Source organism: Onychostoma macrolepis, chromosome 01 (assembly GCF_012432095.1).
Source record: "Onychostoma macrolepis isolate SWU-2019 chromosome 01, ASM1243209v1, whole genome shotgun sequence".
Classification (NCBI taxonomy): Eukaryota; Metazoa; Chordata; class Actinopteri; order Cypriniformes; family Cyprinidae; genus Onychostoma; species Onychostoma macrolepis.
In genome coordinates this window covers 41,571,046-41,629,202 of record NC_081155.1, presented here as the reverse complement: position 1 = coordinate 41,629,202, position 58,157 = coordinate 41,571,046, and the positions used below count along the sequence as shown (strand labels likewise).

General features: G+C 36.5%; 2 protein-coding genes across 4 annotated transcripts; one reads left to right on the top strand and one right to left on the bottom strand.

Annotated features, from left to right (window-relative positions):
- Positions 1-16,930: 16,930 nt before the first annotated feature.
- Positions 16,931-26,819, top strand: atic (5-aminoimidazole-4-carboxamide ribonucleotide formyltransferase/IMP cyclohydrolase). Its single transcript, XM_058760371.1, has 15 exons — positions 16,931-17,055; positions 17,795-17,921; positions 18,087-18,230; positions 18,726-18,814; positions 19,477-19,628; positions 21,744-21,900; positions 21,993-22,118; positions 22,220-22,327; positions 22,456-22,541; positions 22,646-22,735; positions 23,653-23,778; positions 24,053-24,145; positions 24,230-24,412; positions 24,982-25,137; positions 26,248-26,819. Exons 1-15 carry the CDS (start codon positions 17,040-17,042, stop codon positions 26,365-26,367), a joined length of 1,773 nt encoding a protein of 590 aa, XP_058616354.1. The 5' UTR covers positions 16,931-17,039; the 3' UTR covers positions 26,368-26,819.
- A 26-nt stretch (positions 26,820-26,845) lies between these two features.
- fn1b (fibronectin 1b) lies at positions 26,846-50,160 on the bottom strand. 3 transcript variants are annotated; one of them, XM_058760268.1, is made up of 46 exons: positions 49,834-50,160; positions 49,415-49,540; positions 49,060-49,197; positions 48,835-48,966; positions 47,515-47,652; positions 46,781-46,942; positions 46,209-46,406; positions 45,569-45,751; positions 45,259-45,435; positions 44,424-44,576; positions 43,662-43,790; positions 43,275-43,415; positions 41,792-41,904; positions 40,925-41,093; positions 40,634-40,810; positions 40,294-40,422; positions 39,928-40,017; positions 39,604-39,798; positions 38,565-38,843; positions 38,165-38,428; positions 37,975-38,069; positions 37,157-37,325; positions 36,848-36,934; positions 36,196-36,387; positions 35,064-35,342; positions 34,472-34,660; positions 34,281-34,370; positions 33,919-34,185; positions 33,723-33,839; positions 33,456-33,629; positions 33,198-33,353; positions 32,956-33,069; positions 32,425-32,724; positions 32,130-32,317; positions 31,913-32,000; positions 31,637-31,819; positions 31,219-31,308; positions 30,903-31,091; positions 30,704-30,793; positions 29,227-29,711; positions 28,983-29,121; positions 28,724-28,885; positions 28,517-28,642; positions 28,329-28,435; positions 28,102-28,191; positions 26,846-27,939 (listed from the first exon to the last, which is right to left on the bottom strand). In XM_058760268.1, exons 1-46 carry the CDS (start codon positions 49,991-49,993, stop codon positions 27,862-27,864), a joined length of 7,497 nt encoding a protein of 2,498 aa, XP_058616251.1. In that variant the 5' UTR covers positions 49,994-50,160; the 3' UTR covers positions 26,846-27,861. The 3 variants fall into 3 exon arrangements, with proteins under 3 accessions (XP_058616251.1, XP_058616106.1, XP_058616190.1); XM_058760123.1 differs by lacking the exon at positions 35,064-35,342; XM_058760207.1 differs by lacking the exon at positions 35,064-35,342 and having other exon boundaries at positions 29,227-29,354.
- Positions 50,161-58,157: the final 7,997 nt, after the last annotated feature.

Here is a 58,157-nt window from a genome sequence, read left to right as displayed (position 1 = left end):
GAAACACAGACAATCCATTCAAAACCTTCATTTCATCCATGAGCTGCTTGTCGTAAACACGCAATAAATCGAGACGAAATGAATTGAAATTCCTCAATTTTTTATTTTAAATATTGCCTACACGAAACGACAATGGACGGTGGATTAATAACATGGAAAACTGTCTCTGCAAAGGGGACACGAGGCAGAAACTGATATTTTCGCCTTGACCCGAGAAGATTGGAGCGGCCCGCCCCTCTATCCCGCAAATAAGCGCCCGTCTGCGTCTCCAAACCTAGTGTGCTCCCTAACTAGACAGCATGTTTGAGGACGCATTAGATAACTACTGACGTAAACACAGTCTACATTGGTCATCTCTTTGATATTTCACATGACATAGTTTAGCTCTTTTCTTTTTTTTTTTTTTTTGACAAAATTATCGAAATGTTTGTTTATATATATATATATATATATATATATATATATATATATATATATATATATATACACACATATATATTATACACACACACACATATATATACATACATGCATACATACAACACAAATGCTGTCCAGATAGGCAGCTCACTAGGTTTCAGACAAATTCATAGAGCTAATTTGCTCGAGAGAAATCAAGTGCTCTCCGCATATTCCCGTTCAGCAACCTCTCCCTCCCCTCGGTCGTTGCGCTGCTTTTATGATTTAAAAGTAATTTAAACAGGCCGGCCACTGGTAAATCCGTCATTGGCACCCCGTGACAGAGGTGCGCAAATTAAATTGAATCAATGCAAGCGGTGGCACCGCCGGCCGCGTGTCACGTCCTCTCTTTAGTAGCTCAGGTCTGTCGCATGCTTACCAGTGATTCAGTGCAATGACAGCCAATGGCATATATACATAAATGCATAAATGACCGTGGTAGCTGAGAATATTTATCTTTTATTTTTGGATTCACGTTTTAATTAATATGTTTAAATGAAACTGATTTACAGTATGAATTTTACTGTAGCCTACTTTATGATGTTCTTTCTAAACATTATGTATAAATGGCCTTGCTGTTTCATTGGTGACTTAATAGGCATCTACCTTTTATGTTTCAGTTAAGAATTAATTTTGTCTCAGATGTTTCTACTTAAAAGTTCCTTAATTGTCGATGATGAATAGCCCAATAAATATTGTCCAAATTATTGAGTCAATGACTTCATGAGAAATGTTTTAGTTTTTATTGATATTCCATTTTAATTTTCAAATTGACTACAGATGGGATGTTTGAGCGCAAGACATTTTTGAGATCATAGAAAGCTTATTAGACCAATGCTTATATGAATGTTTATGTATAGTTTACATGTAAACATGCATTGACACAGTGCCTTAAAGGAACATTCCACCTAAAAATGAAGAAAATTTTTTTTTTTTTTTTTTTTTTAGAAATTTAGCATTGCGTCACTTGTTCACCAATGGATCAATTGCAGTTAATGGGTGCCGTCAGAATGAGAGTTCAAACAGCTGATAAAAACATCACAATAATCCACAAAATCATTTTAGTCCATCAATTAACATCTTGTGAAGCAAAAAGCTGCATGTTAGTAAGAAACAAATCCATCTTTAAGCCATTTTACTTTTTAGAGGATTATTTTAGAAGGAAGCAATGGTTTCTTAATGATTTACATCTACATCTTTGATGGCCTGAGGATGAGTCAATTTTCAGTTTTGGATGAACTTCTCACAGTGCAGTCTCTATATGCCCTTCAAAGTCAAAGTTTATCATTTAATTTTAGGCCTGTAAACTTTAGTACTTGTCGCGTTTACAGAACATTAAAGGCCTTATCACCGATTACAGGCATATTTTGCGGTCATTATCGCAGCTCAGCAAAGATCACACAGTCATGACCGGCGGATGTCTTAGTATCTTATGACCTCTCTTTGATCCTCTGTCTGAGTCAGCGGTTTCTTTTATTTCATTGGAAATGAAACGGACGTCTGATTAGCATGACCCAAATTCCAGTCCAGTATGGTTGTTATTTTTTATTTTACTCTGCCAAAAAATGTTTAGTCAAGTTTGTCTGGAGCAATAATTATATCCTGAAATAGTAATATTTGCTCGGACAAGCTCAACCACTTATATCAGAAAAATCAAGTTTATTATTAGATGTTTTATTAAACGTGTGCCATTCACGAGCCCTTTTAGTGTACCAACTTTTGAAAAATTAGCATGAGGTTTCATCTAATGCATTATACTAATTATTCCTGCTCTGAACACATCTCTGAGGACAGGTCCTTTCCTGGCATTGCTTCTGAACGCTGATAAATGTCCAGCTTTTACCCAAATGACAGAAAATAACTTAAAATCATTATTTATCAATGTTTTTGTCCTCGCTTTGTACCTTCAGTGTAATTTGTGCAGCTAAACTTAATATGCTTTTATCTGTTGTGGCTCATCGAGACTCATAAATTCATCTAGGCAGGGATAAAATGATGTGGCTTTATTATGTTGATCAGTTTTTCCATGGCTACGATGACTCTGTGATGGCTCAGGAAGTAGTCATTTGTTCAGATAAGATGACTTCAAAGATAATCATGACACCTCCTGTCCTCTCCATCTGAAAACATGCTCATTTTTACACGGTAACTTTTTTTAAACATGGTCATTTTTGCAGTATATCATACAGCATATTTATTGACTGAATATTTATTAATTAATTTATTTTTTAAGAATGAAAATTGTATTGTTGACATTGCTTTCTATTGCAATACCACTTTTAAATTAATGTTTTAAATCATTTAACTCTTGATTTGAGTGGATGACTCCAGGTACAGCACTAACATCTGACATGACAAACTGGCAATTTATTACAAAATATTCCAAGTGTTTTTGTTTTTGATTCCTTAATTAAATATTTTATTTTAAACATGTTTTCTTGAGAATATTGTTTAAACTGGTCATCAGTTAATTTTTTCCTCATGCACTTTCTATCCTGCTAGTCTTTTGTAAAAAAACAAAAGCTACAGTTATTTTTTGCCATCATCCTCCAGGAAGTGATAATAGAATAGAATAGAATAAACTATTTTGTACCAAATCAAGTTTGAAGGTCTCACAAATAGTAAAAACATCATAATCTAAATAAAGAGAGCAACAAGAAATAATACATATAATAATATGAAAATGAAAGAAATTTGTTTGATAATTTAAAAATTGCAATGGTTCAAGTTCTCATGTTAGAAAACTTTAAAATCCTCATTCAGAATGTCACTCAGAAAGTTTAGCTATTTATTTCATTATGGTCATTTTCTAGTCATTGCTCTATAATATAATATAATATCATATAATATCATATAATATCATATCATATAATATCATATAATATAATATAATATAATATAATATAATATAATATAATATAATATAATATAATATAATATAATATCATATAATATACTGTTTTGCACCAAATTCATGTTTATAGGTGTTGCAAATATTGAGTATTATAATAATCTTACAAAAAAGCAAATAAACATATTACAGAAATCTGTTTGATAATATCAAACTTGCAATCCTTTTGATAGTGTAAGATAATGTCAATTTCTCACTCATAAATGGCTATTTTTATTTATTTATTTATTATTAAGTTTAGCATTTTAGTTCATCTTAATTGTTCACTTGTCATTGTTACATAAGCAATAAAATATAGTTTTGGTCTCTGGGCCAGATAATATTTCTGAAAGTCTGGTATTTGACAAAAAAAAAAAAAAAATAATAATAATAATTAAAACACACAAGCATATTCTGTATTTTAAAAGTTCAAACGGTTCTGCAGATCAGGAACGAGCCACCTGTTTGTTTTTTCCACGCAGGTAACAAACACACCTTACGCTTCCAGAGATGGTGTGAGGTTTATGGCGGTTTAATGGGCCGCCTTTAACAACCAGGTTTTTTTATGGCCCCACACAAGGGCCTCATTGTGTGCTTGTAGATAAACAACCCATATTGTACCAATCACACACAAGAAGACATAATTACTTTCACCCTGATATCGCTGCTATCTCAACGCACCATTATCTCCTCCCTTAAGATAGAAACCTGAGGGCTTTGAAGTTTCCTTTCTCCCAGTGTATCCTGCTGTCCGGTTCCCGCTCTCACTAATCTTTCATTATCTCCCTGCCTAGGCACTTACCTACAGCATATGTGCTAATTGATGTTGGTTTTGCGATGGATTACAATAAATCGCCTTTGAAGCTGGGCGGCAAAGTGACATATAAAGTCAATGAGGAAGTTAAAGTCATTAGCACACAGTAAGTGTGGCCTTTATTGGCTAATTTGTCTGAGAATGGCAACCTTTGGTTGGGATGGAGTCGGAACGCTTTCAACTTGTTACAGGGAAATAATCCAGACCTACGATTTATAATGCCAAATATAAGTTCAAGGCAATTATGAGAGTAATTTTTAAAAATTAACCGGCACTGTAGCACAGACTCACTGAAAACTGTTGCCTTTGGTTAGCTCGCATTATAAATGACTTTAATGCAAAATATTACAAGCGTTACATTTAAATTGATTATTGAATTCAGCGGATAACCTGCTAATCGTTTCATAATCGCTGAATGACATGGCCTTTGGTCTTTTGATTACAAGTCATCAAGAAACTTGATCAGTGTCATGCTCAGTTATATCATCCAAATTGTTAGTGTACTTCTAAGTGGTGCTTAACCATAAATAATCAAATAATAAAATGCGTAATAATTTGATGCGTAATTGGTCCCACCGTTTGTGAATAATACGTGAATAATAAATACACACAACACACCCATTGCATGATTTATAAACTATTATAGTTTTTATTGATATTTTGTATTAAATTTTATTTTTATATTTTCAGTTTTCACTTCAATTTTAGTTTGTTTTAGCTATTTTATGTGCGTTTGTCAATTGTATTATTTTTTATGTTTCTAAGTAGATTTTACTTAGTAGATTTTAAACTGAGTTATGTTAATACTTTTTATATACTATTATAATATTAAATCATTTTGAATTAGCTTTTATCTCTATAATATCAATTTTAATTGCTCAACATTTTTATTATTAATGTGGTTTTGTCCGTTTTTATGTCATTTCATTTCAGCTTAAATTTATTTATATTTCAGTCTTAGTTTCACACTGAAAAAAAGGGTGTAGAAACAATTTTCACTACGAAATGGCAAATAATAACAAAGAAAAAACTGTGAAATTTTCAATTAGAACATACTGAAATAGTATTTTCTTGTAAAACATACTCCAATAACCTTTATTTACAATTTAAATAATATTTATAGTATATTTATTATAGTTAGTTGCCAATACAACCTTTATAATTTTCATGTAAGTTTAAGTTTGTAATCTCATATTCATATTATGTTTTATTTCAGCGTTATTTCAGTTTCCAAGATGATTTTTAATAGTTTTAGTTAGCTATTTTCTTCAGGGGATTTATTTCATACTTTTCAAATATTTTAACTGTTTATCGTAAGCAGGATAATTCTGATTCTAACCAATAAGATCATTTTTGTTTCTCTGTATTAGTTTAACAATGGAGTAGTTTGACTGAATAATGCAGCTCAAGTCATTCTGTGAGAAGGGTGAGAAACATCTCCCGCTTAGACATTGACCTCTCTTTGCCTCCTCAGTCTGAAAGCTTTATCTCCACATCCTACGAGAGGACAACCCTCAGAGAACAATGCACCACCAGCCCTCTCTATTCTTCCATTGTCTCACTCACACGTTCCCTCTAATGACCTGCGAGAATTGAAGACTTCCCAGACAACAATTGTGACAGCTCACACAGCGCCTAAATGGCTTGATTAATGATATAGACATGTTATGTTAAAATGTGAGTGTGTGTGGGCAGCAGATGTCGACACCATCTATTAACCACTTCAATTTGTCCTTGGTAAAAATTTGCATGGATATGCACAAACAGGACATCTATTTAACCATATAGAAAAGTGGACATCAGACTGTCTCATTATGATAAAGAGTGAAAGATTAACCATCTGTTGGTCCAAAGTGGACATTTTGGTGGGCATGTGTTGAGTTGAAGTATTTGTGAAGAAAATGTATTTTCAGAAGAAACAGTTGATTGTATAAGTGATCTTTACCAAGGTTCAGTAAAATTTTGAATTCTTAAGTTTTAATTAAGCAACATAGGCTTATTGAAAAAGTACCTACACAGTAAATTTCCCGGTGTTAAATCAACACTGCTTGGTGTACATATGGTTCCCATATGTACACCAAGCAGTGTTGATTTAACACTGGGGAATTTACTGTGTACACTGTAAAAAATGGCCTGCTTTTAACAGTAAAAAACTGTGAAAATGCTACAGTAAAAACCTGTTAAATGGTTAACAGTAAGTTTTTTTTTTTTTTTTTTTTTTTTTTTTTACTGTGAAATACAGTTTTTGGAAGTGAAAAAGAATGTAAAATTTACAGGGAAAAAACGTAAATTGACGTTCCCAGAATTTAAAATTGGATGTTTTTTTCTTTGAAATAACTGTTTCTTCTTAGTTTATTCTTATCAGTTATGTTTATTAGGGTTGTATGTTACATCTAATGTTGTTAAATTAATGTTTATTGCATATTTCAGTTTAATGAGTCTCACCATGATGGTGTTTAGTGTTTGTGTGAATGACACTGTGCACCTTCTATGTTATTATTTAAAAGCTGCTTGTGATGGGCTTTGGTTCATTATGTGACTTTCTTATCACCACCTGCATTTGGTGGTTATCAGTACATTACAAAGGTACAAAACAGATTTCAGTACTTCAGTAGATTGGTATATTAACATTATATCAGTTAATGAAATTACGGTATTTAACTGTAAATTTAAGTTAAAACCGTAAAACCAAAAATATTGCTACCATATTTTTTTACAGTAGAATTCTGGCAACCACATCTTAAATTCCGTACATTTTATGGAATTTTTTATTACAGTGTAACTTTTACTCCTTTTTACACAAGTTATGATCCCAGGGGCAAATTATCGATTAATGAAGACTTTAGCATGGCTCCTTGCACAATATGACCTCAAAACACTTTTACTGTAGTGCATGACTGATAAATTTATACATTTTGACATTTTCATCATATAACCAGCTCCATATGGCTTTTCTGATATAGTAAACTTGCTCGGTAGCTCACCTGGTGCAATGCTGCACTTGTTAAAATGGCACGGTTGCTTCAGCAAATGTGTTTTTATCTCACGTTTGCTTTTGTTAACACTATTGGTTAGAATGAGGGTAGAATTTAGTGTAGGTAGTAAATTAATTTCAAACACAATAGATCATAAACCTTTCAGCGCCACTCACTTGACATTTCATTTCTGAACTGCTGCGATACAAACATCATAATAAAAGTTTTAGACATTTACTACCTGCAGATTTCACTTTGAATGTGATGCAAAAGCAGCCTATTTAGCAGATGTTTTTTTTTTATTTGGTTTATGCAAAAAGAGAAATTCTGTTCACCCAAAAATGAACATATTTGTCATCATTTATTTACCCACATGTCATTTGAAACCTGTGTGATTTTCCTTCGTCTGTGGAACTCAAAAGAAAATATTTTAAAGTACATTGGGTCCAAACAATTTCTCCATTGACTTTCATTGTAAAAATAAAATAAAATAAAATATAAAATAACAGTTGTCATAGTTTTCATTTTTGGGTAAACTACCCCTTTAAAATGAAGTAATACTGTAAAAAAATTTTGTTAGGAAACCTAAAAAAGTGCTTATTCTAAATTAACTGAGTTATTTATATAATTTAATATGACTGAATCAAACAATTAACATCAACGGAAGTCATTTTTATCAGTCAGATCAGGTGGAAATGGCTGTTGTTATCCTGTGGGCTGTATGTCAAGAAAACCGTATACAAATGTTCAGCCAAAATAAAAAATTAAGTAAAATAAAATATTGTACACTCTTAAACATAAAGGTTCTTTATTGGCATCTTTGGTTGCATGATGACCCTCTAACATATGGAACCTTTCCATTGCACAGAAGGTTATATAGTCGAAAAAAGGTTCCTTAGAATATTAAAATGTTCTTCACACCAAGAAAAAATGTTTCAAGAACTGTTCACTAAAGGTTGGCACATGAAATACTTCAAATATGGACTATAACTGTTTCTTATGGTTAATTTTTATTTTAATCTTATCAGGGTCTTGTCATACATAAATATAGACTTCTAAGAGGGACATAAATTCTTTCAGTGCTATGAAAATCTGATTTACAATGTCTGGGTAGAAGTCTGTCTGAGTAGCTTTATGCCCAAATTATTGACCTGATAGATTGAGGTTATAGAGTTAAGTAGTCTCACGGTTTTGCCAATAGGAACCCTGTTGAAATTGCAATGTGCCAGTTTTGCACTTCACTGCTGACTGTCGAGCTTTGACGACTATCGGATTGCGAAATGAAAAAATCAATTACTCAGTCAAGCTGACGAATTTTATTCAATTCCTCATAAATTGTCTGGACAACAAATGGCTTTTTGGTGGCAGTATTTCGATTGAGTGTCTGTGTCACCTTAGCTGTGATCAAATAGAGTCCAACATCTCACTCGAGCTCTTATTGGATGACATTCATCAACAGTTGCTAGGTAAATGCCACAGCATTGGCGAGTGGCTGCATTAGAATATAAGAGTATGGAAAGCAATGAACCTAATATTGACTTCTGCCTGAATCATTGTATCATTTATGAGCACATGTTGCCACAGCTCACTGCCGTATGTTAGTAGCAAGACAGCCGTTCCTTTTTGCTTTTTAATTAATCACTGGTACCTTCCTGAGTCATGCATTTCTAATTTTGTGTGACTTTCTACTGGGTGTATTTTTAAAGAACGTTTTACTACTGATGCAACAGATACAGAATGTAGTCACATTATTTGATATGGCAGATGTGTAATGCAACAAAAATTAAACAATCAAATAGAATACTTTAGTTTAAATGAAAATGTTTACAGGGAATTCATTCACTACTGTTTTAATTTTAGAGTTATATAAAATCCATTTAGATTATATTGAAATGAAAATATCCTTCTTACTATGTTTTTTTCTTTATTCACTTTAAAATGATAGACATCGTATTTAATTATAACTAATACAGAACATCATTGTAATGATAAAATCATTGTTTGACAATAAAATTCAAAATTCTAGATTTCATTAAGTTTACACATATGCCAGTCCTTGATTAATAAACGAGAGACAAAATCAAATAAATTAATTTATGGAAATACAACAATTTAAACAAATAGATACGATCTTCTAAATTTCAATATGTTTTGCTTTGTTCAACCGTTACTTTTATAAAAAAATAAAAAAAAAGTAAATAAATAAATATTTCTTTAATACATTTCACGATGCTTTCTCTCATGGACTATAGTTTGTGGTCCTTTCCAAATCCTTGGATCGCTCCTGAAGGCAGTCAGCGATGTCAATGATAGATGCGGTTGGGGGATATAATACTCAGTTCATTTCATCAGTAGGGTTAATTAACTGGCGCTCGATTGGACCTGAGGTTAATCTGTGTGCCGATCTGACACATTGCCGTTCATCACTCTCATCACTGCATCCCCCTCTCCTCCTCTCTCACACACTCGTCCAGAGGAAGACGGGTCAATTAGTTCATGTCTTTTTACACAGATGGCCCCGTGGCCCTGGTGCTGGCAGCTAATTGACTGAAATGAGAAGCCACACCCACTTATAAAACACATTCAACATGTTTAATCAAGGCAGTGCACGCTGCCAAGGATTACTCTTTGCACACACTAATATAAATGAAGGGAAAATTAGTTTTAAATGCCCCCCAAATGCCACATACAATTGTGACTTTGGGCACTTGTTGATTTAACATAAAATCTGCCACATCATTTGTAAGGTTGTGAGAATTTACTTACTTAATTTGTAATAATCCTTGAAAATGTAGCTTCTTATTAATTAGGTTTGAGAACAACCTCGTTTATTGAGTTTGACATACCTCAAATCTAGCAGCTTGTTGATGTAAAGTGTGCTATTAGGATTATTGCTTACAGGATGATATATAATGAAATCGGTTAATCTGTATCATTCTTTGAGATGATAAGATAACATTGCCTACTTTCCTTACTTTAAATAACATTAGGGTTCATTAGGATTTAACGAAGATCATGGTGTGTCTACAAACGATGGAGACATTTTCTCATCTCAAAAAGTTTTTTTTTTTTTTTTTTTAACATTGCATTATATGAGATGCACTTGATATTGCTTAAAAAATAATATCAAGACTGCTTTTTCCAGTCATCAACAAGGCATTGCATTGACTGTATACACAAGCCCGACGGCAATGCTAATAAACAAAACAATTTCTTGAATGAAACAGAGATTTTAACCAAACGGTTTAATGAATAATTTTTTGATTTACCTATAAACTTTGTTGCTTGTTTCGTTCCTAAATGAATGCCCATTTTCAAAGGAATATTGAATGAATTATTCAATGGCTCACTCTTAAAACCAGCAATTCGTTTCATTCCTAAATAAATCAGCTTTTGAACGAATCTGTTGAATGAATGAGAAAGCTTCAATGATCTATAAAGGCTTGTTCAGTTTCTGAATTATTGTCCATTTTTGAATGAATTGTATGTATGAATGAATGATTCAATTACTCACTCGAAAAGACACTGCCACTTGTTTGCAGCATACTACTTTTACTATTTCTGCCATATATTATGGTGGTAAAATATTAAGAGTAATATGCTAGTACATGGTTGCAAATTTAGCAAGTCACTTATTTCATTTCTGAATTTGTTTTTGAACAAATCGGTTGAAACTGGCGTTTCGATATAACCTACAGAACGAGTCGATGAAAACTCTCCAGCAGCAATACAATGGTACCAATGAATGGTATAACAAAACAAAAAATACTCTATTTTACCCATACACTCCCTGCATTAACCACAAACACCTAATATAAAAACATACTGTAAATGACATGGAAATTCCTGTAACGCTTAATACATCTCACCAGACAGGTAAAATACTCTTGTGCAAACCTCAAGGAGATATGCATATATGTGCATGTATATGTGTGAACCTGTGTATTTGTGTGTCTTGAAAGATTACACCCCTCATTTATCAGAGCACTTCAGCTTGTGGCAGAAGGTTGTAATCCAGAGTGGAACCATCCACTTGGTATAATTACAGCCATTAAAGGTGCTGCCATCCTGAGTTCCATCACCTCATTCAACATTTTCCCCTTGTCGCTGTATGTTCCTCTAAAAATCCATATACCAAAACTGATAATAAAGGTTATTCAAGCAACAGTAATGTTTGCATTTCCAAATAGCAAATGGGATTTTCTGAGTTATTACATATCACAGCAATCAAACAGACAGCATTATAAATACAACTGCTTTAAATGCATCATTCATACAGTGATTTATAAACTTGATATAGCAGTAAAGAGGTGAAAAATACCATTAAACACTCTCTTATAGGTTCATTTTGATCATTAATATCCATATCAACTAATATCACTCTTATCCCGCTCTTTGTGTCAACATTCCAGCAAGGTGTTTAATGCAAATGGTTACCGCTTTCTCACTGTAATCATGATAAGTGATACTAAAAAGTAACTGGATGAATGTGTGTGTTTGTGTATGCAATGAGATGAGAGGATGAACAGTGTCCGGGGACAGATAACAGCGTGTCACTCCATCTTTGCATTTGTCTCCTCACACTCCATCAATATGAAGTGGCTGTCAGCTTCCTATTTCAGGAAAATTAAACGGGCTTACGGTAAAGATGCTCTGTGAGGGAGGGGTGTGCATGAATTTATGGGTGTGTGTTTATAACCTCTGCTTAACACAAATGCAAAAGTGCTACAAGTACCTTAAAAAGACTTTTAAGTGTTTGACAGTTTGTGCAGTTGAGCATATGGAAGACCGGGGCTAGTTTTTTACCGCAGTGAAAAATACCTTTTTTCATTGTATTTAAATTTTTGATACAGAAAACAAAAAGATACAGTCCACTGAACACACACTGATAGTAAATCAGTAAAGGAAATATCGAATGTTACACATAAAATATAATTAATTAATTATTATAATCATAAATTGTACCTTCATTATATACAGTATATTGACATATTGACAAAAAAGATTAATAAATTATTAAATGTATTAAATTATTATTTGTTGTTGTCAATGTTTTTGTAAATTATATAATATTTATAAATTAAATATTTTAAAGTTAAAATACAAAAACATTGCTTGAAAATTTTATTGTTCAATGTTATTTAGTATCCTTGAGATACTTTTATGGTGTGAATTTTGAATTTTTATATATATATATATATATATATTAAAGTTTTAATAATTTTTGTACATGTTAATGTCATTTTATTTATTTATTATTCTATAAAATTCATTTTATTTTTTATTTTAGTATGTCAAGTTAAATTAACTTGGGTTGATTATTTTATGAATTCAAGTTTATTTTAATTATTTATATATATATATATATATATAGTTTTAGTTAACTATATTACTGAAATACAGCCCTTCCCTGTGTGACAACTATCCCCAAAATCCTCTATTTGAATGCATTTAATTGTGTGCATAGTAATAGTGCATGTTTGCAAGACATTACAATACAAAGAAATCGATGCACACACAAACACACACACACACACACACTTTTCTTGCATGAGATTGATTGCCTGCAAAGCAGTCTCATGCAGATGGCATCTCTCCTTTTGACATGATAATGGCTCTAAATTGATGAAGACACCTCACTCATTCTCTACCAGCTCACTGACAGGCCTTACCCAAACACTTCAACCTGCAACAACTACTCATCAATCACCCGCAGCCCCTCCCACCTTATGTCCACGCGCTTGTCCATTTTAATCAGCTAATTCTCTCCTTCACGTCACCCCGTTCACCGATACAACACTGTGTTTTGCCCATCTTCCCTCACACTTAATCTGCTTTAATGAAGTCCTGATCTGCCAATTAGATACAATCACAGCAGAGCAGAAGATAAATGTAACCATCACACTGATCAAGCTGGTGGAAAAAAACAACCAAAAAAAAAAACAGTAAAGGTTGTACAGATACGGTAAGCAAGGACAGTTCAAGGACTTCGGAGTATTTGTGACAAGCTGATTTCTAGATTTGGTGTCAAGGTTGCAAGATTTGTAGGAGGTGACTTTATTATCAATGAATCAATGAATCTCCTAATGAAATGTTGGAAACCAATTGAGTGTGACATTTGAAACAAACCCTAACCCTAAGTGTTAAACTGTGTCCTGCACTGTTTATGCTACAGAAATAACACCTCACATCGTGCAGTTTGTTGAGAAGAAACTTGTAATTTTAATCTGATGGATGATAAAACCGGTGGAAAAATCCCATAGGTTTACACTGAAGAAACCATAAGACATCAGAACAGATTTGGAGAAATGTAGCATTCCGTCACTTGCTCACCCATGGATCCTCTGCGATGAATGGGTGCCGTCAGAATGAGAGTCCAAACAGCTGATAAAAACATCACAATAATCCACAAGTAATCCACACCACTCCACTCCATCAATTAATGCCTTGTGACGTAAAAATCTGCGTGTTTGTAAGAAACAATTTCATCAATGTGTTTTTTTAACTTAAAATCTTTGCCTCCGGCTAAAATACGAGTCCTCTATATGCATAATATTGCTTTCTCCAGTGAAAAAGTCATCTCAACTGAATCAGGAGAGAAATATGCACAGATTTACCAATGTTTACCAGCAAAAACAGCTGGTGGAATTTGATGTGAAAGGAGAACAGGAGACAGACTTTTTCACTGGAGTAAGCGTTATTACGGATTATGGACTTGTATTTTGGCCATTGTAATGATGGATTTTTTTTTTCCTTACAAGCACACATCTTTTCACTTTGCAGGATTCTAATTGATGGAGTGGAGTGGTGTGAATTACTTGTGGATTACTTTTGTGGTGTTTTTATCAGCTGTTTGGACTCTCATTCTGACGGCACCCATTCACTACAGAGGATGCATTGGTGAGCAAGTGATGCTAAATTTCTCCAAATCTACTCCAATTTCAACTCTTTAAATTTTTTGGGGTGAACTATTACTTTAAATAGCATGCTACCTCAAATAATATCATGCATCAAATTATTTTTGCAACAATGTTAGCATAAGCAATCCAGAATATTTGACCGTTATGTTGCATATGTAAGTGGGTTTCAAAACACATGTTGTTTTCCCTGGTCTAGGCCACTTTCTCACCTACCTCAGCATTTTGCGCTCCTCGTCTAAAGAGAGTTGTGATGCATTTAAGAGCATCAATAACATCCAACCTGTGCTGACCCTGAGGCAAATAAAAAGTTATTGATTCCCCCAACCTCATGGCACCCTTAGCAAAAGAGACTTTTTGTTGCCCCCGATGAAACACTTTCATCTAATCACTTGGCAAAATCTAAAGAGGTGGACTGTGGACGGCTAAATAAATAAATAAATAAGTAATGCCTCTGGAGATAGAGTGCACACCTTGGGAGATGAAATTAGCCTGAAGCTGTTGCAAATCAATGAAATCGATGCAATCAACTTAACTGACATAGGTGGCGCAAATCGTCCAGTTGGGGTTCACTCGCTCGCAATTCTGTCTTAATTGCCCTCCAGGGCCAAGTTTGCGCATGCCATTTGTTCACTTTAATTAAATTACAAAGACAGGTTTCCAAAAGTCGTAAGAGCGCTTGGATTGGCACAAGCCCAGTAATTAAAACGGCACCCTTTTTGATTACTGGAATGTGCCCTAATGAACTCATTATGTATTTTAACCCAAACACACCAGTTACTGAGCTGGCAGAAGACATGCGGCTTACTGTAAAAACTCAAGGCTTTTGCAGAAGTAAATAATTTAAGCGCTCCTGACGAGTGGGTCTTTAAATTTATTTTCCACCTTGAAAATAAAGTGGTACTTGGAGATGTGGCCTAGTTGTTTGCACACATGCTGTGGTGCTTGTGTGGCCAACTTGAGTTTGAATCTGGGCCAGTGTTATTTTTGATACTATTGTTTTCACTAATATTTTGGAATTTATCTTTCTCATTTTCATTTTCATTTTAGGCAACGTTTTATTAATTTTGTTGTTTATTGTCATTTTTATTACTTTTTGTGTTTTAAAAATGTATTTTTTATTCATTTCTTTTAGTTTTATTTATAGTTATTTTAGTTTATTCAGTTCATTAAAACAAGTTTTTTATTTGATTTCATTTCAATAAGTATTTGTTTTTATGTAATGAAAATGTTATTTTATTGTTTTAGCTTTAGTAATCTATAATAACCCTGAATTTGACTGGTTGTCTTCCGCCAACTCATTTTGATGGCCAGCCTGCCCTGAATGTGCTTAAAACACACTGTTTTTTTTAATTTATTTTTTTATTTTTTATTTATTTATTTATTTTTATTATTATTATTATTATTATTATTATTATTACACGCATATAGGGTTCAACCACATTTGATAAAAAAAAAAAAAAAAAAAAAAGTTCAGTTGTTTGCCTTTAAAGTCTGCATCGTCTACATTATTCTCCTGTATAGGTGAAATTCATCTCAGGATGTAAAAAGCCCATATGTGACCCTGGACCACAAAACCAGTCTTAAGTCGCTGGGTATATTTGTAGCAATAGCCAAAAATACATTGTATGGGTCAAAATTACAGATTTTCTTTTATGCCAAAAATCATTAGGGTATTAAGAAGATATTTTGTAAATTTCTTACCGTAAATGTATAAAAACTTCATTTCTGATTAGTAATATGCATTGCTAAGGACTTCATTTGGACAACTTTAAAGGGCGATTTTCTCAATATTTAGATTTTTTTTGCACCCTCAGATTCCAGATTTTCAATCCAAATATTGTCCGATCCTAACAAACCATACATCAATGGAAAGCTTATTTATTCAGCTTTCAGATGATGTATAAATCTCAATTTCGAAAAATTGACACTTAAGACTGGTTTTGTGGTCCAGGGTCACATATGTACAGTAGTTGCAACCTATAAGTATTGTACAACCAAATCATAAATTCTTTGACTTCCACTCCTCACTGTTTTTTTATTTTATTTTATTTTATTAAAACATTTAATGACTTGCTTGAAACTTTAATGAAACTTTCTTTAATCTACTATACCTCAAAATGAGCTTTACATTTAAACTATTCTTTTATTAAGTTAGGTGTGGCTAAAATGTTCAAATAGCTTTTGTCTTCATTAGAATTTTTTTTTTTTATTATTATTATTATTGTTTATCGTTTCAAATTTCATTTAGTGAAATGTTGTTTATTTACAAATGTGCTTGTGTTATCTTAATTGGTATAAATGTTTATATATATATATATATATATTGTTATCAGATACTTTGCATTCAGATATTTGGTGCCATTAAATGCTACTGTAAAAGAGCTTGATGTTCTGGGATTTTCGGCTCCATTTATTGAGATAAGCATCGTGTCAATCTCTCTGAACTGCTCATGCTCTACTGGTTCAAAAGAGGACAGAGGACAAAACAAGGAGCCTGAATGCTTACAAATGATGCGACGCGTGCAAACTCAAGGTGTGCTCGAGGCGCCATCTATTGGTGTGTTCAGGCAAATGTCAACTTTGTAATGTCACTCAATTATAAGTGATTTTTTCATTAAATTTCAGATAAACTATAATACTATTTACATGCCTTGTATCCTACACTTTGTCTCCTTCTTTTGCGTTTATGTTTTTGTGTTTTCATTGCTTAACTGCATATTTATAAGTTTGCTAATGCATTATCGTTTGTATTATATATATATGCATTATATATGAATTTTTTTTTTTCTGTAAATAATAAAACGAAATAAAACACTTTCTCGTCTTACGTTAAAGTGGGAGTGTCGTTTGACATAAAAACTACATTTCCCATCATGCATTCACGCGGATAAAACTATTGCATCCACGTGTTTTGATTAACATCGCGCGGTGCACGAGACGCTACAGCACAAATCTCAGATTTACTCTGTTTTACCTGCAGCATGGCATCCGAACTAGGTAATCTTGTGTCTTTTTTACCTTCTGCACGTTGCTGCCTACAAATCAAATACTTTGTGTTGTGTTTGTTTTTGTTGGGAGATGTCTTGTCGAGCAGTCCGTCACATAACTCACTTTACTGACATTAAAATGAAACTTTATAGACAATTTCAATTGGAAAAGAGTTTGTATTTGGTTTTCATTCTGAAAACTGCTCTGATGTCACCAGTAAACAATACCAAAAACACAATGGTAATACTATGCTTTTTGACACTACCGTGATGATATATGCTAATATATTTGAATCGGTCTGTCCTACAGCACCATATTATATCATATTATAAGTATTGCTGTTTTCTAAACCCTGGTATCACTCACCATATGTACCATGGTTTTTGGGACAAGGTATAATGGTAATACCATGGTTTTCTTTGAAATACTACCTATGCTGTGATGGACGAATTTCAGTTTTTATCTTCTTTTTTGCATGAATTGTAGTACCACTGATTATATGGAAGTACCTTAGAGTTTGCTGTCTGAAATAGTACTGTTACAGTATTTAATGAAGTACCATGGTATCAACAAACTGATTCCGTCGTTGTTTTACTTTATGAAGCCTGGATTTGTGCAAAAGTGATGCATCATATGCAGTTGAAGTAGTTAAAGTAACCCATCCTGCTGCATTTGTTAAAAGTTGTTAGATGCATTTTCTTGTGTATGTGCAGTTTAATTGATATGACTGATTGATGATCTCTTTCAGCATTGCTGAGTGTTTCTGATAAAACCGGACTGGTGGAGTTTGCCAGGCGTCTGGTATCAGTGGGTCTGTCATTAGTGGCATCAGGCGGCACTGCCAAAACTCTCAGAGATGCTGGACTCACTGTCAGGTCACACTTTATTATTATTTTTTTTACTGCATTTCATTTAAATTTATTTATAGCTGCTGTGATTTGTTTAATACTAAAGCGGTACTAAATCTTGCAGGTATAACATTGTTTTAAAGGGGGTTTATATGTATATGTGTGTGTATGTAACTTTATTTTTTCATACAGGGATGTATCTGATCTCACTGGATTCCCTGAAATGCTTGGAGGAAGAGTCAAGACCCTTCATCCTGCTGTCCATGGTGGTATTTTGGCCAGACAAACTCCCTCTGATAAGGCTGATATGGAAAAACTAGGGTTTAGTCTTGTCAGGTAATACTGTTCAGTAAGCAAACCATTCCAATGCTATCTATGTTACAGTGGTAAAACCACGGCACTTATTTTGCAAGTTCTGCTTTAGTGATTTTAAATCCAGGTCATGTTATTTCATGAATGATCGTCATGTGACACCAGTACGGATATAATCAGTTTTAGTGGTGCTAACATGCTTTACATTGACTTTTTTGTTAGAAGTGGAGACTCAGCATGGGTAATCTAATCGTTGATAATTCAAATAGTGCCGCTGTGGTGTGACCAAAAGTCTTCATCTCACTTACTGACTCTCAGCCATTTAGAGAGAAGTTTGATCGGCTGACAGGGTCATATGATCACAGTGAATTATGTATTATAGTAATGTTGCAATCATGTCATGCTAGACTTCTAGTCTGCATATTTTTGTTAATTGTAATTAGTAAATAATTTTTAAATGAGTAAATCAAGAGAAAAGACAGTAGTACTTAATATTTATATGAACTTATGTTTTTCAAGAGTGGCTGTGTGCAACCTTTACCCGTTTGTGAAGACTGTTGCATCCCCCAGTGTGACTGTGGAAGACGCTGTTGAGCAGATTGACATCGGTCAGTGCACTGTTAATGGTTCACAAGGTTTTGATTAAAGGGCTTAGAATTGACTCCTTATTTAATATTTGTTTTGAATGGTTTTTGTATGTTTAAGAAATTTGATGATGCATTTCTATAGAGGAAAACTTTTAAATGTGCTTTAGAGTAACGATTATAAGCAATATTATAAGTGTAAGAGTGAACTAAAATAGGAAATTATGCATTTAAACTTATTAGTTGTGTCTTACGAAGAAAGTCCCGCACAAGTCCGGGATATATTTTTCTGTAAAAATGATAAGAAAATATATTTTGCAAATAGGAAATAAAACAAGTAACCAGTTTTCCTTCTGAAATTAATCTTCGTTGTTATTTGAAAAAAAAGAAAGAAATGCATATCACATTAACTTTTGCATGCAAAACATACATTTATACTAATTTTCATCTAATATTTATATTTTTGTTATTTAAGCTTTATTTTATTTAACAGACAATTTTTAGTAGTTTTAGTTAAAAACAACAACACTGGTCTATGGTGCTAATTACTATGTATTGAATTTTGGGAAATGTGCTTAATTGGCACTTTTTTTCTTTTTTTTTTTTTTCTTTTTTTTTTACTCGATAGCCTTTGTGAGATTCACCCGGTAAACAAATTTCACCATTAATCCCACAATCATATTTAGGTGGAGTTACTCTTCTTCGAGCGGCAGCTAAGAATCACTCCAGAGTCACTGTAGTCTGTGATCCGTCTGACTACGATGTTGTTGCCAAGGAAATGGAATCCTCCGACAACCATGATACCACAATGGAAACCCGCAAAACTCTTGCACTCAAGGTAACCATAACAATCATATATGAAAGGAGGTTTGATTTAAACTTTGAAGACCCACTGGCCTTTTGCATATTCAAAACTCTGTGAACCTCACCTGACGTGATCTGAACCCACTGAACTCCAGAGGAGGATTTTCTCTACTAATTATATTAATGTTCAGATTAACTGTTTCATTAAAGCTGCAGTCCGTAACTTTGTTTTGGTTAAAAATGATCTAAATCAATATTTGAGCAAGTGCATAACCAACCAGTGTTCAAAACTATCACCTTACTTTAGCCCCAATCACAACGATTAGCTTATAATAATGTTTTCAAATTTGAGTGGTATGGGTAGGTTTTCGCAGGAAATTTGAGCATGGCACTGCGTTCGAAACAGTTCGAAAGGAGCATAATTTCCTTTTTATTAATATGAAATATTCAAATGCCATGACAATTAGATTAGACTGTACAGAAATTGAGTTCTACACGGTAGTACTTACTATACTCAGTCACGCAATGCTGATCTTGTTAACATTATTATTGTTCTACTTTATTCTCAAATTATTAATGATTTGCACGGTTTGATGGGATATGAGCTAACCAGTCGTTAGATTTAATTACCATTGGTGGTTCTATTGTAATGTATTATTTATTGTAATGCTTTTTTCCTCAGTTGGTCAGAACAAACGTGGTAGACTTGTTACTTACTTGTTCAGATGACAATATCCGGTGAAAAATCTTATTTGGGTCATATATTCCAAGACGTAGGCTGGAATCTGTGATTGTGGAGTACAGTAAACATCCACACGTTCACCTCAAAACATTAGTTTCATCCGCGCTGGAGCCATGCCAACTCACAACCCAGGCAAGCGAGATATTGCGGCTGCTTGCAGAATTTCCAGGTTTTCAAACAGATGGCGACAAAGAGGCAAAACTTACGGACTGCAGCTTTAACAGAACAGATTCATTTTAATGTAATACTGAACTATATCATAGGCCTTTTTGCATGAAATGGTGTAATATGATATACTGTAATACATAATATACTACATTGTAATTCTAAATGAATTAGACCCTTTTTAGATGCAAGACATGAATAGCTAGTGTTCTGAAATGTGTGGTAAATCATGTTCAGACATGCACAAAGACTTGCTGTTAGCATTGAGCAATAGGCTTACTCGTGTCCAGTTCATGCTTTCAGGCCTTTTACCTGAAACAAACAGTGAACTTGGCTTGTTAGTCATACTTATTGAATAGAAATAGTTTCTGGTCCCACAGTTTAAACAGCAGGGGCATTTTTATGGGGGGACACTTTTAGTGGTATTTTTGCCCTGCTTAAGTTCTGACCCATTGGCTTCTCATGTTTAACTGTGCTGATAACCCTTTAAAATAAACAATACAGCTGTGAGATCATGAGGCGTTTGCATGTTTTTGATCAGATTGGATGAAGATGGGGAAAGTTGCAACCAAAGTTCAAGCATCTGAGGTTATCAGTTGGGAAATTGTTAAATAAAAGTATTTGTTCTTATGACCTTTTTCAAATATTTTTTTATTTGTATAAATATTATAAAATGTAATTTATTCCTGTGATGGCAAAGCTGAATTTTCAACATCAATTCTTCAGTGTCACACGATCCTTCAGAAATCATTCTATTATATTGATTTGCTGCTCAAGAAACATTTATGATGATCAAAGTTGAAAAAAGCAGTGCTGCTTCATATTTTTGTGGAAACTGCTAAATTTTTCAGGTTTCTTTGATAAATGGAAAGCTCAAAAGAACAGCATTTGTTCTTGTACAACATTTTACACGTCTTTCCTGTAACATTTTATCAATTTAAAGATTTCTTAAAGTATGAATAAAAAAATGTTTAAGTACAGCAGCATGTACTTAAAACAGTATAGAATTTAAAAACGTATCATTTAATGTCAGAATTTTTATGTAACTATGTATCATCAACTTAACATAATATATTAGCACCCCTTCTCTTTAGACATCTGCATTAATCCTTGATAAACCCATCAGTCGGCTTAAGGTTTCTATTTTGATCAACAATTAACAAGAACCCCAATTTCAGTTGTTCAAATGTGACTTTAGTTAACTTGGAAGGTATGTGTGAATTTATATTTTTAATATCTCAGGCCTTCACACACACCGCTCGGTACGACGAAGCCATTTCTGATTACTTCAGACGTCAATACAGTCCAGGAATTTCCCAGCTGCCCCTGCGGTACGGCATGAACCCCCATCAAGCACCTGCTCAGCTCTACACTCTACGCCCAACACTTCCTCTTACCGGTATATAGGATCACACACATTTCTACCAGATCAAAGTTCAACCACAAAACATAGAATATTAATATTCTTCTACATTTCTGACTTGGTCTCAGTGCTGAATGGATCTCCAGGCTTCATTAACCTGTGCGACGCTCTGAACGCCTGGCAGCTGGTGAGAGAGTTGAAGAAAGCTCTTGGGTTGCCAGCAGCCACTTCATTTAAACATGTCAGCCCTGCAGGTATGCATGCAAACTTGCTTCTCGGATGCAAGTTAAGCTCATGTCTTTCTTGTAGAGTTTCAGGAAAGGGCTTAGACTTGAGACACATTTTCACATTTCAGGAGCTGCAGTTGGCGTCCCTTTGAGCGAAGATGAGGCCAAGGTGTGTATGGTGAATGACATGCTCCAGGATCTCACCCCTCTCGCCACTGCATACGCCAGAGCCAGAGGTGAAACTTCTGTCCCTGCGTCTTCATTTTTTTCACTTTAGTAATGAGAAGAATGCATCATCAGGTGTGTAGCCTTGTTTGGCATTTTTAAGTCTAAAGTGTGGAAAAATCTGAAAAATATCTTGTAGGTTCTGACAGGATGTCCTCCTTTGGAGACTTCATTGCTTTGTCTGACATCTGTGACGTCCCTACTGCCAAGATCATCTCCAGAGAGGTGTGAGAACTTTTTGAATCACATCTAAGAGTTCATTTTAGCCTCTTATTTTACAAATGGATTTATTTGTGCATTTTATATAAAACTTTACCTAATTTCTTTAGGTGTCAGATGGTATCGTTGCTCCTGGTTATGATGAAGAAGCACTGCGCATTCTCTCCAAAAAGAAGAATGGAAACTATTGCGTCCTTCGGGTAAACCATGCTTGTTCATTGATTTAAAGAGAAGCAAGAATTGTTACTTGACTAAGTTTGCTCCACCGTTTCCCATAGCATTTTCTTTTTGGTCAATATATATACATTTGTGATTATGCATACAGTAAGTTTGGGGTCAGTAAAATTGTTTTCTGTTTTTGTTCTCGAAATAAGTCTCTCGTGCTCACCAGGTCTTCATTTACTTGACCATGAAAACAGTACTATTGTGAATATTATTACAATTTAAAATGGCTGTTTTCTATTTTAAGATGTTTTAAAACATTATTCATTCATGTTATAGCAAACCTGAATTTTCAGCATCATTCCTCCAGTCTCTCATGACCAGTGCCACATGATTCTTTAGAAATCACGGGAACACTTTATTTCGATAGTCCACTTTAGACATTCTACTAAGTAACTATCAATCATTAGAGTATTAGTAGACTGTCTGTTTAATATCTTCTAACACCTTTATTTTGATGGCTCCACAACATACAACATACTAAGTATGAGAAACTTTGCAAGTACATGTCAACTTATTCTACTAACCCTAAACCTACCCTACTGAGAGTTAGTAGACATGTAGTTGCAAATTAATGAGAATTAGTTGACATGTAGTTTCTTATAGTTAGTAGAATGTCTAAAGTGGACTATCAAAATAAAGTGTAACCGAAATCACTCTAATATGCTGGTTTGCTGCTCAAGAAACACTTCTTATTCTTATAAATAAGATTATGATTTTTTTAGTATTTTTACATTACAGTGTAAAAGTCTTTACTATCACTTTAATGATTTTTAAGAAAACAAAACAAAAAAACCTTGCTGGCCCCAAACTTACCCAAAGCCCATATGCTTCTACTCTAAGCCTGCATAATGTAATGTAATGTATGGTATATTTTTTTTTAATTTATTTTAAGATTGATCCGGAGTATGAACCTGATGAAGAGGAGGTGAGAGTGCTGTTTGGTTTGTACCTCAAACAGAAGAGGAATGGAGCTGTCATTGATAAAGAGCTCTTCAGCAACATTGTGTCAAAGGGCAAGGTGAGAAACACTAATGTTGTTTTATTTGGGTAATTTCTGATTTTGATTAGGCAAATTGATCACATTGTTTTCAATATGCAATTGATTTTGTTGTAACACTTGTGAAATATACTTTTTAAAACCATATTGTATAGTAAAAAATTAAATTTTTGAATTGTGATTTGTTTGGACTGTGGAAAGAGGGCTATGATGTTTGTTAATATGTAAAAAAGAAAAAAAGAAAAAGTAACAGATTAAGTGTTGTTGTTTTTTTTTTCTCTTCTCCCCATGAAAGCTCTCTGAGAGTGCCCAACGAGACCTCATTGTAGCCAGTATTGCAGTGAAGTACACTCAGTCCAACTCTGTGTGTTATGCAAAGGATGGACAGGTAACCAAAGACTTAGTTTATTTAAATTAAATGTCAAAACATCTAAATGGTTGAAAATGAGTTATACAAAATTGTGTTTGTTAGGTGATTGGGATCGGTGCTGGGCAGCAGTCTCGTATCCACTGCACTCGGCTGGCAGGAGACAAGGCTGATAACTGGTGGCTCAGGCACCATCCACAAGTGCTCAATATGAAATTCCGCAGCGGAGTTAAACGTGCAGAGATGGCTAATGCCATTGATCAGTATGTCAGCGGAATAATTAGAGAGGTAGTGTATTCAAAAATTAGTTATTTGTACTGGTCATGGAGGGATGTATGGGCCAGCCTAGTTAACTTGACGAATATTTAGCAAATATTTTTGAGATCTACATCAGCCAAAAACCATACTTGACTAGTTCCAAAAGCTACAGTACTTCTAATGAATAATGCACATTTTCTGTTTTGATGTGCAAATGTGATGTTGATTTAATTTGTCATTTTGTGACATTTGGGGTCATGAAAGTGTAATATTTTTGGGTAAATCTCATGAAAGCTGTCAAGAAATGTGTGGCTTATTTCACACCAAAATCCAAATGAAATATAAAGATGATGTAATGGGAATTTGGGTAGAAAATGTGCCTGTGAAAATGGCACAGCATTTTATTTCATGTAATGCTTTGGGTGGTATAATAAATAAAATTATTAATAATAAGAAAATAACACTGTCAGGCAAATCTAGGAAATTTATTAAATCTTAGAATTAATTTTATGCACATGGTATTTTTGTAGACTGTTGGGCCATGGAGTTTTTCCTAATGATATTGAATGGTTTTTTTTGTTTTGTTTTTTGTTCATTAGGGTCCAGATATGGAGGTTTGGAAGGGTCTGTTTGACAAGGTTCCTGAGACTCTGTCAGAGGTTGAGAAGAAGAACTGGATCAGTTCTCTGCAGGCTGTGGCCCTCAGTTCAGATGCTTTCTTCCCCTTCCGGGACAATGTTGACCGTGCCAAACGGGTAAACGTCCTCTGCTAGTGTTATCAAGCTCAAGTCATTATTCATGTTTTATGTTTTATGCACACTTGTATACACCTCATCAAATTTGCTTGTTGCTATACAGTGGGGGGAATTGATCCCCTGCTGATTTTGTATGTTTGCACACTGACAAAGAAATGATCAGTCTATAATTTTAGTGGTAGGTTTATTTTAACAGTGAGAGACAGAATAACAAAAAATCCAGAAAATTCCATTTCAAAAAATGAATTTTAATGAGTGAAATAAACATTTGATCCCCTATCAATCAGCAAGATTTCTGGCTCCCAGGTGTCTTTTATCCAGGTAAGGAGCTGAGATTAGGAGCGTTCTCTTAAAGGGAGTGCTCCTAATCTCAGTTTGTTACCTGTATAAAAAACAACCTGTCCACAGAAGCAATCAATCAATCAGTCAGATTCCAAACTCTCCACCATGGCCAAGACCAAAGAGCTGTCCAAGGATGTCAGGGACAAGATTGTAAACCTACACAAGGCTGGAATGGGCTACAAAACCGTCGCCAAGCAGCTTGGTGAGAAGGTGACAACAGATGTTGCGATTATTCGCAAATGGAAGAAGCACAAAATAACCGTCAACCTCCCTCGGACTGGGGCTCCATGCAAGATCTCACCTTGTGGAGTTTCAATGATCATGAGAACGGTGAGGAATCAGCCCAGAACTACACGGGAGAATATTGTCAATGATCTCAAGGCAGCTGGGACCATAGTCACCAAGAAAACAATTGGTGGACAATGACCCAAAACACATGGCCAAGGCAACAAAAGAGTGGCTCAAGAAGAAGCACATTAAGGTCCTGGTGTGGCCTAGCCAGTCTCCAGACCTTAATCCCATAGAAAATCTGTGGAGGGAGCTGAAGGTTCGAGTTGCCAAACGTCAGCCTCGAAACCTTAATGACTTGGAGAGGATCTGCAGAGAGGAGTGGGAAAAAATCCCTCCTGAGATGTGTTCAAAGCTGGTGGCCAACTACAAGAAACGTTTTTTCCCCCACTGTATTATACATTATACAAGATGGCATATAAATGGTGCATAAAAGTGTCTGTGATTTTTAAGTGGTTTTCTATTTGTGTGTGCTTTTAGAGCGGTGTGGAGTATATTGCTGCCCCCTCTGGCTCTACTGCAGATGAGGTGGTCATCAACGCCTGCAATGAGCTGGGTATTACCCTGGTGCACACCAAAATCCGTCTTTTCCATCACTGAAAAGCACTACAAAACATCCAGTTGAATACAAATATCCAACTAGTTTCACTGTTACGAAAGTATAGGGTTTCTTTCTTTTTAGATGCACATCATTTACTGTGATTACAAGTTGCTACCCATATTTCATAACTTGGTGTAATAGCTTACCTGTCCACTTTGACATTAACTCAGTAGTTAAACTTTTCAAAATTCAAATAGTTATTCTTTGTACTCATATCCTAAAGCCAAGAGCTAAGTGACATTATTGCTAAATAGTTAGGAACATTATTCATATATGGCTTCTTTAATGCTGATATGCTCAGAATAGGACTATCCACTACTGTTCTTTTATATCTTTTCTTTGCATAATTTCTGCCATGTGGTGCTTGTTGAGAGCTGCTGTATGAAACATTTGCAATGTGAAATTCTTCCTGATACATTCCATTGTGCTACCTTTAAGTGTCCATGAGCATTACAAAATAAAAACACAAATCAGATATAACAGATTGTCATAGATTCCATCAAGGGTTTATTTGCATTTGTTGACTCTTTTTTTTTTTGCAAGGTTTGTTTACTTTAGAACCTAGTTCCAAAATAATTTGTTTTGAGTGACATTTTATAAATACAATTTGTCATGAGTCTTGCAATATATCAGAAAATGGATTTAACAGTAGTGAGAACTGGTGTAGACGGTAGGGAAATGACAATCAAATGAGACAACTATAACATACTATACAATCCAAAAACTTCTGAATGAAGGGGATAAATAGTCAAAGAATTTAGAAAATTAAAATTTGTATCAATGTAAAAACAGTGCTGACTCTAAATAATCAATGAGCCATGTTGAGAAAAAAAAAAAAAATATATATATATATATATATAAACGACACATTAAGACTTGATTTTTGGTACCTCAGTGTACCCCCAGTGGTGCTCTAACATTCTTTTAAAACAGTGCTTATTTTTACTACTTTGTCTCATATTTGCCACTATATCAATTAATAAAGACTGAAATCCTCTGAAAATAATGGTAAGGTAGTTTATTGTAAATTTAATTGGTTAGAAAGCTGTATATGTGTGTGTGTGTGTGTGTGTATATATATAATATATCACATATTAACAGAGAAAGTGCACTTTCCCGTTATACTTTTGGTATCAACATGTTGACAAATGGTTTTAACTGACTGCAATAAGAAAAATCTTTTGTAAATCATTGCAGTAAATTTTTAAATTGACGTATAAAACACACTAGCAAACAAAAATGTAAAAGCCATTTATATTCCTCAACCAAACAACAGCCAATCAAAGGCTGTGAATAAATGCAGCTGTTGCTATGGCATCACAACAGCTGCTGTAAAGCAGCAGCTGGACGGCAGTGGAAACATAACAAACAGGGAGGTTTTAAAGCCAGTATGTGATTAGTATGTTCTCATATAAAATCACATCTTTATTACGTGTCCCAATGAAATGATACATGAGGGGGGCAGAAGGTCATGGTGCAGTTTGGTCAGAATTTTACCCTCTGGGTTTGGCATTGGCCACAGCATCTGCAAGAAGCTCAGGTCGGAGACATTCAATGGGGCATTGAATGTTCTGGAAGAAAAAAGGGGAATATGTTATGTAATGAAAAGCAGAAATATTTATCTACATACATTCAAATATATGTGATATACTGTATATCGTCAATGCACATTTACCAAAAATATAACTCTTTTGCCTTTTGAAATGCTTGCATGATTGAAAGCCGATACTCACCATCCTCTGGCCAGTGTTTAAGCGGACAGGTTTGAGCAGGTCAGAGCTTATCTCAGCACCAGGCCTTCTGCAGTTCTCACATCGCCAGCCCTGAGGAGCAGCACATATACAATGCATTTCACCAGACTCAAGCATATGACTTTGAAACACCCCCTCTGAATTGCATTTTATTACATGTTCTGAAATTTTCTTTCTCTACTTTGTCGTAAAACACATTCTGGTCTTACCTGCTGTCCTCCATAGCATGTGCAAGTGCAGATGGCCCCTAAGTATTCTTTCTGCCACTGGTTTCCAACCTGGTACATCTTTCCATCATCGTAACATATGGACTCATCTATAACGAAATGCAAGATTTTTAATTCCACTGATTGGAACAAACTTGACTATACATTGTCTGTTTAGAGGAAGCACGTACGTGGTTCGCACTTGAACTCTCCTTTGCCATTGCCCAAGCAAGTGCAGCTCATCATGTGACCGTTTTCTGCCTGTCGCTCCCACTTTTCACCAATGCGGTAGTTGTTTCCATTGTCATGACACCATTCTGTGTAAAAAGTAATATTTCTGCACTCATACAGGATCATCTACAGGATAAAATCCACCATTTGATGTCCAAGTTACTCACTGGAAGAGTCACATCTGAAATGTCCACTTCCCAAACCGAGACATTTGCACCAGAGTTTGAAGCCAGTGTCAGACATACGCTCCCATTCCTCTCCGACATCATGGTGAGTGGCTGTGAAGGTGTCATAACAAGAGTCCTTGCTAGATGAACTGTCTCCTGGAACTGTTGGTTTTAATGGGAATAAAATAAAGAAACGTTAAGACAAGCATCATAAGCATTTGCATTTTTAAGCCTTCATCAAAGTTTGTTGATCCTTGACCTGTGTTTCCAGCGGTGACCATTTCCTCCAAAATTTTGTGCTTGAGGGCTCCCTTCAAGGCCTCCACAATGACATTATAAGAGGCACCAGAGGTGAGACCGATTAGGGTGGCGCTTGTGGTTGTTCCTGGGACACGCATCTGCAAAACAAGAAAGGGTGAAGGGTAAGGTGATAAAGGAAGATTTGGGACCTTTTTCTTTTGCATTCATCTAAAATTTTCTGTAAATCCTTCCTAGGTCCTCACCTGAAACATCTTCTCATCTGGATGGGTAATAGGCTGACAGGACACCAGGTAAGCAGAACTTTGCTGGTAGGGCTGCCATGAGATGGTGGTCTGGGTCTGGGCCTCCTGTGGTCTTCCAGTCTTGTCTTCTGGAAAACCAAAAGGATGGCCATCGCCAGGCCTTTCACTAACCTGAATAATTTGAGGCACACGACGCCCATCGGGTCCCACATTGGGGATGTAGACTAGGGTCTCCCCAACTTGAGGCACATAAGGCTGGGGTCGGGGTTGGTTAGGTTGAGGGTTTGTTTGATGATGGTTAGGCTGGTTGCCTCTGTTGGGTTGACTGGGCTGTTTATTGAATTCTGTGTACTCCACATGCTGCCCGTGTGCATCAGGTGAGTCATGCCCAGTCGGACCCACTGCATGAACTCTGTCAGACTCGGGCACATCCAACTTGTCTGGGCCACCGTGGTGGGGCAGACTGGGCAGATCAGAGGTCAGCTCTGGGCAGGAAAAAGGTGTTAAAAGCAAAGCAGCAGGTAAAGAGGCAGCCACAGTTGCATCTACCAGCCAGTAAGGCACTAAAGATTCAGTCAAGTAATGACAGTAGTTGCTGATATAATTTTAAAGGACAGTTGGTCCAAGAATTTTCTCAAAATTCACCAATGTTTTACAATTTAACATTGAGGATGATGTGCATTATATAGTTAAACCAACAGATTGAGAGTCAAGTTTCTGTCTTCAGCTGTGACAAGCTGCTGGATGGTTATTGTCAGTTTGTCTGTTTGTTTCCTGCCCATTGTGAAATCTCATTTGTTAAAAATTCCAGACTCAACTCTTTATTAAACATCCAATATGTTCTCATTGGCTGTGGTTTTGTAATATTGTTAATGGAAACTTTTGCATAACGTTTGGTTTGGATATGGTGTAAGATTCAGTCCAAGAATACACTTCTCCTCAGAGTGAAAACGTTGGTGAAAGTCTGGACCAGCCCTTTAAACACTTATCAAAGGTTTTGATCATAGTAGTCCATTGAGGGAACACTTAGTTTGAATAAATTAAACAGTGTAGTGATGAGCTAGCAGTCCAGTCAGCGTGGTGCATCAATTAAGCAACGTTAAATGCATTTTACATTCATTTTGCATTTCAATTCCGAGTGAATTTCATCATTAAAAAGCTAAGCACTAAGAAAATATATGGCTTAGCCAAGTATACAACTGAAATGCAAGCCAGCGCAATATCAAGATTTTATCAAATCCAGTGTAGGCTAGTTCAACAAAATGTGCTGTATCTATTTCAATTGCTACTGCAGCAGTTGCTATCATGCTTGCAAAACACTTTTTGCTAGCTTGTACCATTCAGAAACAAAGCATAATGGAGTACACCTTATGTCTCAATATGTGTATTAACATTCTGTATTTACATTTATCCATTAATCAGACACTTTTATCCAAAGTGACTTACAAGTTAGCAAAATCAATGTTTTTATACTTACGAGTTGTGGCCGTGCCAACCAGTGGTGCACTTCTCTGGCTATTCAGTAGGACATAAATCTTTATGATGTATTCTGTGCCTGGTTTCAGACCTGTTATTAAAATATCACAATATGGTTGCATAGTGCATTATTCATTTTGTTTCACGAGCCTAATTTACCAACATCTATGTATAACCACATCTGGTATTCTGGGTCTTACCAGTGATGGTGGCGTAGTTCTGGCCAGCATTAGGGCGGGGTGTAAGCTCACGAGGCGAACCACCTGATTCTTCATAAGTGATGTAATATCCTGAAATTTGTGTTGGAGGGGCTTCCCAAGTGAAGGAGATGGAATTGGGGGTCAGCGAGGTGAACTGGAGGTTAGTCGGAGAAGGAACAGCTGGCCGAGCTGTGACGATATAGGACAAAAATAAGGTCATACTGGGAAATTTAAATCAGTTCATTTTCAGACTTAATGCATTAGCATTAATACAGTATAGTACTCTTTCCACATTGGCAGATTTGCTTAGTTGTACCTGTGTTTACAGTCATTGTGAATGGAGGGCTTCGAGTATTTCCATTTAGTGTGTACATGTTGACCACATACATGACACCTGGCTGCAAACCTGAGGCATGGAATACATTTCTTTCAATAAACAGCAATACTCCCAACGTGTTTAAAAAAAAAAAGTTATAAAAAACATTTTTGTGTTTATCAATACCAAACAAACCAACATCAACAATAAACTAACATGGAAACCCCATAGATTTTAGACACTACTGTGATGGTAATAAAGTGGTATAAAATCTTTAAAGCAACTCTGAATGCAATATAAATACCATGGAAGTTTATAATACCAGAGTCAGTTTACTTTTTGAGCAAGCAGTGCTTAACCATTAATGTTGAAACAGATGGCCTATAAGGGGCTATTTATGGACTGTATGGTAACCTACCAGTGACAACGTAGGTACGGCTGTCAGCAGGAATAGTCTGCCTGAAGGTGGGGTGACCTCCAGTTTTGGGTGTGGCTTCAATAAGGAAACCTGTCATTGGCTCATTATTGACAACACGCCATGTGAGAGTGAATGAAGTGTCTTTCACATCAGTGATACGAACTCGACGAGGAGGGGTTATATCTGCGTAGTCAATGAGATTATAGTTTCCATTTAATATAGGAAAACTACTAAAAATCACTCAACTGTAATACAATATATGGGTAAACCACTTACTGTCAGCGGTGGTGCATTCTCCAGTGAGTGGAGAACTGCGGTCTGAACCTCTCAGTGCATAGACATGAACCTCATAAGCGGTGGCCACCTGGAAGTAAACAACAAATATTTAGGGCAGAAATGTCCAAGTCATGATTCAATAAAAAACTTTTCTACTTTTACTTGTGCCTACAAAGATTAAATGTATTTGTAAATTACAAGAAGGTAGACCTATTACCATAAGTCCAGGCACTAAGACTTGTGTGGAGTCTGGTGCAACATTCATTTCTTTGGCTGGGGCATAATCATTCTTCGGTGATACCACCACACGATAGCCAGAAAGCCTAGCATTGGGTGCTTGCCATGCCACGACAAAAGAAGATGGACTAATGTCGAAGAACTGTATATCGGTGGGAGCAGGGACAGCTGGGAAAGGTAAAGGGACAAGAATCAGGACTGATTAGGACAGGTACTCAACCCTATTATCTAATTGACTAGCTTGAAAAGCTAAGTTGAATTCAGACAGGTCATACCAGTGGGCTGAGTCTCCTCATGGGTAGTTTGCTGAATGCCCTCAAGAGCACGGACTGGGTTACGTCCTTTCATGGGAATGACTTTAATGTTGTACATGGTTCCTGGGTGCAGACCTCGGAGAACCACACTGTTATCACGACCACTTACAGCTGGTTGGTACTCCCTTTCTCCCTCCTCTGGACTAGAGTACAGAACCCTGTAGGAGGTCACTCCTGGAACCCGTGGAGCATCCCATGTCACAAGCATGGAGGTGGAGTCCACATCAGAGAAGGTCAGATCTCTTGGATGCTGCAAATTTGCTAGAGAGTTGGAAGGAGAAAGTATGTTTTGGGTGGCGTTGCATAGTGGCTAAAGCTCAGCACTGTTAACTGGAAGGTTGCTGGTTCGAGCCCCGTAAGGAACAGCAATGAACTCTAATCATTGACCTCTTGAGAAAGTCCTTAGCTCCAAGTTGTTCCAATAGGGAGTTTAACTTGATGATTTCAAAGGTTAAAAGGTTAGGTAGGTTAAGAAATCTAAAAACCACTAACCTGTTGTAGCTTTCTGGACCACTGGGGCGCTCTCTCCTTCTTGGCTGAGAGCAATCACATTAATTGTATATTCCACTGTGGGCACCAAGCCACGGATGGTCATTTCTGTACGTTCTGAAAAGGCAGAAATAGAATATTTATTACATCAAGTCCAAGTACTGAACCACTTCTTCCAAATTAACTTCAAGGTTATGAGTAGTAATAAAAGGTTATTAAAAGGTAATGAGCAAGTGGTGTCTCACCAGGTCCAACCAGCTCAGAGAATGTAGGACCTTGCCCACCCTTGGGCGACCCTGTTACTCTGTAGCCTGTGATGGGACCTCTTGCTGGGCTCCAGCGGACAGTTAAGGTATTGTCCTGAATATCAGAAACATCTAAATCTGATGGGGATGTAACACCTGAGAATGGAGAAAAAACAATACAGTCACAAGAAATGTGTGGTAAGCTAATGGTCAGACACTATAATAGTTATAGGTGTCTTGTTGAGCATGAGTACTTACTTCCACCTGCAGTCCTGTGTGTGATAATGACTGGTGTGCTGGAGGCTGGGCTGTCCCCTCTGCCTGTCACAGCATACAGCGTGATGGTGTAATCGGTGTCTGGACGCAGGCCCTGGATGGTGGCAGTGGATTGTGTTCCTGGAACAGTGAACTCTCTGGGTGCATCTCTTTCACCTAGGAGTCAATGAGAAGGAATCAGCTGCATTTACCAGTTCAAGTGAACTTGCAGAAACGAAACACAACACCACAAAAAACACTTTTTCATACCTGTTTCACCATGTGTGATCTTGTAGTAGCGTACAGTGACTGCAGGGGCATCCCAGGACATGGTGATGCTAGTGGGAGTGGAGGACGTCACGGCCAGGTCAGTGGGAGCATCAGAGACTACAGGAAGAAACAAGAGTTGCGTCATTATACCTCACAAATATGACAAAACAAACCCTTAATTTTTTTAACTTCTCACCAGTTGCTTGAGTTCCAGTAAGTGGTAGACTCTCTTTACTGCCACTGACAGCATAAATATAAACAGTGTATTCTGTCTCAGGAGCCAGGTTCACCAGTGTGAAGTAATTTCTCGTCGGGGGAAGTCTCTCGTCTTTAGAGCGCCCACCACTTGTTGGCTGATAGCGTAGACGGTAACCTGTAATGACGGCACGTGGAGCCATCCAGTGCACGGTAAATGAGTTGGTGGAGACATCAGAGAAGTCCAGATTTGTCGGCGAGTCCAATTCTGTGTGGATGATGGGAGGAGTTATTAACGGACTAGAACAGAGAGTGGTAAGAAAACTAAGAACTGAACACCATTTCTTATATCCAAATACGTACTTGTTTTCTGAATACCAGTTACAGGTTCACTCTCTCTGTCATCATAGACGCACACTACTTTTACCAGATACTCTGTATTTGACAGCAAGTCTGAATTGAGAAAAATCAGAATCAGCAGGTGAAATGTGTTTAGACTGTAAGCACATGGTTGAAATTAAGATCTTTAAATGAAAGCATCAGGAAACCCTTACTCTGAAGGAGGAAGTTATTGATGCCACCTCCTACATTGACTTCCTGAGTGTCGTCATCATTTTTTGTGGGATGGTAGCGGATGACAAAGCGGCTAATTTCAGATGGCTTAACAGAAGGGGAAGTCCATGACAGACGCATGGAGTCTGAGCCCACCTCAGCAAAGTTCAGGTTTGTGGGGGCTGGAACAGCTAAACAAGAAGGGGTCGAGAGACAGTGAACTTCTAAATGAAGTCAACACTTTTCTTATTAACATGAAACAGGAATACAGTATATACAAACAATATGATACCCCACCAAGTGGAAGTTATAATAATGCATTCCCCAGAAATGCAAATGCAAACGTACACGTAGAAATGCATCAATATTCAGAGATAAGCATATGATTGATTCAAAAAGCTGCACTGAGTTTGGGAAATAGCAAATGGTTAATCTTGGCTAGCCGGACTTGTAAGTAATGAAACGAAGTGGCTTGAGTGAATGATGTTTGAGGGATGAGGGTCTCAGCCTCTTGTTTGTCCATATTCTCCATTCCTTTCCCTCTTCTTTTACCCCCATTGAAATGTAATAAGAAACCTATGTAGGATAATTCACCAGTTTGGGTTTGCTGTGTGATCACCGAGGGCACACTCTCCGCCTCATCTGTAATGGTGGACACACTGATGTCATAATTGATGCCTGGCTCCAGTCCACGAATGGTATAATAGCTGACGGAGGAGTTCACCACGTCCTCCAAAATAGGAAAACTCTGGCCGGCCGTAACAACCGTAATATGGTATCCAGTAACTGCCGGGTAATTTAGCGGGGTCCATCTAATTCCGATTGTGGTATCCGTGAAATCAACAAAGCTGAGATCACCCACCTTGGGCACTTCTTTAATTGGTTTACAAAGTTGCATTTATCGGAAAGGGAGAGAGAAGACAAGACACACAGAAGCAATGACTAATTAAGACAAGCAGCAAATTACTGTTCTCATGCCATCAGTGCTAACAAATGATTAATCATCAGAAGAGACATGCACACAATAATGGAAAATAAAAAGGCTTTTGATTTGAATTAGTCATACTACAAAAAAAGAGAAAGTACCAATCTCTTATCTAGCAACTATTAAATTCAATAGATATTTTCAAACATTTAAAACCAAAAGTGAAACAGCCATGCTTGTTGAGAATTACACAATTATTTTCATGATGCACAAACAACACCAGGATTAAACAACACCAAAGACTTGTTGGAAAGAAGAAATTACTGGATTTGATCAGAAGTTAATATTCTAATATATTAAATGCAACTGTCTTTATGGATCTTTGCAGGGTTCGTGTGATGCATCTATAAGGATCGATAGCATCTTACTAGAGCAGAAGCAGAATTATGTGGTGAAGTAGATATAGCTCAAGAATGGAGACTGATCTTTGGGCTGGAGACTGGTAGCAGGTTGGAGCCATATAAGTTGTGAGCCATGAGTTATCACCATTATGGCTAACTAATAGATCTATTGACTTCACTTTTGACATTTCAGAAGTATACTTGTGATCAACAGTCTATTATTCAGATATGCTTTAAAAGCAGCAATTGGCATTTTTGTTGGCTGGGTGTCTTGAGAGGGTGAATTTCTAAATCTATGGATCCATAATCAGGTGATTCTCTGGATCAGTCATGGTGGTTTTGATCCAGCAGAGCATGGCTTGAACTTACCTCTATTTGTTAACTATAGATGGGGTCTTACCTGGTATTACGGTGGTTGAGATAGGCTCACTCTCCAGATGGTTTTTAACAGTGTAGACGCTGACATTGTATTCAACGCCAGGACTGAGGTTCTCAAGGGTACATGAGGTTTCATGCCCTCGAACACTCTCCTCTAGAGTATTTCCACGCTGCCCATTGGTTGGTATGCATGTTACTCTGTAGCCAGTGATATCTGAGAGGATAAAGGAGATATTGCAAGTATAAAAATAGAAATGGACACTTACAAAATAGTATAGCTACTGTAATAGAGTCCAAAGATGGTATTACCATCCTGATTACCATATTCATATATCATAGTATTATGAATGTAAGGTTCTTAAAAGAATAACATAGTGCTGATCAATAAACTGTGGTATATATTTTTTAGTAATACCATGATTAACAATGTATAAAATTACATGCTAGAATTAGAATTAAATGTAACAATCATCACAAACACATGAAATATATAAACAGACAAAGAACAGTGGGAAAAAATGATGACTGGAAGAACAGATCATTCCTGGAAGAATTTAACGTGATTATTTGAAATGATCACATACACACAGCCTACACAAATAGCCAAGGTCCACCAGCATGCTTCAAAGAAAGGGTGAACAAGGATAAGAAGTGGGTGTACAGTCAATATTTACCTGGACTTTTGGTCCTGCTCCATCTGACATTAAGTTCACCGGTGACCGGGTTAGACACCACATTTAGGTCAGTTGGTGGGGATAGGGCTAATGTGACAGCAAAGAGGAATGAAATCCAACATTAGAAAATATATATAGTACTTTGAGCTGTATATTACAGGCTAGAAATCTCTACATTTTGTTTAAGATCTTTCAGCAGATCTACCAGACCTCTTGTCTTTGTAGCTAGTAAAAAAACTATGCATTTGAGTTCTAAAACCTTTTCGGACATTGTCAAATTTACTTGAATTAGACTTATCAGTAACTTACATGTCACAGCTTTGTTTGTGAAAGGGTTGCCATGCTTTCGGCCATTGAACAAGGGTTGCAAGCTGTAGATATACTCCGATCCTGGTGTCAGACCAGAAAAGTAAATAGTGCCTTCTCCAGAGGTCACGTCTCTGGGAGCCTCACCTCCTTGGCTGGGTCTCACAGACATCTGAGAGAAGGACACATGTTCTTGAGATTTTTATTTTTTTTCCTGAAAATGTAGAAGCAAAACTCTGGTGATAACAGCTTATGGTGAAATATGGTAGCTGGTCCAAGTTGGTTTATCAGCTTGAACAACAACTGTTCTCTAGGGCAACCTAGTGTTCCATCTATGACCATTAATTACCAACTTGGACGAATTTTGTCAGCCATTAGGGACTGAACGCTGGTGGGCGGGGCCTATGGTGAGAAGATGACTATTCGTCAATGTCTTGCTCTGGAGGCAATGTTTCTGCAAACGACTGCGCCTTGGTGACGTTACCTTACCCCAATGGATCCAAAACGAGCCGTTTTTGGAGCTTGATTAAATAAATGCTTTGTTTGCATTGATGAGGATGTTTTAAGCTATGAAACTTGCAGGATGTTTTAATAGTACAAAGACCACTTACATGCCAAAAGATCAAGGCAAATTTGATTTGTCATGCCATGACCCCTTTAAAGTAAGGTGATGGATTTCCACAATTCCTGAGAACAATATGCACAATCTCTAACGTGCCATCCAATAGATAATTTTTACAATATTGTTTCGGTTTTTCACCTGTTTTAAACAACAAACTAATAATGTGGTAACCAGAAAATTGTAAATACAGTGTTTATACCCTATAGCTGAATCGTGGTACTGGGGTCCAGGTAACAATGATGGCTGTATCAGTGACATCTGTGCTGAATCGAGGAGCATTACCTGTTGGCTGAGCTGAAGAACAAAAGCAAAAAAACAAAGAGGTTTCAAAATGGCCTCAGGAGAGCACTATTACTCTATTGTTTCACCTCAGGAGAAAAGATACACACATGTTCTGAAGACATCATTGACTCCCTCGCTGAGCGTGCTCCCTTTCTCTGAGTGCAGGGAGACTATGTACTCTGTGTCAGGCTGAAGGTCGGTGAGCTTGTATTGAGACTCGGAGCTGGGGATCCTCAGCTGTTTGGGGCTTGAGCTGCCCATGCTGACGAAGAGACGATAACCTGTGACCTGAGCTTTGGGGACAGACCAGATGACCAGAGCGCTGTCATCAGTGATGTCAGTGAACCGCAGGTCGGTAGGGGCATCAGGCTCTGAGAAGAAAATGTGGTGAAAAGTTGACCAAGATGCTATGTATATTATAAACGTAACTATAAACAGATTCAGCTTCTTTTGTTAGTTGCAGTTTAGAAAATGATCAGCTCAAAGACAAACATGAATGTCACCCACTTGTAGATTGCTCCCCAACCAAAGGTTCACTCTCCACTCCTCTGTTGACTGCATAGACATGGAAGCGGTAAAGTGTGCCAGGTTGCAGGTACGCGAGCTCGGCATAAGCATTCTGTGTCATGGGAAGCTGAAGGGGTCTCTGGGCCCGGCCATCTGTGCTTACGGGTGCAAAGGTCACGCGGTATCCTGAGACCTCATTAGGAGGACCAGTCCAGGTGATGGTGATCTTGGCATCGGTAACTTCATAAAACTGCAGGTCTGTGGGAGCTTGGACCTCCTCTGTTAATGAGATGGAAAGCAAAATTACAATCTCTCAGAGCTCTACTACAAGGGGAGATAGGAATGATCATGTAAACACTTTGGGCAAGCTAGGAGTCTGTTCATATCCCTAACCATAAGTAAAAGCTGTTAAATATTTATTTAATTAGGAATGTCTATATCATCAATGCATGCTTTCATGGAGTTCAAAACGATCACTCCGTTAGCTTCAAGAGAGAAAAGCTAAATCATGCAAAGCAGAAAAGAGTTTTCACAGTTCTCATAAGGAAGTGTGTGTTTGGTAAAAAGACCTCAACTGGCAAGACAAGAATGGAAAGACACGCTCAAAGCTTCCCAGTCCATCCTTATAAGGTTGTTTTGGCTCTCAGAAAGCACTAAATCTCCCAGCTCAGGCATTTGCTAGAGTAAGCTCTCATCGAGAAGAGACACAGAACTGGCAGATATCTTTACACGTGAATAAGAAACTTGGGCACTTTCACAAGCTTAGAGAGAAGTGAGCAACAGCCTCTTAATAAAGGTGTTTGAACTCCAATACAGACATAAAATACTAAGTGTGTGAGAGAAAAACACTTTGATGCAAAGAGAGGTTAGAATACAAATTCTGAACAAAAAAAATAAACGAGATGCGTCAATAAGCTATAAAAATAAAGCAGGAGGTACAGGCTGCAACATGCCTCAACCTCTTTCTCAATATTTCCTGTCCTTTTCTACAATATCTGTCCAATAAAAGGATCCTAAAATGGATCATCTGAACTCTTACCAGGCTGCTGCTCTCCAGTGGTGCTGACCTGTAGGACCAAAGGTTTACTCTCCATGTTGTCTTCCACTGAGTAAATACTGACATTGTATGACAGGCCAGGTCGAAGGTCACCCAGTGTCACAAATGTTTGAGTCTCAGGGAGGATGAGCTCAGTACTGCTGCCCTCGACCGAGGGTGTGTACACCACACGATAGCCTGTGCAAACACATTACATGAAAAAATTGTTAACACCTATTCCGCATTCATACATTATCTGTAGATGTAGTATAATTGCAACTTTAAGCAACTTTAATGCATGAATGTTGGTACAGAAATGTTACTCACCAGTTATAGGTGCTTGGGGTTTGGACCATCTGATCGTGATGGCTGACTCCTGTACATTTGAGACCTCATAATTAGTTGGAGCATCAGGTGCTGTGAATAGACAGACGATTAATTTGAATGTGCAATGCAATCTGATCACTTTAGTGGATGGATGTTAAATATGTAAATGTAGTACATTTTGTTTTGAACAGAAGAAAGGTTTCTTTTGTTGTCATACCCAACCACTTCATGTGGCAAGCCAATGTTAGCATCAAACCAACAAAACAAATTGAGCAACAAAATAATGCTATGAAACTGATTCATGCCTGGTAGGAAATCTTCATGGCTGTTAAATGATAAAGTTTGGCAAAGTGATGGATATCTTACCAGTGGTCTGAGTAGTAGTCAGGATGAGATTTGTATCTCCTTCTGGATTGACTTCAAAAACTTGGACGTTGTACCTACGGCCAGGCAGAAGATCTTGAATGTTCACTGATGTAGCTGTTCTTGGGAGGTCTGTGGAAAACAAGGGTAATACAATTTTTCAAAGCCACTTTCAAATTTGAATGAATTATAATTGGACAAGATTGGTATTATAAATTTAGCTCAGAATCAGGCTAAAAATTTTTTTTCGAGTTGGCGCTTTCCTTCTCACTGCTGTCCATTTGAACATTACTATTTCTCCTATTCATTTCTGAACAAGTTGCATATCTCCTACAATACTTACCAACCACATTTTGTGAGGCTCCTTCCTCAGAGAGTTCATATTGCACTCTAAATCCAGACACTGTCTCAGATGCAGATACCCAGGAGATGACGAAACTGCTGGAGGTGATTTCGGTAACGGACTCTGAGGTGTCCACTATAGGCGGAGGCTGGGTGGTCTCACCCTCTGTTTTTTCCACTGCAGAAATGGAAATATGCTCGATGAAGATTTCATGTTTTATTTCAATAGCAAAGATTTTGAAATTCCTAAAGAAAAAGAAAAGAATTGAACATAATAAGATAATCTACGTACGAGAGCCATACGTAGTGGTGAAGTCAAAGCGAGTGACCTCTCTCGGTCCGTAGCGTAGAATGCTGATCAGCTGACCTTCATAGGTGAAACCTGGTTTAAGCCCTGAAATAGTGTGCGAGTTGATGTGCCCAGGAATGGTCACCTCCTTCCAGGGTGTCCGTGTGTTTTTCTGTAAAAGGGGAACATTACACACTGAAAAATATAGAAACTAAAAACATCAATCTTGTTGAAAGAGGTAAATCTGTGGTAAAACTGTTGCATGAATTTTTTTACATTTTGTTTTGCCTTTACATGTTAAACAATTCTGCTTTAGTTTAGTTTAGTTTTGAAATAGCTTGCAGAGTAACAAAGAGCGGTTATTTTGATAAAGGCCAGTTTGTTAAAAGTCTCTTGACATTTCAAATTAAGAAAATTGAAAGTATATTCCAAAATATTTTTGAATGTACATTGGCCTGCAAAAATAAAATATTGTCCAAACACAGCTTCAGACAAATTGCAATTTAAAACGCCCTGGCAGAAAAAAAAGAAGAAAAAAAAAAACAATTCTGAAAAGCCTCTTTCTTTTAGTTAAATGCAACTTTGCACTGAAGTCAATGTTTCATCGTGTCAGACTGAAGAGTAAATGTGTGTTTTTAAGGTCAAGGACTGTGGCTTGTTTGTGTGTGATGAAATCTCATCCTGTGCTTTTAGCATAGGCGATCATCCCTTGCAGACAGAGGTACACAAACATTCAATGAAGGGACAAAATGTCTCTCCTTCCAGGAATCTGGATTACAGTCGATGCTTTTGTACTGTTCCTTATCGACATAAATTGTCACTATAAAAATCCAGATCTGAAACGTGAGACTGCAAAACACAAAGACTTACGACTCTCCACTTGAGGATATATTGCGTAATGTGGGCAGACGGGGGAGCGTTCCATTGGATGGGATGGGAATTCGGCTGATTTCCAGCTTCTGTGATGATGACCCGAACAGGAGCTTTTGAGGAGGAGGATAAAAATTAATGATTGTTAACTGATTAGATAGTTTCATATTGTAAAGGGCATTTACCTTGCAACTGTATTTAATACAGCATATGAGACTAAACTCACTCTGAAGGAAAGGCATTCAAAGAAAGGAGAAAAGTCTTTGAAAACAGTGCGTTTCGTATTTGAAAAAAAGTTTGGATAAGACAGTTGAATCTGCTGTCTGGACAGATGTCTGAAAATGGAGCAAAATTACCCCAGTTTGTCAAGTGAGGGGTGTTAAACAGTCCGGAGGATGATTGCATGGGTGCGGTGTTAAAAATCACACCCGGCCATAACATTCTGCACCCACTTTACCCTTTATCATCCCCGGGCCTTCACAGAGTTTGGTTAACAGCTGCATGCAATTCAAGGCAGTGAGGTCATTTTGAACAATTCTAATGTCCTCTTCACCTCTGGCAGAAAATATATCAGCCTTTGTGGTGTCAAACCAAAATTACACAAAACAGTAAGATGGTAACCCAGATACAAATTCACAGTGACCCTTCAAAAGTACAACCTTCAGTATACAGTGCTAAAGACAAGCATTTACAGATGGTCTGAGTGCGGCTTTTCTTTTTTTTTGGTTCTGTGAAGGTTGTTAAAATACAGCTCACACTTTCCTCAAAAAAGGCCAAAAGCTAACAAACAGCAACCTGTCTTACATTACTACAGGCCATTTGGTTGCACAGAATCGCAAATGAACAGCAGACCACGGTATTAAAAGCTATAGACGGTATTTGAGAATCACATTTGATATTTTGCACAATTGCGCCATAACCATAAAAATAAAACTTTGCAAGGGATCTAACACAATGGTGCTCAAAGGCAGGATTGTCAATGAAAAACAACTGTTTCTCACACCATGATAACATAAGGCTACTTTTATGGTACTTTCTGAAGTGTGACAGCCCCAGTTACTTTATCTACTTTCTTTATAAATAAAAGAAAAGAAAATATGTATAAACACCTGTCCCATCTGGCTAACTTCAAATGGTTAATGTTCCCCCTGTAGAGACATTAGAAGGAGGTTGACATCTGCTGAATTTCAAAGAGAGTGTTGATAGTAAACGACAGATGAGAAATCCTTCAGTGGGACCATTTGAGACTTATAAAAGAAAAACAAACATGCATAATCAACTGTTAGTCAAGTTAAAGGAGGATAATTGCGGGAAAGTGACTGTTGGCAACAACAGATGTCCTGTTTCTGTCACACTTCCATTCTCCACGACCGTTGCCTGTGCAAAGACACTGCAGAGTGTTTCCATTGGTGTCAATGTAACTGTTTTTAGTTCTGTTAGCTAGGTCTTTTTTTTTTTTTTTTTAAGTAGTGAGATCTCTTACCGGTTGACTGCAGAGGTTCACAGGCCAGTTCTCCAATGCCGTTACCATAGCAGGAACATCTATACGGGACGCCTTGGATGACCTTGTTCCATGTCTCGCCAATCTGGTAGAACACCTTGGTCTCGGGTTCCTGGCACTGGTCTAAAGAAAAAGATTAAATGGTTTTTGTAGACAAAGTAAAAATAGTCTTTCTTTCGTTGCAACTCTGACATGTTGACAAAAACTATTGTTTCAGTCGAGTCTGAATTGAAGGAAACATGGGCCATTCACGCTGTAAAATACTTTGAACATATAAAAGGAAGTTCTGGCATTTTGAGAAAAAGGTTAGAAAAAGAAAACAGAACAAAACACTGAACATAGCAGCGAAATTAGAGAGTGCCGGCTTACCGATGGCATCACATTTCCAGCGGCCGCGACCTTGGCCAAAGCATGTGCAGTTCATCATGTAGCCCTGGTCATGACGCTTATCGAAGGTCTCGTTGACATCATATGTCTGTCCATTCACAACGCACTGGTCTGAAATGGGGAAGTTTTTTTTTTTTTCAGTAACTTTACGATGAGTGACAAAAAGGGAGATCTGGAAGAATTTTGGGAAATCTGCATCCTCTATACTCCCAATTTGTAGGCAGAACCTACATAGTTTTAGACACTATCTAAAGACTAGTAAAGACCTCCAAAATAAAATATTTTACAAAATAAAAAAAATATATATATTATTTCAAACAAAACAAATGCTGTTCTTTTGAAAGAATCTTAAAAAGTGCATCAGGGTTTCCTATAAATATTAAGCAGCACAACCATTTGATCATGAACAGAAATGTTTCTTGAGCAGCAAATCAGCTTCTGAAGGATCATGTCACACTGAAGACTGGAGTAATGACACTGAGAATTCAGATTTTCCAGAGGAATAAATTACATTTAAAAATATATTTAGGTAGAAAACAACTATTTTAAACTGTAATAACATTTTTAAAAATTTTGATCAAATAAATGCAGTCTTTATGAGCATAAATCTCATTGTAAATAAAATAAAGTATACATAAGTATATATATTTCATGTATTTTGTATTTACTATATTTCATAATGTCATGTCATAATCTATCAGTGGTATATTTGTAAGATAATTGTGTCTAGGAACATCTAATGACCTTTGAGCTGAGTGTGGGAAATGCAGTTCCACTCTCCGCGTCCATTGCCTTGGCACGTGCAGCGCATCATGTGACCAAGCGTGTCATGGCGTTTGTCCCACTCGTCACCCACACGGTACATGACATCATTAATGGTGCAGACTTCCTCATGAGCTGGATTAATATGAAGAAAGGGAATTTATGATTGCATAAAATCCATCCAAATACTTACAACAAGCACGTCTATTCTGAATGCACCTAATGTTCCATGTCCATTCTGATCTCATTCTCCCTGGAACTCAGCCAGGAACTATGTCTGGTCTGGACCGGAGCCAGGCTTAAAACCTTGACAAGGGCGGACCCCATAGATTCAGTCAGCGGAGCCACAAATCAGTACCCCATTACATGGCCTTAAAAACTCCAACTCCCTTAATGGCTCTTAAATATATCTCAAGAACTCATTTGCAGGCCACTGAGTTTCATGGCCTGAGCACATTAATGTCCAATTAAGGCCAAAATAGCTATTACTGTCTATAAAACCTGACTTCAGCTGAATCCATTAAAAAGAACCAATAATTTAAACAGATAACAACACACAGTTATACTCCTACTGACACACTGTGTAAATGAAAACTGTATTGTGACTGTATAAAAATTATCTTTATGCAGCAATGTGCTGAAATCTTTCAGTTTTTATAGTGTATTCAAAGTTCTTTTTTTTTTTTTTTTTAAGCTATTAATGTATTTCCACTGCCATGAGCTATTTTCTCTGTTATCCATAGAGGAAATAACTTCATAATGTAGTGAGCAAAGCCAGTACTGCTGTAGGAGATCTACAACGATTAAACATGCTCACCAGCCATGGGACAGAATCCGTATTTCCGATCTGAATCATAGTCGGTAGTGGTACCACACCACTTCATGCTGTCACTACGGCCGTCAGATGTGCAGTCGGTGTAGTTGCGTCCATTATACTTGAAGGGAAACTGGCACAGAGCACCATTTGAGTTTCCTCCACGAGTCGTCACAAGCTCTGAAAGGCCAAAAAAGGAACAATCAGACAAACCAAGAGTGAATCTTGATTCATTACATTAATCTGCACCCAAGTGAAAATATTTTGTTTGTTGGTTTTGACCAAGGCCTTGCCCCCTCTGAGATTCACTTACGGTTCTTTCGGGTACAGAATGAGTACAAGCCGTCGCTATCATAGTCAGATGTAGTACTGCACCATAACTGCCCATCTGTTCGGCCCTCAGAGATGCAAGAGTAGTGGGTGTTCCCACTAAAAACAAATGGGAACACACATGGCTGCCCACCGGAGTTGCCACCGTAAACAAAGGACTGTCCGTCTGCATAAATCAAGGAGAGGGCAGCATTAATAATGGCACTGGGGTGTTTCAAATATTCAAAATGAGGGGGTTTATGTCACGCCAACATTTAAAAACTTGTATACTCATTTGGGAGATAACCACTTTGCACCAAAACAGTTTGTTTTTAGCCTTTTTCCTGTAGCTCAAACAGCAGAGCATGGCAAAACTGGGTTTGATTCCCAAGAATTGCATGAACTGGTAAAAAATAAATTGCATGCAATGTAATTCGCTTTGGATCAAGCATCTGCCAAATGCATAAATGTAAAGGTTTTTGCCTTTTTATGCACCGAAGTAGTAGAAAAATGACAACAAATGGGTAACAGCTTAAACCTAAATTGGTCACATGCCCTTCAATGTTTCCAAGAACTGGTTAACATAACAAGTGTACTAAATTTTCCTGAATCCCTAAAAAAAAGCTGAAATAGGTAAAGGTCACCTTGCTCTTCGCAGCTGATTCCTCCTCCAACACAAGTGCAAAGCATCTCCTTGCTTCCCTGACTTCTGATCCAGCTCATGCCATTGGAATAGTACACACCAGAATCAGTTTTACAGTCGCCCTCCTCAAGAAGTTCAGCCAGGACATTGACTTGGTTTATCACCGGTGAAAGTCTATGAGTCGCGGAAGAGCCAGAACCTAGTCACAAAAACAACAGAGACAAGCTGTTGAAGCTTAGAACAAAAATCCCCCGTAGGAATAAATATTTTGATCAGTCACATTGCGATAATGGGAACTATAGTCCTCCTGAAATTCCTTCCAAAAACTTTTGACTATACATTCAAAAGTTTATTAAGCAACTTATTGGCCACTTGGGATCTATGTGCCTTAGGATCTAGATTTAGTTTTATGCTATTTGTCATTCCTTGGAATTCCCATTTTTACACTTTAACAAATGTTGCACCTTCCATTGGCTTTAGTGTAATCACGTGAACATTAACTCACAAAAGCATGGAGAATTGGAATTAAATAATGCATTTCCATCTATCTGACAGCAGATTTTGTACACGTACCAATGGCGGGTGTTGCATGGGAAGCAGTATGTCTGTCACACTTCCATTCTCCACGACCGTTGCCTGTGCAAAGACACTGCAGAGTGTTTCCATTGGTGTCAGTTTTGGTCCAGGTCTCACCAATACGGTATGAGGTTTTAGTATCCTGATCATTACAGCGGTCTGGAAAAGACAATGAAATAAGTTAAGGTGACAAATGGCACAGAGCAAACATGGAAAAGCCTCTTTACTAAGATACATTCACATTTATTCATCCAACCCTTTTTTTCCCACTTTTGCTTGGCACAAGCTTGTTTAGGAAACATCTCCACACCGTCACACTTCAGTAGGTTGTCTTTATTTATGACCCTGATGAAGTGTTTTCCGACACTTTCCAAGCAGAGAAGGTGAAGGAAGTCAAGATCGTAATAGTGTTTGTTCACCCACTGCACTTCCTTTCACTGCAAGACTTCTACTTCAATAGCCCTGGAAAGTGCACACTGTAATTTTCCATGTGCATGCTCCCATCCAGCTATAGGGAGCTTGCATCTCTGCAGAGCTCATTGGTAATTATGTAATAAGGGTGTGTCACGCAAATAACTACAAAGTCATGAAAGGAGACATGGAAAATTGCTGTGCTTTGGAGAAAAAAACAGGACCTTAGAAATAAGTAGGCGTCTGCTGAGCAACAAACACAATAAAAAAGGCGCTTCTACTGATGCTGAAGACATGCAATATTGAAAACAAACTCTTACTTCTGGAGGTGCAGGTGATGCGTCCGTTGCCCTCTCCCAAACAGGTGCAGTCGACTATCATCCAGCCTTGATAGGGTTTCTGCCATGTCTGGCCAACCACATATGAAGATCCTAGCGAGTCATCATAGCAACGCTCCGCTGTGAAGATACAGTAAATTTAGCATCTTGTTCTTTCCACTTGGGTGTGGCATGCCAAATTTCCGAAAAGAGTCACATGTAATTTCATTTCGGTGTGCATATACACATAACCAACCAAGCAACAAACAAACAAATAACAGGACATTTAAATACACACATACATAAAAAAATGTGCATAACATTTCAAAGAAATTAAAATGTATTAAAATTGATTTTAAAAAATCGTTAAATACACTGATAAAAATTATTTTTTGGTGAAGTAAATACTACATAAAAACAAATGTAATTTCTACATTAATTTTTTAATTCTTGCCTGAACTAAATTATTTAAAGTAAATTCTATATTAGTACTCAATTTAAGCTTGCAGAAATTAAAGTTTGAATTTCTAAGTATATTTTATTTGTTGGAATTGTTTGTTATGTTTACAAGGATTCTTTAAGTAAATATCAAAGTTATGATCCCGTTTTTCCCATCAAATTTGTCACTGTTTTTTAGTTATATTTACACTGTTTTATGGTTGCTTTTGTTGTTAAGTTTAGTAACTTACTGTTTTGTGACATCTGGAGTTGATTTTCTACTCAAAATGACCCATTCTTACTCAAACACTATCCACTGATTGTCACCGTCATTGTGTATGGTGTACCAAGTATTGAGGTCTCTGTGTTCATTTGGGTAACAACTCTTTTGAGTGGATATATTATCTTAAAAGGATAATAAGCTGTCTACTTGCTTACTTACATGTTTGTAAGTGAATCACATGCTTTAATAGCATGGTTGTTTCCCAGTACTACATCGTTTGAGTACATTTTAGAAGCCATGACTGAGCGAAAAGTACTTAATTATTGCAGATTTAACTTAAAATAATCAAGTAAAATTTACTCATCAAACTCTAACTGGCCATGTTAATTTGACTTATTTCCTTTGCTAATTTGACCTAACTTAGCCAAGTAGATTTTACTTAATTCAATACTTACATTTTACTTAAAATTTATTTGTGCAAAAACTTGCCAAATAAAAATTAAGTAAATTTACTTATTGTTTTTTTTCAGTGTATGTATACCTGCTCTGTAGCTGTTTGCAAACCACTTGAATAGCCTGTTTATACATATTTACAGGAATAGCTATTTGTCTGCAGAATGTTTGCAAAGACAAATGTACAGTACAGGTAAACACTGACTCACCAACTGGTTTGCAAGTCCACTCTCCCTTTCCATTGCCAAGGCACACGCATTCAAGCATGTAGTCTCCAGTGTCGTGTGGTCGTGTCCAGGTGTCTCCGATTCTGTAGGAATTTCCTCCTTCATGGCAGCGATCTGTAAACAAGAAACATCGGATAGTTTAGTAGTTTAGTAAATGTACAAATCGTTATTTATTTATTTATTCTTCTTCTCCTTTCTTGGACTTACTTGCAATGGTGCAGCTAATTTTGCCTTTGCCGGACCCAATGCAGGTACAGTCCCATATCATGCCATCCTTCGGTCGCTCGTAAGTCTCTCCGACTCGGTAGGAGCGCGAATTGAGTTTGTCAAAGCACGTCTCCTCGGCTACAGGTGACAAAAACGAGCAGATAAACCATATGTATCTCTCCACCTACATCATACTGCAAATGCATCACCTAAATAAAGCTTCACATCAAATACAGAAAATGACCAAACAACTCGTTCAGCGCGCATACAGTACGTGCGTAATTGCGCATTCTTGCGCACTCACAGAAAATCATAAATGCAAACTTAAACATATCTGAATGATAAAAACGCTCACCTGCAGGTTTGGATTTACACTTGACCCCTGAAGCCCCCTCACAAGTGCAGATGAGAGTGCTGTCCATGTACTGACGCTCCCACTGATCGTTCTTTTTATAAAATCGACCGTTGTCGTTGCAGGCATCTAAAGTTAAAATCACACTTTTTAACACTCTTTCTTTCTCTCTTTTCCTTGTACATCCCATAATCCTACCCCATACCTAAATTTAACAACAACCTTACTAACTATTAATTAGCAAATCATTATTTTATTATTAATAATAATTATTAAGAAAATTATGGGTTTACTGAGGCAAAAGTTAATGGTTAGTAGTTAGTTAAAAGTGAAAATTGGATCTTTTGGAAATTGGAAATTAAGTATGGTCTTTTTTTTTCTTTTTTTTTTTTCGCTCCAAATAAATAAACTGATGAACTTACTTTCATGGATTGCTAAACTTCTGGCTTCCTCGTAGACCGGGTCCAGACGGACTTGTTGCTGCGTCTGTCTTTTACTTTTCCCTGCAGATTGTGGCATACAGTGGACAGATCCCCCGATGCACAGCAGGAGCAGAAGTCTCTTTACTGAGATACGGGTCATTTTCACCCGCTACGGAGAACAAGTGTGTCAATGTGCAGTGTTTTCTGTGGCGCGCTGGAGAGGAAGGCGCGGAGAGGTTCGCGGAGGCTGATTGTCTTTGCGCACGGTTGTATTTCAACTGCCTTCCCCTGACTGTGCTGAACCTCCGCCGTCCAGCTGATGTGGGACGAGTGCTCTTTTAAAGGGAGATTTTATCCAGCCCACTGTGGAGAGAGAGAGAGAGTGAGGGACAGAGTTTGGGGGCTTGAGGGGAGGGATCTCTCACCCTCTCCAGTCTCTGCGTCAGTTTCGGGAAATCTGGCACAACGCAAGCATCACCTGCGTAGTCATGCACCCGCAGGTAACTGTCATCTAGAGTTCACAGCTATTCAGAGTTAAACAAGTTCTATTAACATTAGATATATTTTACATTATATAACCATATATTTATATAGATGCATATTTTTATTTTAAAAACATTTTAAAACAGGCCTATCTAAATAGATTTTAACGAATGCAGTAATGAAAATAATAAAATATTCATAATATAAATATTATAAACATAGGCTATTAGTATTTAACACAAATTATTGTATTATATTCATATTTTATATATGGTTTATGGTACTTTTTCAATTAGAATTATATACTCTTTATACATGCTAAAAAAAAATTCAAACATTAGAGCAGCACATGTAGATTAAAGTATGAATATATGAAAATATATTACATTTCTACTACTAATTACAGAAATGTTAAACCAAGATAAATAAATAAAATAAAAAGCAGTTAAAAAAATTAATAATATACTTTTATTTGTATACGTATTTATTTACAGTCATGTACAGTGTTTTAATAAATAATTAACTAACCGTTTTAGAACCAAAAAGCCTTTGATTAAAATAACTCATGATATGACAAAATCAGGGTTAATTTAGAAAGCAAAATGATAGTCAGCTCAAAATTCACATGTAACAAATGTGCTATCTTTTTTTCTTACAAAAGTCTTTATGATTTTTATTTGCTTAGCTTAAGATTTATCCTCCGTGGTGAATAAAGTGGAAAGAGAGCAGAGCGATTCTGGGCACGCTGTTTACCCATCATGCCTTGTGTTCTTTTTCATGGGTGGAAAATATGCAGTGTTTCTGGTGCACGTTTTTGTCTAGCCTGGGTGATTCTGGAAGTCACAGAGTAGAAAGGGAAATAGCTGCTGGCGACAAAAAAAAAAAAAATAATGATTTAGTACTCTAAGGCACACGAACAAACACTTACAGGAACTGATGTCCAGTACCTGGTGTCCATGTCTAGGCGTGTGACTCAGTACAAAACCTCATTGCCCACAATGTCAGCAGTCTACTGCTGCAAGTTTGCTCAACTTTGTCATCCAACTCTTTCCTTTTCACATCTGCAAAACACATCAGAAGATTTTTAGTCATCATTTGAGAAGATCATGTAAGCTTGCTGTCAGTAAAGCATGAGTCCAAACCAAGTACTACAAGACCAAGATATTCATAAACTCACATACATTTTCAGTTGAACTTTTCACTAAGAATATATTCTAATATAATTTGTTATAAAAAGGTTGCATAACATTTAACATTATAGCATGACATATTTTACACCTTTATGACTTAATGCTGCGATTGACCAATCAGAATCAAGCATCCCACAGAGCAGACTAAGTTTTTATTAAATATTTATTCTATAAAAGTGTATTTATCGTAAATCATTTTTTGTATTAAAACACATTATTGAAATACTTTATATTTATTAAAAAATATGTACCTACTTCAGTATATTACTGAATTAATATTTTATATATGGTTTGTAATTAGATATTTCAATATACTTTTTATATATTCTAAAATTATTACAAACATCAGAGAAGCTCATGTAGATCCCAGTGTGAATATAAAATATATTAAAGTTTCCTTACTATTTAGACATATTGTAAAGCATAAAGCAATGCAAGTTTTCACAAAAATTATGCTAATATAATTTGTAATAAAAAAAAAAAGTTTGAAGCAATTGCAAAATAAGAGCATTTCAACTTGTGGTCTCCTATTGTATATATAATTTAATGAAATATTTTGACTTCACACTGTAACTTTTATTGACTTTTATTTATTTAATAGAAAAAGTCACCAATTAAAATCCCTGTGGGAAAATGAATCGCACCCTTAGACATAAAACAAGAAATCAGTGCCGCATTACAGTTCATTTCAATACAACGAAGACGTTCGCAAGAGGTGACACGAGCCTGTGTGAATTATTTCAACTTAAAGAACAAAATAAAATCAGGTTTCCCTTGTGAAATATTACAATTTGTACAATGCTGTGCTTGTTAGCTGTCCAAATACTTTTTCATAAGACTGTATATGGCGCATACTCACAAGCACTTCTCTGTATGAAGTCGCCTCACACCCCATATCCAGTTACAGTACAGCAGTGTTTGTGAGGGACCTTCTGAATCAGAAGCAAACAAGCACTCACACAAACACCGCAGGCGTGGAGCAAATGTACATTAACCATCTGACAAGTTCAAAAACCTAATGATTCAGAAGTGAACTGACATAACAGGCCGTGACTCAGCGACAGACAGGTGAGCTCATCAAGACAAGAGATGCGGCCTCTACACGTTTTTGCCTCCAGATATTGTTTCCTGTACATTCTGTGCAAAACTGCAGTCTCATCAGATTTTTTCATTTACATGCTGAAGAATCAACAGAGGATTAGCTGTTTAAACAAAATGTCACTGAGAAATCCATATAGTTGCATAACAGAGTGGATCTGTATAGGGTAAGTTTAATATAAAGTCAGTGTGATTGGTGTGTACTTCCACTCCATAGCACTTTTGCTGAACTTTTCCCCTTAAAACTGATGCAAAACAGGACTTCACTGACAGGTCCGCTCAACATTCTCCAAAGGTTTACAAGCCCTCTTCTTCTATCAGTGCAACAAGACATTTGCCTTCTCTTTCATGCATACTGTAGATGTTGCAATAGACATCTTTATTGATTCTGTGAATTCAAGCTCAGTTCATTTAGTTTTTGCATCTACTTGACTGTATCAAAATTTGAGATTATAAAATGAACAAACTGTAACCCTGCACAGTTAGAGGTTTCCATAGTTGTGGATGCAAAACCAAAAATATAAGATCCAAAATAGTTTATGCAAAAATTATTAATATTATATAATGTTTTGATAACAGAAACTGTCAATAAATTAATTATAAATGATTGAAATTATAATTGTGTTCAATTATTAACCACAGTTTACTTTGATTTTATTTATTTATTTGTAGCATTTTAATTAGATCATTTAAAACAACATTACTTATAAATATTAATTTATACATGTTAGCATTATTATTAATGTTAATTATATAAATTATTACATCAATTATTATAATTTTGATTGATATCACAATTATTCATATATTGTTAATGTTAATTATATCAATAAATGATATATTGCAATATTATATAAATTAATTATTATATTAATTACATTAATAATAATATATAATTGTAAGTCGGCCCCGGCCCCCGGTGTAGACCACTGCTGTAGAGGCCATATGAGCTGTCAAAGTATTTTGAAAAATATGCATATATTGTTTTCAGATTTTTTTTAGTTTCTTCTTCTAAAAAAAAAAAAAAAAGTTAATGTTGGCATGCCAACATTCAAATTTTGTGTTGACAAACCTTTGTATTTGTTGTTGGAGCAGTTGTTACAGATTTAAAGTTGTATTAAATATTGTTTGTATCTCCTATATAACAATTTAGTTCTTTAAATGTTCCAGTAACACCATCTTTTCTCTTTCTTACAGTGATGTTAGTGTGCAGGCACAGATATATCCCAGACCACTTTGCAGATAAATGACCTGACATTCTCTAAGACTCCCAGACGGTTCACATGCTTCACTTGCCCTCAAATTACTCTTTCACCTTGCCTGAGATCAAATTCACAAATATGATTTTAACCGATAGTATGCTGTGGTAAGAGACTGAATCAGTCTTAATCTACTGTATGAGACTGACCGTCCCATGCTGACCATTATTCCAAATTATTCACTGCTTTGAGCATTATTAACTCATTGTTTAAATAATTTCTCAGTTAAAGCCTACTCAAATTATATACAGATGGCATACTGCAGATAACAACTAGCATTTTGCAGTTGAATTCGCCAAGCCATCTGAAAAATTATCATAACATTTCATAACAGCTTTAGTCTCCACGTTTTTCATATTCTGTTGGTAAAGTTTGAGTACTTAAGTATAATGGTGAGTGCAGTGTACAAACCCAAGAACTCAAGAGTTCCATGATGAAATATCTCCTCCCAAACACCCAGAGTTCATCCCAAAAGCGCTAGTGTTTGCGTCATCGCCCCCTTTTGGCAGCATTGTGTTCAACATATTGTAACACGGACAAAGAATCATGGAGTTAATAGTAATTTGTATAGAGCAATTCAGCATGTTAGAATGATTTCTGAACGATCATGAGGTGCTGAAAATTCAGCTTTGCATCACAGGAATAAATTACATTTTAATGTATCACAATAGAAAACAATTATTCTAAATTGTAATAATATTTCACATTACAAAAAATAAATAAATAAATAAAACATTTGACCAACCCCAGTCTTTTGAATGTGTACATGTCGGTCAGGTGATCTCTTCTTGTTTAGGTTGGTGATTCTTTGTCAGAAGACGCTGCAAAGTGGACCAGACATTATGCCGAAGGCAGGGCTATGCAAGACAAAAAAGAACGCATAAATTTATCACAATTATAATTTATTTGGAAACATTTAACAAATATGATTTTTTTTCTACAGCTTGATTTCATGCATCTAGGCAAGCTAAGGGCTTGCTTTTCATTAAATGTGAAGGCAGATGCTCCAGGACTGAAGTGTTAGGTCAGCTTGAGCTTCAATCCAGAACTGGATTTGTGAGGTGTAATCATGTCCGGTGCCCACGTGTGTCTGTGAGGTGGAGTGATTTTCCATGTTTTCGCAGGAAGGAACAGAGATCCACTCACCTGGGCGGACAAAGGAGCATTCACGCATTTGTTCACCATTGAATCACTGGTCAGTGAATTCACCTTCATTTTCATAATATGAAACAGTTATGTAAAAGTGATTTCAACCTCTTCTGTCAGGGCTTCTCATTTGTAGCAACTTGTGGTTGAGATGTTTTCACGTTCTTCCAGGACCAGGTGGGAGTACATTTACTGGTAAGAGAGACAAAGCCTGAGAGACAATGTCAACCTTTTAAGGGGATGTTTGTGCAAGTTTTCTTTTAAACATAAGAGATATGTTTCCATGGAGCCTCTTGACAAACACAATCTTTTGCCCAGAAAACTGCTGAGTCACATAGATTGGACTGTTCAAATGGCAGATGTTACTAATTAGTACATAAAGGACAAAAACTTCTTCCATATGTCTAAAATATGTCTTTTTTACATTATCTTTTCACAATATACTTTTTAATAGTCTCTCAAATCCAGTTCTGACTGTCCATTTCTTTAAAAATAAATGAGTGTAATTGCAACACTCGGCAGATCATTTCAGATATAAACTTGACAAACAGTCATGAATATTTGGGTCATTTCTCTGTTAAAGTAGATGGTAGAAAGAATCTTTTATTTGTATGACTGGATAGCGTTTCTAGGGTTTTTCTAAGATGGTCGACAAGTGGACTTCTTATGATTAACAAATAATTTTGTCAAACTTTATGACATTGCGTGATAGGAATGAATGGTTTTCTGGTTGCAGTGATAAAATGAAGCCAAGTGAGGTAATATAACCCAAATGCAGTTTAATAAAAACAAAAATATAAAATATAAAAAACAAGAAGATAAAATTCAGGGAGGAAACAGGAAACACAAGGGACTTCCAACACTTCAAAATAAAAGACACATCTACCATATTTATCTCTTAATGCTGATTAGATTGTAAAGCGTTTAAAACAACCTACTGTTAAAATGTTTGGGATCAGTCAGATTTTTTGAAAAAGAAATGAATACTTACAATCAGCAAGGACACATTAAATTGATTAATTAGCTGACAGTAAAGACATTAATGATTTCAAGAAATATTTCTATACCAAATAAAGGCTGTTCTTTCCTAAAAAAGAATCCTGAAAAAAGTTATCATGGTTTCCACAAATATATGAAGCAGCACAACTGTTTTCAACATTGGCAATAATAAGAAATGTTTCTTGAGCAGTGAATCAGCAAATTAGAATGATTTATGAAGGATCATGTGACACTAAAGATGTAACCCTTACAAAAATATACCATGGTTTCATTATAGTAAAACTGTAGTAACAATGGTTTTCTACAAATACCATGGTTATATGGTTGGTGTAGCAAAACCATGGCTACTATGTTTTACCTATATTAACCATGGTTTTTGGTTTTATTTGTAGTGTAATTTTCATAAGGGAATGACTGCTGAAAATGGCTCGATGAACTCCTTTCTCCTTCCTGTCACTTATTCTTTCTCTCTTCCTCACTCCTCACCTTCTTGCGAAAAGTGTTTCACATTCACACACAGAATTCCGGTTTCTGCATACTAATCTCGCAGAACGTCACTTCACCTCGTCCAGCTCATGTTTGGCTGACAGAGCTTTGACAACGTGCTGGATTTCACATAAACACGATGCTCCACTGAACCAGTTCCTGTTTGCCGGGACACTCTACGGTGAATGGCCAGTGGCGGCGAGACTACCTTATCCTCAAGGAAACTCAGTGACTCAGCGTTGCTGCTCAGGTGGACGTGAGTGTGTGTTTGTTGACGGTGTGTGAATGGTAATGGTTGTTTCAATCACTCAGCAGTGTCTGTGGCGTGTCTTCAGACCGTGCTTGTGACTGCGGACTGTTGGTTCGTTGATGTGTCCTGTTTGCTGTGTTCCCATGATGTCTGGGATAAATAATGAAACCTTTCATAGGGGTCACCTGTAAGTTCACCAATAGCAAAGATCCACCATGGTTTTGCTCATGGTACTATGGTATTCTATTCTAAAGTACCTTGGTATATATATATATATATATATATATATGTGGTGTATGAATGTGGTAATCCAATGTTCTGCATTTACACTTAAGCTGTACCATAGTATTATTCTAGTGCACAGTTGAAATTGAGTTGGGAAGCACTTTGCATAAGAGCAGCTGCTAAATTAATAAATGTAAATGTAATCCAGAACCATGCTATTTCCATCTGATTCCATCATGGCACCACCTCAGTAAGTTTTCACAAAGCTCATCCAAACTCACTGTGTTTTGTTGACATGATCCCATTTACTGTCTCTAACATGAACAGTTCAGAATGAGACATAAAGTTATGTGTCCTATAGAAAAAAAGAAAAAAGAAAAAAGAAAAAAAAAATCCCATAAATGTCCCATAATAAGACAAACAGAAGAGAATAGATTGTAACAATGGCAGTTTTACAAATGAATATGGAAAGCCACTCATTAGAAGTAGTTTATTTCCATGCAATATCCCAAATAACCTGATGGGTTGCTTAGTTGCTCCTGTCTAGACTGTGGGCCGGGGGTCTGCTAGTCACACAGAGCCAGACTTTCAACTATCGGCATGAAGTCTCTTCACTTTTGTAGCTTATTCTTCACCACCAAGACTGTTTAACCAACATGTAAAAGTGACCAACTACAGATCTTTTTTTTTTTTTTCATGCCATGTCAGTTCAGGTTTTATCTGAAATTGGAAGAAATTTAATAATTGAAGAAAATGAAGCAGTCTCCACAAACAGTAAAAAAATACTGTAGATTTATATTCTTATAGACATTCTGTTTATGCAAAAGTAATGAGAATATTTATATATAATAAATCCACAAATCACATAATTACCATGCACACTGATATATAGCTCGAACTCGGGTGCAAAAAGTTTCCATTTTAAGGTGCTTGCAAGACTTCAGATTTCAGCCAGCACACCTTAGTGAAGTCTAAACAGTGTCTGGAAACTGGCAGTGCAGGGTGGGATTTGATCTCACACACACACACACGTTTGTTTTTGTGAAAAGTGGGGACATCCCATAGGTGTAATGGTTTTTATACTGTACAAACTGTATGTGCTATTGCCCTACACCAACCCTACACCTAACCCTACCCCTTACAGGAAACGTTGTGCTATTTCAGATTTTCAATACAGTGTTTTGATAC

Bases quoted from the DNA above. Each gene is read 5' to 3' on its own strand.
- fn1b (XM_058760268.1), bottom strand. From the start codon at position 49,993: ATGACCCGTATCTCAGTAAAGAGACTTCTGCTCCTGCTGTGCATCGGG. The intron at 47,653-48,834 runs GTGAGTCAGTGT...GTATCTTCACAG, and splicing joins GTGGACTTGCAAACCAGTTG to CGGAGCGTTGCTATGATGAC. The intron at 41,905-43,274 runs GTAAGAGATCTC...CCTCCTCAAAAG, and splicing joins TGAACCTCTGCAGTCAACCG to CTCCTGTTCGGGTCATCATC.
- atic (XM_058760371.1), top strand. The intron at 18,815-19,476 runs GTCAGTGCACTG...AATCATATTTAG, and splicing joins TGTTGAGCAGATTGACATCG to GTGGAGTTACTCTTCTTCGA. The intron at 22,119-22,219 runs GTATGCATGCAA...TTCACATTTCAG, and splicing joins TAAACATGTCAGCCCTGCAG to GAGCTGCAGTTGGCGTCCCT.